The sequence below is a fragment of the Zingiber officinale genome, chromosome 7A, assembly GCF_018446385.1.
Source record: "Zingiber officinale cultivar Zhangliang chromosome 7A, Zo_v1.1, whole genome shotgun sequence".
NCBI classification, from domain to species: domain Eukaryota; kingdom Viridiplantae; phylum Streptophyta; class Magnoliopsida; order Zingiberales; family Zingiberaceae; genus Zingiber; species Zingiber officinale.
Window position 1 is genome coordinate 9276249 of NC_055998.1, and position 72089 is coordinate 9348337.

Sequence of the window (72089 nt, forward strand, 5' to 3'; positions counted from 1 at the left end):
TCGAATATTATACCTCCGGCCGAATGGCTCGGGGCCTTCGGCATCGAGCGCTTGGCTCGGATATTATACCTCTGGCCGAATGGCTCGGGGCCTTCATCGTCGAGCGCTTGGCTCGGATAACATACCGCCGGCCGAACGGCTCGGGGTCTTCGTCCGTCGAGCGCTTGACCCGGATATTATACCTCCGGCCGAACGGCTCGGGGCCTTCATTGTCGAGCCTTTGGCTCAGATACTATACCTCCGGCCGAATGACTCGGGGCCTTCGTTCGTCGAGCGCTTGGCTCGGATATTTATACCTCCGGCCGAATGGCTCGGGGCCTTCATCCTTGAGCGCTTGGCTCAGATCTTATACGCCCGGTCGAACGGCACGGGCCTTCTTTCGGAAAATTACGATGAATTCTATGCCCGAAAGAAACTATATCTGAAAAACTAACCTGCCGATCAGCATAAGATCTAACACAATTTCTCAACTCCCGAATACCCGTAGAGTGAGGTGGATATAATGTACTCGTCGAAATTTATCAAGGCCAGGAGGATGGCGAAACTTCCTGGTCGGTCCTCCATGGCCGCTCGGCCCACCAGAGGTGGAGGCGGCCTGCTGCTTTATCCTTTTACTTGAGCCTTCTGCTCCCGTTGTTCCACGAGCCTTCGTCATCGAGCGCTTGGCTCGGATACTATACCTCCAGCCGAACGGCTCGAGGCCTTCGGCCTCGAGCGCTTGGCTCGGATTTTATACACCATGAAGATAGGCCGCTTGGCCGATAATGCCAATTGCGCACATTATAATATTTTGCCTTCTGCATTTCAAATATACAACCAAACGGAAAATATACAGCACATATTCTATTGGTGCACCTTTCACCCTGCCCCGAACAGGCTGGAGATAATTTGCGCTTCATGGTGGATCCAAGTGCCAATCCATCTTCATCCGCTCGGCGGCTCGTCCACCCATCTTCCTCGTATGTGGTCGATTCATCGCCTGACATCAAACTCCCGCCCTTGAGGTTCCAGGAGGGGCTTGCTATAAGTTGAATTCAGGAGATGAAGTATCTGCTTTTGAGGGAAATGGGATTGTGGCAGTCGGTGCTTCCGCTCGGGAGAAGCGTCCGCTCGGAGGGCCTTGCCTTTTCTGTTGTCCTGTATTGATATTTCATCTAAAGAAGATCCCCGATTGCGATTCACTGCTACAGCATCAGGAGGTGTCCGGAATAGGGCCCGACGGAATAGAACGACAGCCGGTGGTGTTTCCGCTCGACCACCAGACGCTAACGTTGCTTGCTTCTCCGGTCGCTCGGCTCTTACTTTCTGTTTTTGCTCCACAAGCTTGGCAGCCCTTATCTCGATCAGAGCGTCGAGTTCCTCCGTCGAAAGGGTCACCGTGTGTTGTCGTCCAGCCTCGTCCATTGTTTCCGTTCGGATGCAGGAGCGTTCCCACAGACGGCGCCAAATTGATCCTGTCCGAATCGCCGAACCAAAGGACGCTGGGCACGTGGCGCACTCCTAGTCGAGGGTGTAGGCCTCCGTCTGGTCGCACGAATCTCCGGCGAACCTGCACAGAAGTCGGGCCGGGAAGGGGTTCCCGGTGGCGACCCTCCGACGCTCAAGTCAGGTAAGCGAGTGGTGGAAAAAGTGGCTCCGAAGCTTGTAGAATGCGTACCTCCGGCGAAGTAAGAGGCTCTTTATATAGAGCGGTGAAAGAACTAATACACGTCCACCGAGGCGCATACGTGTCCGCATCCCATACCTCGGTATGTACCTGTCAGAGAGCTTACCTGACACCATACTGCTACAGTCCAATCACGTCTTCGAAGGGACAACAGAACACCTTGTTGTCAGACTTAGAATATGGCCTAGACATAGGACTTGACAGTTGTCAGAAGATGTTCCTATCCTTCACCCACCGCCTGGCCGGGACGTCCGGCCGGCCGACGCGAAGAGTGTCGTCCGTACGACCTTAATTCCCTGCGCCAGCCGGCCGGCACGCCCATTATGTCCTGCCTTCTCTTAGGCCTTCCGTTCGGTCATTATTTACTACTTCATTGAGCGTCGGAACCCCGATCCCTGTCAGGGCGTCCTTTCACTATCAGACGTTTACGGGCAGGCCGATCGGCCTGCCCTTTTTTCATGCGTCCGGTCGGCTCACCCTTCTTCGACGGACCACCTGGCCCTTTGACCTCCACGTGGCGTTGACCCCTTGTTAGGGGGTCCCGGGCTCTTACCACCGGATCAGTGAAGATGGACGATGCCGGAGAGTTCTGCCATTCTTATGACCCCGGTCAGTTTTCCCGTTATTTATTCTGTCAGTTATATGATTTGCATTAGTTCCTCGGGAGAAGACCCCCGAGCCGATCGGCCGGGGTGGATTATATCCGAGCTGCAAGCTCGATGACGAAGACCCCCGAGCCGATCGGCCGGGCGGATTATATACGAGCCACACGCTCGATGGCGAAGACCCCCGAGCCGATCGGCCGGGCGGATTATATACGAGCCACACGCTCGATGGCGAAGACCCCCGAGCCGATCGGCCGGGCGGATTATATCCGAGCTGCAGGCTCGATGACGAAGACCCCCGAGCCGATCGGCCGGGCGGATTATATACGAGCCACAGGCTCGATGACGAAGACCCCCGAGCCGATCGGCCGGGCGGATTATATACGAGCCACACGCTCGATGGCGAAGACCCCCGAGCCGATCGACCGGGCGGATTATATACTAGCCACACGCTCGATGGCGAAGACCCCCGAGCCGATCGGTCGGGCGGATTATATACGAGCCACAGGCTCGATGACGAAGACCCCCGAGCCGATTGGCCAAGCGGATTATATCTGAGCTGCAGGCTCGATGACGAAGACCCCCGAGACGATCGGCCGGGCGGATTATATACGAGCCCGTGGTTGCCACGGGCTCGATGACGAAGACCCCCGAGCCGATTGGCCGGGTGGATTATATACGAGCCCGTGGCTGCCACGGGCTCGATGGCGAAGACCCCCGAGCCTATCGGCCGGGTTTGAATTAGCCCTCAGGGCCGTCTAGCCCAGACGTTAAACCGTAGAGTCGAACCGGCGACTATAAAAATCCCGGCTTGAAGACCGTCTAGCCCAGACGTTAAACCGTAGAGTCGGACCGGCGACTATAAAAACCCCGGCTTGAAGACCGTCTAGCCTAGACGTTAAACCGTAGAATCGAACCGGCGACTATAAAAACCCCGGCTTGAAGACCGTCTATCCCAGACGTTAAACCGTAGAGTCGAACCGGCGACTATAAAAACCCCGGCTTGAAGACCGTCTTGCCCAGACGTTAAACCGTAGAGTCGAACCGGCGACTATAAAACCCCGGCTTGAAGACCGCTGCATGGACTAGTTATCAGATATTCTATCTCCCCCGTTCGAGGTCGAGCGATTAGCACTGGCCTCGAGCCAGCTTATCAACAGATCGTATTTCTTATCTCCCCCGTTCGGGGTCGAGCGCTTCTCACTGGTCACAGATCATATTATAAGAGCATCTTATCTCCCCCGATCGGGGTTGAGCTATCTCTGATGGTCGCGAACAAAGAGTATCTCTACTGGTTTCAAACCAGAATGCAGGTTATGCGCCCGTTCGGCTCGCGACTTTCGCCTCCACGAGCCTTCGATTCACGGGCTACACTTCCGATCGACTCACGAGTGATGCGGTCACTCGGCATCATTCCATTTAGTTCACTCGATTGCTGGGTGGCACCTTACGATCGCCCGTTGACTATTCTTGAGGCTGCGCAGTCAGCACTTTCATAGCCATCCGATCGGCATCATTTCGATCGCTCGCACAACAGCGTCCGTCTAGCATCTATCCATCCGACCGGCATCATTTCGAGCGCTCACACGACAACGTCCGTCTAGCATCTATCCATCCGATCGGCATCATTTCGATTGCTCGCACGACAGTGTCCGTCTAGCATCTATCCATCCGACCGGCATCATTTCGAGCGCTCACACGACAGCGTCCGTCTAGCATCTATCCATCCGATCGGCATCATTTCGATCACTCGCACGACAGCGTCCGTCTAGCATCTATCCATCCGATCGGCATCATTTCGATCGCTCGCACGACAGCGTCCGTCTAGCATCTATCCATCCGATCGGCATCATTTCGATCGCTCGCACGACAGCGTCCGTCTAGCATCTATCCATCCGATCGGCATCATTTCGATCGCTCGCACGACAACGGCTGCGCACTTCGATCGTCCGATCGGTATCTTCGCGGCTGCGCACTCGGCATTGGTCCGATTACAGACTTGGTCCGCTCAGTATCGTTACCATCTCCTACGATACCACTATTATAGCGACCGCTCGAGCGACATTATATTATTGGTTCAGTGATTTGGCTTTGACATCGAGAGCGGTTCAATTCTTTGCAATAGACTGTCCAGTCAATCGATCTCACGCCTCCTTCGACTAGACTTGAAGAGGAGGCTTGTGATCCGGATATGTGAGGGGGTCAAATGCAATTAAGAGAAAGAAGAAGGGCATTTTTGTAATTGGACATTGAGGGTTTTCTTTTGGTGATTAAGGCAGGCACGAAAAGGAGAGGGGGAGGGGGGGGCTTGCTCGCGTTTTTTGGGGTTCCGCCGCCGCACACAGGAAGAACCTCTCTTCCTCATCCTCTCTGGTGCTTCCCACCGTTGGACTGGCACTGCCACCGGCGACAGGCACTTACAGCTGCCTCCTTCTCTCCGCTGTCGTCGAGCTCGGGGGTTTCCTTCGTGCTTTTCTGCCGCCACCACCTGCAGTAGCAGGATGGCCTCTACTGCCATGGAAAGGAGCAGTCGGTTCTTCATCATCCATGGTCACCTCCTTCGAGGATGGCCGCCGACGAGCCACCTCTTCCTCCCTCCTCTCCATTCACCGACGCCAATGCCATGGAGGATCTGCCGTCTCTAGCGGGCGTACCCGCTGCCGCCTTCTCCCGCAATAGTTGCCGCCTCCAGCAGGCGCCAGCTGCTGGCATTGCCACCGGCGACCCTTGTCGTCGCCCCAGGCCACCTCCAGTGGCTGCGGATGTCACCACCGTTGCCACCGGCGATCATTGACACCTCTCCCCTACTGCCGGCAGTGAGTGCCTCCGCCGGCCGTGACTTCCAGCGGCCGTCAGCGCCTCCCACCGGCCATGTGCCTCCTTCAGAGGCTGCCGCTACCGGCATCTCTTGCTGTAGCCACTGCCGCAGCCGTCTTTGGCGGCCAGCACCTCCGGCGTCCCGAGTCGTCATCTCTGGTATCCATTGCCGCAGCCGCCGACAACTCTGGGCAGCATCATCACCCTCCGAGCAGTCGCCTGCCGAGGGCTCAGGTATCGTACTTTGTCTATATGCCGGCCTGCGAGCCGAGAGTGTATTCGGCCTTCGTGCCACTATTGTATGCTGGCTTGCGAGCCGAGGTTATAGTCGTACCGCGTGTCGCCTTGCGGACCCATATCGCGCCCGGCTTCAAGTCATCATGGCCAGCTATTCGCCTGGTGGACATTTATCTATTATTTGGGGTCACGACGACGCAGTCAGCTCATCCATCCTTCCGAGGGCGCCCCCCTAGTTCAGGGTAAGTTCTCGTACTCGGTATCTGTTCATTTTATTACTATACTATTATGCGGTTACTTATATATCTGTGGGATTCGCCTCGAGCACCGAGGTACCAGAGACCGGGGGAACCCGGTCGCTGGATACAGGTACAGTTGACCGGAGGAGGACTTCTGACGATCTGGTCAACGTAAAGGACAGCTCACCACCGGGTCAAGAGGATGCGGTCAACCCTCCAGACACGTCATACCGGCAGGTTCGTCTTCTCAGCTTCCAGACAGGAACAATTTATCATTTAAATAACTACATTTTTTTATATTTTATATTTTATACATTTTTTATTTTTTGTGAAATATATGTAAATAATAACCAGGTAACCACGGAAGTGTCGCCAAGGTAAATCGAAAAACGCTTATGGTGAGCGGCCCAGAAGACCAACATCCCATGATTGCACATCTCATTTGGAAAAAAATTTCCTATAAATGACTATAAATATTTGAGTGACAACTTAATACCCCTTCCGCTACATCCCGGACATTAAATAAGATATAAAGATGATGATCATGTTCTAAAGTGGTGAAGGTGGCTGGCTGAGAATGTGGCTCCAGCGTTGACTGGATGAAGACTTCAAGCTATCCTGTAACACAGGGAGCATTAGTGGCGGGCCAAAAAAATGATCCTTGGGGTTGACCCTCTGATTCTTAAGTCAGTGGTCAATTTGGAAAAAAAAATAGTAGAAGCAAACTGTAGCAAAAAATGTGTATAAATATGAAGCATCACATACCTCCATCCATATGTAGATAGAGACCATTTTTATAATGTTATTGTTGCGTTATGCACGTATTTCAAAGCATTAGCACATTTTTCAAAACTTCCATAAGAAATGATAGGCCCTAAAGTATTTTTGACATCTTTCTTTAAATGAGCATGTAAATCTTAATTTGTGATTTATCTACGAGATATTCTCTGTCCTTTCTAACATAAACTTTCAAAAAAGTACGACACGATAGGTATATGGGTCCTACTGTAGGTTGACCAGCCGCCACTTGACCGAAAGATCGCTAGCTCAACTTTACAGAATGCAATCAGCAACTCATTTTTCACTCAACCCTTCATTTTGCCAAGGAGATGCAATATGTCCAATCAATCCTTAAGTCCGATCGGATAAGATGGTGAACCGGATAAATTAATATTAAACTTTAAACCTCATCTATAAATTCTGAATGATGATCATTTGGATGGTCCGATCGGTACTTCATGTTCGACCAATGATGTGAGGCCCGCTCGGTCAAACTAGCGTGATCAACAGTTTAGCAAGTTCTTTTACTTTAATCCCTGGTTTTTAGCGATCTATTTATCACCGTATCAGATAAAAAGATGAGCAGTAATCCAACGCCGACAGAGAGATACATATCAAAATTCAATTTAGTTTTAGTTTTTGTTTTCGTTTTGATGTAGTGCGTTAGAAAAACACTATAAATGTTAGAAAAACGGTTGAAATGTTAGAAAAAAAAAAAAAAAACACAGCGCGTTCCTCCTATAAATTGTTCGATGGAATGCTCGACCCACGTTTGACCCTAGAATTGCCCCGTGGGCGGCACAGGCGACGATGGCGACGGCGAAGGCGACGGCCACGAAGAAGGGCCCGTGGACGGAGGAGGAGGACGCGCGACTGGTGTGGTTCGTGCGCTTGTTCGGCGAACGCCGATGGGATTACTTAGCGCAGGTATCAGGTTTGAGCGGTGGTGGGGGATCCATGGAGGCGACCGACCATTAATTAGGGTTTTAGGAAGCGATCCATGATCGACGTAATGTTTTTGTTTTGAGTTAATTTGCATGGTTGCGCGGATGTATGTGTGTTGTTGTAGGGCTCAACAGGCCGGGGAAGAGCTGCAGGCTGCGCTGGATCAATTACCTTCATCCCGGACTCAAGCATGGCCGATTCTCCCCTGAGGAAGAGAAGCTCGTGATCCAACTCCACGCCGAATGGGGCAACAGGTTTGAGTCTTTACATGAGTAGTCTAAAGGATGTTCTTTTCCCTTCCTTGTGATCTTCTGCTGAGCTAATTTTGTGCTTGAATTTAAGAATCCTGGATTTTAGAGGAAAACAAAGTCTTTGAAATTCTTATCTTGTATGAGACGTGCAAAGATTTGATCTTTCCATTCCTTGGTTAAACATACCCTGTATAAAAAAGTTTGCAGTTTGTTTGGGAGAGTAGTTTTAGGTGATTGAAATTGACATCCCACTGTTTAATCCATAGTTTAGTTATTATTCTCTGTGTTTGGAATACTAGAAACTTTTTAAATTTTATGGGCGAAAAGTAGGATTTTTGTTTGATTGAAGCATTCATCCTTTTTCTTTTTCTTGAGCCACAAGAATCAAAGAAACAGGACAGTTCACTTTTTGTTTCATCCTATAGTATAGAAAATGCAAGTTTACTTACTGTGTTTTTTTTTTCCTTTTGTTCATATAATTACATATTAGAAATGGTTTGTATTTATATCCTTTCTCTTATGTTGATTCTAGTTTCTTAATTGAAATTTGGTGGATAAAGAGAAATTTAGGCTTGAAGCAACCTGAAAGTGATCTCTTATTGAAACCTGGAGATAGTTCAGCTGCACAATTAGTTCTCCACTTCACCAAGTGCATGCATAGTTTTGATCCATTTTATGCACAATTTCAGTGGTAAAAGAGACATAATTAATCTAACTATGTAGCGCAACCACAGCTTCCAGTCTTAGTTATTACTCATCATGCATGATGAAACTGCAGGTGGTCTCAGATTGCACGTTCCCTCCCTGGTCGTACCGATAACGAGATCAAGAACTACTGGAGGACTCACATGCGCAAGAAGGCACAAAAGCTGAATCTGTTGAGCTCACCGTCCTGCTCGTCATCTTCATCATCTTCCTCTGCTAATATATCAAAGCATGAGATAGAAAGCATGGTGGAAGAAGGTACTTCTGCAGCTGCAGCATTTGAAGTGCATGAGGGCGTGAAGGTCTACAACATGGATCAGATATGGGATGAGATTGCTGCTTCTGAATCATTTTGCGAGGTGGAAGATGATGAGCTTAAGATGAACACGAGTATGCATGATGATTTCTTGCACGAGTTTTAACTCTCAAGCCAAGCAAATAGCTCGTCTACTTATCGCTGATGGATTAACTAATTGGCTCTGTTCTTGCTTTGTCCATATCCAATTTGCTTTTGTAATATAATCTTGATTTAGGACTCAGAAATAGGATCCTTTTATGAACTTATAGCCTTGTTTGTTGATGACAAAGTGGACATGAAGACGATGTGTTTATGACATGAAGATTTGTTCTATGAAATCTTTTGTTTCACATACTGAACTCTGGTTGGTCAAAATATTTGTTCAGATTATTTATTTGTTATTATTTTTCTTGTGAAAGGATAATACCTGAATTATGATACAAAAAAATACAATAGAGAGAAGATAATGCACAGTGGTTGTGACAAGCCATAAGTGCACTACTCCAAAAGCTTGGTGGCCTTGTAATGTTAGTGGGGGCTTTGGCTGATCTGTGCATGAATTATCTTTAGACTAAACTTAGGGCGGCTAGTGCTTCAACACCAGACAAAAATGAGGTCAGACTTCCTTTCTATCAGAATATATAATTGAACACTGAAACCGTGTTATTGAAAATGTTAAAATGGAGGATATCTAAATGTAATCCACATTAGTATTTTTTTTTCAATAAACTTAATTTAAAATGTTGCTTTTTCAAAGGATAAAATAAAGTAATAGTTAGATAAAATTTAAAATAACTAACTATAAAACTTGCATCTTGGGTTTTATTTTTAGAATAACAATTACGTTGTGTTAGCCGTAAATTGAGATAAACATCTTATTTAATTTATTTTAAATAGAGGATGGTTATCTGGTTGGGCTAATTAAGATTAGAACTTATCTAGCTTACGTTGCTCGTAAACAGATAACGTAAGATAATGTTATGACCTACACTTTAAGGGGCGCATAAATCCAAAAGAATCGCAGCCACGTCAAACCGCCCATGATTTAGTAGTGTTTTTAAAGTTCTATGATAAAATTGTAACTTAGATCAACATCCCTCATCAATGGGGTTAAATAATGATTCATCAACAAATGATATATATATATATATGAAGTGTACTATATTGAATCTTGAGTGTTTGGAAAATCTAAAGCATTTCTACTGAATCAATATTTATCTTTCACACAAGTTTTCCAAATTGATCTCAAAATTATTCTCGTTTTTGTAGCTGTGTAACATAATTAATAGTAAGTTTCAAATCAGGGTGTTCTTCAAATAGGTCATTTAGTGTTTTTTTTTGTTGTAAAAGATTAATGTCCAAGCAAGAGATCCATGATAGTTGTATTGATTCAACAACACAGAAGGTTGAATTGAAACAAGCCATTCAGTCCCTAGGGCACGGTGCAATAGTAAAAGATTAGACAAACTCTCATGTAATGAGAACTTGATTCTCTAACAAGGCATATCATATATTTCAACCACTTGTAATGCCCGACCATCTGCCATGACCCATCTATACTTTCAAATTTACTCTAGTGGCAGATAAAAATTTTCATAAAATCGAACCAGTCACCCTTAAGATTAATCAGTTTAAAAAACTAAATACCTGAATAAAAAAATAATAAAAAAAGAAGGAAAAAAAACAGGCCATTCATCATAAGACCCATAAGACCTTGTATGGGCCTAACATTCTGAAATTTCCAAAATGGGTCCCATCACTTTATTTGTCGCAACAGGATATCAGAACTACAAACGAAATAAATTCTAGAAACTAAATACAATATACAAGCCAAGCTACCGATTTGGCGCGAATCAACCAACTGGGTCGAATACATCAGCAAGATCATAAACGCCCAAGATTCAAGTAAACCTGGCAGTATTGATCAGTAATTTGGAAAAGACAGATGAATGATGAAATAGCACAAACCCCAATGGAATTTTGTACTGGCTGGGAGACAGCAGGTAATCTTTCTTTCTGTTCAGGGAGGATCCACCAGTCTTCAAGCGGCAAAATAGATGAAGACTCTCCAAAAGGCAATCACAACAAGAATCCCCGATATCTAATTAGAATCAGAGTCTATTGGCATGTACAACAATCGAGCCCTAGCAGACCGGGGCTGCTTTGGATGTGAGAAAGGATTGCAAAATCTTTCTAAATTTGATTTGCTGGCTCCATTTCCACTACTCATGCCCAACAATAAAGCTGCTGCACCGTAAGTTGAAACAAGATGACAACGACAGGTAAAACACTGATAATTCAAATAAAAGTAAATTGGGTAACAAGTTGTAGATGGAAACAATAACAAGTGCAGAAATAAAAGCAAAACCATAAACATATTGAAGCTAAGAGCAAGGTGAAGTAGAGGGCAGCAAAATAAAAGAATCAGCAGGACAAAGCCAGAATGAGAATGCTTATAAAATAATCGTATATATGCACCTTAAAAATTTATGTACAGCTGTGTTATATAAAAATAGAAGAATCAGGTCTCTCAGCCATGTTAAGTCGCCTATGGTGAGTGTCAAGCACGGATATGGTTCTAGGTAATCTCGCACTGTGAGTACTGGGATACAGGAAGAGCCCAAGAAGCATAACATTTCACTGTATAGAAAACACATAAAACAGGGCCCTACTTGTATGAGTAGCATAGCTTTATGGGGGGTATAAACAAAATAAGTGCCCAAAACAATATAGCTTCAAATTTAATTAAACATCTGAGATCTGACATTTACCGGAATAGAAGAACAGTCCAACTATCATAGCATTTATGCCCCAAGAACACATAAAATATGCACCTAGTTTTGTAACAACAGCATATACAACAGTGTGCCTGATCAAGTGAGGTAATAATTCAAATTTACTGAAAAGCAGAGACATTTCTTGTTACTATAAATGCTTACATATGACCTAGGTTATGTACTTCCTGTATCACAAAGGCAATGCAAAGCATGAATTAAGAAGTTGAACCTTCGACAACCAGAAGTCTACAACATATAGAAAAGATAGATTTGATGTTAAAACTTGTTTTGATTAGATCGTGTTCTAGAAAGATTGAAGCACACAATATAGAAGCAGTGCAACCATTTTTTGGGTAGGTACAAACCTGTTTCTTCTAATGGTTCAATTCTTTTATCCCTTGATGAAGACTGCTGCTTTGGCCTTGACCTATTAACAGAAGCAGATTCATTTCTACCTCCAGCGGCAAGTGTAAGTGATATCCAGTCATCAGAAGCTGCCCCATTTGGCACTTCTAGGTGCTCACTTGTGCTACACTGCAGAGGAGCTGAAGTTGGTTCGGTGGGTAGAAAAATTTGCAGAGAAGGGTCATTGCTGGGAAATGCCAGAGGATTATCGATCAAGTTTCCATGGACCTCAGAATGTGAATGACAAGCAGGATAGTCTATGGTTTCTGAAGCACCCCCCAAACTACCATTGGATGCTAAATTATACCCATGAACTGATGTACAGTCAAGGGTATTATGTGCACCGACTAAAGGATCTTGTACTTCACTGTTCATTTCAAATAGTTGGAAGCCAGAACTCGTCTGAGGGCATGTTTGCATTGACCAAATGGGTATGCCAAAATCATCAGAACTGTTTTCAAATAAACCAAGACCAGAACTCCCAATAGTGGTCAGGCCGGTGTCTTCAGTGTATCTTTCTGAAACACCAGTATTGACTGAAAAAGGAATTTCACTATCAACAGTAGGACGAGAATCATAAGCAGTTTTAGGGGAAATTAAATTAGGTCTGTCATCATAATCATCAGAGTCGCTAAGAATGATAATATCCGTGTTCTTTGATGATGCAGGAGCGCCTCCACTGTCAATATTGTATGTCGGATCAAAGTCAAGATTTGGATAATCAAGATCATGGCCATCATTCAAAGAAAACTCATAATTCTGAAGAGTATCTTGATTGTCACTTTGGCCTTCCACATCTACATAACTACCAGCTGGACTACTGCTCAAAGGGATTATTGAACTGTGATCTTCATGTTCAGTGAAAACATGACTAGGAGAGGACAGAGGCTTCTTACTGACCTCCCAAACTCCCTCTCGATTTCGCTTTAACCTCAAACTTGTATGCCCTTTTGGAGTATCTTCCTTAACAGGTTTCATATCCCCCAAATCAGCCGTAACCTCTGTGTATGTATCAACGGGTATGGAACTATCAGGCAGATGCCACTTGGAAAGATTGGTACATACGCCCTCATTCTTAACACGCCAGGAACCATCAGGTTTAACATCAATCTCAGTTACATCTTCACCACAATTTTGCAACTGTATCAAAAGGGAAAAATCAATAAAAATAGATCAAATAAACAAACTATAAGTTAATTGAAAAAAAAAACACCGACCAAGGATGTAATGCGATTGAAATAGGGATCAACAATGATACTCTCAAGGGAATAATTCTGGAGACATATTGGGCATTGCCACTGCATCAAAAAAATAATAAGAACTTGATATGAAGTTAGATGATTAACATGTAAAGACAAGCATGTACAACAAAAACCTTCCGAGAGCGTTGATTAAGTTCCACAAAAGCCTCTAAGTCAAAACATCCCATGTGCATACAAGGCTTAAACCTGCCTGCTGTCCTTATCCGAGATCCACTCATCTGTCGAAAAAGGTAATTAACAATTAAAGGAAGTCCTTCCGCAAATTGATGGTTTCAAAAATATGCCTGCATAGTGGGTGTGATACAACCAGGATTCCCTTGGTCAGGAATGGACCAGATAGTAAAAAATGAGCATAGCTATGAGTGGTTACAATTGAAATGGCTAGGCATAGAACCCTTTATAGAAATTTTGGTTGATGTTTGTCACAGTATACAATGAAAATTCAGTACACCATTTTCACCTACAAATTCAACCAATATATTTAAGTTTTTGGAAGTTGAACAATTTCATTTTCATCTTAACCATGATAATGGTAGAATTTAAAAACAAAGTAACCATATCATAGTTGATCATAATGCACAAGATTAAGCCAGCTAATGACATCATATGAGTGATAAACTGGCGTGAAATTAAAATCCCTGAAATCATGCATACAGAGAGTCAAAAATAATGCTCAATCATCTTCAAAAAATGACTAAAAAAGATCAACGATCATCTAAAGTTACAATAGTTTGTTCCGAAAGAGGACAGTTATAATTATGTAACATCCAAGAGATGTAATGAAGACATCCTTAGTCAAATAAATTAGATAGACAGGCGTCCTTAGCGGTGTCAATGGGCTGGCACAACTTAGGCATCCGTAACATATTAGTATCGTTATTAATATTAGTTATTTACATGAATAATTATATGTTAATCTATCACTGTTCTCATACAGTCCTTGTCACCATGATCTCTACCTAATATTCAAAATACACCAGCTTAGGAAACTCTGGTAGCCCAAAGAATTGAATATACTGTTGCTCCTCCCTCTGACATGATCTCCACATATCAACTGAGATTATACCCATCTCCACATTTGGTCATGTGTCCGCACAAGATGATTTGTTGTTGACCTGGGTTTATCTTCTCTTTAGGATTCAACTTCTTCTCCTTCCACATTTCCTTTCCCAACCTGGACTAAGACTCTACCCCATTGAAGAGTTGTTTAGAATCATCCAATCAAGTGAGGTTTTGTATATATTGGTCAATTGTTTAGAAAACAATCATTAATTCTTCCAAATCATGCTTGATTTAGTCCATTTTGATTGATGTGGTGAGCTTTTAGCCGTTTGCTTTATTGATCTAGTAGAACAGAAGGGATTCTGGAGTGCCTAATTTCTCATCATTTGTCGATTTTGATCCATCTTGTTGATTTGTATCCGAATTGACCATGATTGCTAAGCATGCCTCATATGTACATTGAACAGGCAGTCCTATGCTGAAGCAATCTCCCAGATCATGGTAAACTAAATTTAGTACTGCTGTTTTCAGTTTGGTATATCAAAAGGGTAGCAAAGCATTATGTCGCAAATCACATCTGGATTTGGGCAAGGGATTTAGATAGATAATATTATAATTACATGTGATGACATTAGAAGAAAATGTGTGGGATATGTGCATTGAGGAATTCTAATTTCTATGGGCATTAAAGCAGTTCAATCAGGTATCTATATTTTTTAGAAAAAGCATTGCTTGATATGCTTGAAAAGGATGTTATGATAAGTCCCAAACATGTCAACACTTTTATGGATTCAAAAGTTGAGTTAATATAAAGATAGGGATCATTATCTTACTCAAATTTATCAAAACGTAGGTAGTAAATAGAATTAACTTGGGATACTAGAAATCTACCATGTTATTGTGCTCTAGGATGAAATCCAATATCATGAAAAAGTATAAAAGCATAATAAAATATCAAAAATACATGATATAGTAGCCCTCACTACATTTAATTGTATTTGGCTAAACCAAATAGAAGTCAAGCAATAATCTTACTAAACCAATGAAGCTATATGATGGTAATAAAGTTATGCATGTGGTCTCTAAACCAATGTTTCAAGAGAGGAAAAAACACGCCAATAGATTGGCATTCAATTAAAAAGCAATCTAAGGTGATGATTAACTCATTTGATAATTCCAATAAAAACTTGGAATATTTATTAACTCTTTGAGAGGTCCTAGAAGAATTGAATATATATGCAATAGGTGGAGATTCAAAAAGCTTGACGAATAGTGTTGAAAACCTACTTGTAAACTGTAATTATATTTATATACAAGTAGAGGGGCGTATGAGGGTTTTGATTTTGATTCTTGGCCATTGGCTGATTCCAAAAATTAAATTATTGCCCAAGGAAACCACCAAACAAGATAGTAGCTCAATTGGTGTTATTTAAATAATATTGCATAATATGAACATTTATAGTCTAAGATAGATCTTCAACATACAGGACAACGGAGATTGACTGTAACACAATCATCAACCACTTCTATATCACTATCATCAGCATCATCGGTAGCAGCTCCACCACTAATGCAACGACAGACACGGGCAAGTGCAGTTTCAAAGCTTTCACCATCTTCCTCCTTGGGAACCAAACTAAGAACCTGAAACAAGTTTGAGAAACCTTATAAAAGGAAACAGCAGGTTCCAAATAGCAAACAAGCTAACAAGAAAGAAGACTACAAGACATGAAAAAATAAGAGATAATGGTAACATTGTGAAAATTCAGAAAAGGTGGGGAAATGGAAATAAAAACTAAAGATGGGGGCCTGTTTATACCATAAATTTCTCTATACTTCCTGTTCAACTGGAAAGAATTGGTGAGAAGTTGTTCAATTGAAATTTAAACAGGCCCTTCCAGTTTCCATCTTAGAAATGCCAATAATAATTCTCTGTTGAGTATTCAATTTTGGTGAGATGTTGAAAAGGTCGTGTTAATCTCATTAGGTTATTATCCCAATCATGCAATATCCTTTTAAGGGTGTGTCCATTTGGTTCAAAGCAAATTAAACCAACACAAAAGGATCCAACATGTCGTAGTAAATGTTTTACAAATTGAACACAACCAAATTACCATAAAAATGAACTGAACAAAATGTCCCTAAGGATGCGTTATCCTACAAGGGAAGAAAGTCTAGAAGGAAATAAGGTGACAGAAACATTCTCCACTTACACTGTTCCTCTCTTTCCATTACATTACCTCCATCCAATTTAATCAGGAATCCCCCTCTCGCATGGAATGGAGTTCAAATATGAGCTTAAAATGATTTTAAAAATCATTTAAAATCTACTTCTAGTTTATGTTTTTCCTTTTTTAATCTTTAATGAAAGAATTTTAAAATTTTTCCATCCCTCTTTCTTTCCGTCAAAGGAAAAAATTGAATGGAAAATATTTTACAATCCTTTTTGTGTTTTTTTTTCTCTACCGTTTTCTTCCCCTAGCCGTTTCCTTTCTTGGTAGGAAATTAGAGGGTTTAGTTTGGATCAGCTAAATGTGCATTGAGTATATATAGTTCTTATTTAAAATAGTTAGCTACTTCTCGAATAGTTAGACTCTTCAATTGGTACAATTTGAAATTAAGAAAACTGAAAAAAAAAAAATGACAGCCCGATGCAGGAAGCTCCCGCCATATGGGATCCCGGGGAAGGATTCATTGTACGCAGCCTTACCCTGCTTTTTTGCAAGAGACTGTTTCCAAGATTCGAACCCGCGACCTTTAGGTCACAAAGCAACAACTTCACCGTTGCGCCAAAGCTCCCCTTCAAAATTAAGAAAACTGAACATAAACATAAATTTGAATGAATGTTTGGCTACATTCGGTTCCAATTTCTTGGTTTATACCAAATAAGATTTACCCAACTAAAACAAATCAAGCTAAAATACCAACCAAACCAAATTGAACCAAATTTAAACTTTTTTTTAGGTGTTGGACCAAAACCGAATCTTTGACTTCAGTTAAGAACATATATTGTAATACTTACTTTAACTATTAGTAATTTCAGAATAAAAAGCTAATTAGAAATTCACAAGTAATTAATATTTCCTTTAGCTACTGTATGACAATTTGGAGAAGGAGAGCCTTGGCGCAACGGTAAAGTTGTTGTCATGTGACCAAAAGGTCACGGGTTCGAATCCTGGAAACAGCCTCTTGCAAAAAGCAAGGTAAGGCTGCGTACAATGGATCCTTCCTCGAGACCCCGCATGGCGGGAGCTTCGTGCACCGGGCTGCCTTTTTTTTTTTTTTTTACTGTATGACAATTTGGTATGGTTGAAATTAAACAAAAACAGAACCAAACAAAAAATGTATATAAAATTTAAATGCATCAATATGCTTCTTTTTCTTATCCTGATCAAGTTTTCTTGCAAATAAGAAAAATTTCTTTCTCAATTTCATTGCAAAAAGATACACATTTCTGGAGAACTTAACAGATCCTCAGTTTCCTCAAGACAGGTTATTTTCTAAGCTTAACTACGTGATAATGTGTCCCTAATAATATGATAACAGATGGGTGCCTGACATAACTATTTAACGAAGAATATGTTAATCCTTGCATATTAATAAGATAAGTGTGTATGATACAATAATTAATTTTTTAAATACCCAAAGGGTTAGACCAGTAACAAATTAATGCAACACCATCAGAGCCATTTATAAGATGTAAGACAAACTTGAGCAAATACCTGATGCACTGACCTCCTCCTTACAAGTCTGATTCCAAAGCAGAATACTCGAGTATCACGCCATGATAAATTAATTTTGTTGATTCCTTCCTTGCATAATGTATTGATCTGAAAAGACCAAATAAACCAACTGAAGGAATAATTATACAGGAAACCAAAAATGCTTAAGATAAGCAATTCAAAGAATTAGCTCACATATTACAACATTAAGCTATGAGATGTATGCAGAAAGAAGTTTACCAGTCATAAGATGCCTAGTCTAGGTATATCTCTTACTTCTGATGTGATTTTCATGCACGTGCTTGCGGATATAGGGGTATCAATTATGAGAAAGCCTGGCATGTGTTCATCACACTTATACAGTTCCAAAGAACAATATTAAGTGCAAACAAAGAGTAAATTGCTATAACAAGTGGTTTAACTTTGATAAGTATACTTTCTTCAATGCCTATGCACACTTCTACAAGCAAATGGCACATAAAAGAAATTCACATGGGTTTAGCTCATTCTTAAAATTAGTGAAACTTGAATTAATAATCAAACTAGTGTGATGGCTAGGTCTTCAACGACCTATGTAAAACAAGAGTATAATGCAACTGCACTTTCCGATTAAATCTCATTTATACCACTACAAGTGATAGTTCCAACTTCCAAGAGCAAAAAGCTGGTTCAAAAGATGCATTTATAACATAGCACAGGCAGCAAATAATTGATTTACAAGGCATAAATTCAGACCATCCACGGGATGAATGATCAAAGTTTGCTACTGTTGTAATACACTTCAAATGGTAATAATGTGCATCAAGGAATGAAAGGACTGACCAGTGGACCATCATCCCGACCGTTGATACCCAACAACTGAGACCCTGGTCTGGTTACCACCCGGACTGCAACCCCTGTGGAAAATGGAAGCATCAGCATACATATAGCCAAAATAGTCATGCATGTCAAATTTGCTCTTGGTATAATGCCAACATATCATCACAAAAATAATTTATTCAATCTGCAGCGAGCAGAGCACTAGATATTAGCCACTGGTTATCCCTAATTCAGTATCCATCAATGCAAATCTTAAACACATGAAAAAATGGGAGAAGTTTAGATTATGAATACAAAGCAAAACACAATAAACAAACTCAACAAATTGACATTAATGCTAGACAAGAAATGCTAAACATTATCAAAAGATCAGCAAAAGATCAGAATGTATGTACCATTGACTTGCAATTCTGCATGCTGTGGCCAGTGCATTCTGAATGGAACCTTGTCATTGAGTAGTAGACACCAAACCTGCACAATATACACAAACAAACTGATCCATTGTGATCCTCTTTTTTCTTAATATCATACGCCAGCAGCAATAGAAGTGTTGATGATGAGTCAATAGTGGAGGCAGATAAATGTTAGTAATAGAAATATTGGCAGAGCAGTGATAGGTAAAAGTGGAAGAAACAATATGGTACTAAGTGTAAAGTAGCAATCTGTGCTGAGTTTCAATCTTTGTTTGGAATGATAATATTTAGGTTCCATGCCATAGACACATGGCATGCTTAAAAGCATTTCAATATCAACTCAAATGAGTTTTAATCTTATTATATTCTTCCACTTACCTTAGTTTCATACAAATATAAACCTATAGCAATTATAAAGTCAATTGAATTAAAATTTTAGAGTAGAAGTTCCAAAAATATTACATACCTCCCGACTAATAATTATACCATGCTAATACCGATATGAGTGTTGCATGGGATGAAACCATTGGTTGTTATAGCATCTAAGTAATCTCTTAATTTTTCAAAATCTATGATAGATAATGCTCCCAGACATCTAATACTACTGTTTTCTCCAAATCTATAAACATATCTTAGTTAACCACTAAGTTAGACATGACCGGCCATCACATGGTATAGGATACATTTCAATATCAACCAGTTTTGTGTGGGCACATATCTGCACATGATGAATTCCATGGCCAGCCCCAAGCCCGGATAAAGAAGGAGAGTTGCGTTAGGTTGCGAGCCAACGTTAAACTAAAGCAAATATTCAGTGAGTGGATCCATTAAACAAATCCCAGTACCCTTGAGACAATGTTGTATCCCATTCAATAGTGTTTGGTTGGGTCAGCAAGCTTTAATTATGAAGATAAAAAATGATGAATGCCAATTGGTGTGGTTGGTAAAGTTACAAATATTACAAAATTAATGAATACAAAATAAAGTCATAAGTTCATGTTGAAGAGAATGGTGAAAATGCCAGCCAGAAATGAATTGATTAGGATTAAAATGGAGGTTAATACATGATACAACTAGAGAAACTAAAATAGAAATCTTGTGCCAGTAGGCCCAAGTATAAGGTGGTTGTCACAATGGGCGTCTTAGTTATATCATCATATGAAAGAAGTTACACATATCTCGTACACCACTACCAGAAAATTTGAGTAAAGATCAAGCATTTTCAAATGATCACTGTATTACTGATATGGTCTACCCTACTAATTAAAATATAGACTAACCTCACAGCCATATGCAGTAAAATAAAATGTTCTTGTATTCTTATGTCTGACCTTATTTGGACCACCTTGTCACACTAATTGAAAATCCCATAACAAAAAAGAAAGTCCAGAAGCCAACCTGGAGATCATCACATTCATTCCTCTGTGTCATTTCTCTATTTATTCTTGAAAATTGAAAAGTTCTTTCAATGCTCTGTAATGTGACTGTGCTGAAAATTTAGAAGAAACACAAAAAAAAGAGAAGGGTGGGTATGATATAAACAAGCATAAATGTTAACAAGCATAAACAAGACAACCGTACCACCAAGTATGTAGAACTTCATAGGGATAATAATTAAAATTTAGGTCTCCTCTGCTCTAATAAATAAGTATAAAATCACTTGTAATTGTTTATTGTTCCCTTGGTCTTTGGCTTCATTTGGTATAATTGTATAAAGATCCGAGGAACGTTTGCAAGGAAAACTACGGCTGAGATTATTATTCCAGGTAACTAAGAAAAACATATTTGAATGATTAAGTTTAAACACTATTTCAAATTCTCAACAATATTTATTCATATGTAATTATCATGAGGAGGTGCTAATTCATATTTAGTGTCTGGATGGTTAAGCAGGCATTTAAATTTGTTGGGATTTGACCATGTGAGTTCGAACCCTGCTATTGATGCCAGATGGATTAATTTTAGAGCTCAAAGACGATGACACCAACCACAACTTAATGTCAATATTAATCAGACAAACAAAAATGTAAAAAAAACATGAAACTATGGTTATAATTTGTATTACATGCCAGACTCTCTTGCATTACATGCCATAGCGCCATATTATGGATTCAAGCCCAAAACCTTGGACAGATGATTAGATACTTTAATCACCTGTGGTAGCAAGTAAAAGAACCAGCCCCTTTTTTTGTTTGCACATATTTGTAGAGTTTTTGCATCTGATTACTAGAAAGAGTAAATCACCCAAGTTGGTACCAATAATGGAAACACATTATCAGATACAAGGAGAATGAACATTGCTCACTTATTACTAAATGTAATTGACAAAAAGGTACAACTATGATGTTAATAACTTAATTGAAGAATTTACATAGGATCGTTTGGTTTGTGGATTTAAATTCCCATGACTTGGGAATCGATGGGATCTTGAGAAACCCATGTTTGGTACTCTATGGTTTTCAATTCTCAAGAAATATCCAATTCCCATGCCAAGACTATGAGTTTCTGAAGAATCCTATAGAATGAGATTTTATCATTGTTGTCTTCTTTATGTGAGGTTTGATAATGTTCACAATAAATAACTATATTTTCCCCTTAGTGATCTCTCATTTTAATACCGCATGCTTACCTCTGACCATTGCAAGCAGATTGTTTCTCTATCTTATTCAACAAACAAGAATAATTTTGCAAAACCAGAATAATTTCAGTATCTTTAGGTAAATTAGAGTACAATTTGTGAAATTTGCATGGGTTTTCTCAAAGAAAAGGAAGGAACATTTAGGCTTTCCCATTAAATAAGTCATTAACTGATAAGTTTTGGCATTTTTCATTGGCTTCCAATGCTTTATTTACTTCTCATAATTTAAATAAGATCTTTGTGACCATCTCATTTTAATTTACAAAGACCTCAACACATAGGAACTAGACTTTGAAGTAACCAGGTCATTGAGGCAAGTCAACTAGATATATGTGGCATAAACAAATTTATAAAGATGTATATCAGTGGTATTTGACTTTCCATCCCTCAACTTCAGAATCCAGAGAATAGAACATCTTGGCACAAAAAAACAGGAGACCAGTACCACAAAAAATTAAATCATCTTATTACTTAAGAAATGATTTTGTCAAGTGATCGTACACTGCTACTTTGATATTGAACTCGAAGGACAAGCATTCATGATCTATCAGCAAGCCAACTGTTATATACATGTAACAACATTGGCTTACAAGGGAACTCACCCTTCAGTAGTGACGACGGAAGAAATCAACTTCGTGAGAAGTAGTGGCTGCCCTAATCTTACCCAGAATCTGTATTAGGCAATGCAAAGGGTATCAACATTCTGTAACTTGATCGTATGAAACAACAGGGAATAAGTAAAGCCCCTAGAGAAACAAGATTCATGTAGCCTTCTTGTTGTTTAAACATGTCTGACAATAATAAGGTGAGGCTTATAAAAGCGATGTTAAAAATCATAGTAAATGTAATGTGGGAGAGACATAAATGACATACGGATCAGCCCTATTCATTCTGCATAATTCACAATAAAAACAGGATGGAAGCTCAGGCAGAGCACTCTCCATAGATTTTTCAGGTATAATTACACAGCCTATGTGCTGCCACACTTGACATCGAGGATCCATACACTGCAATGAGAAAAATTAATTGTTAATAGCAACATTTTGCTTTGGTAAGTATCAATATCTATGCTAAACATTTTACCCAACAACGTCACATTATCCTTGCTAGGACATATACAGACATACATGTGCATAAATTAAAAAGACATAATTCACATGTGCAATATGTGCTGCCACAACACATTCGGACCAAATATGCAGCCTCATTAGAGATTTTGTGAGCAATGTAGTGCATGTGGGTCAAATGTTGCTATAATCATTCGTTCATTAACCCAAATCAAGTAAATACAGTTCAAGCTACTATTATGTGTAGGAATGGACTATATTTGATGGAATAGACAAAGTTAAGAGGACAAATCTTCTAGTTTCTGTAACATATAATGCAAATATAAAGAATGCAAAAAATGGAGGGAAAGGTCCATAAAGGCTCTCACTAGAAAATACAAGAATTATAAAGCTAACCTTAGAGGTTTAGAAAAAGAAGAGTTGTTAGATCTAATTATAAAGCTACCGTGTGATCTTGTGGTCATGAGTTCAAGTCGCAGAAATAATCTCTTGCAATGCAAGATAAAAATGCATACAATATACCCAATGTGGTCCAACCTTTCCCCAAAACTCCGCATTAGCGGGAGCTTCATGCCCCTAGCTGCCCCCTTTTTCATTTTTTCCTTTCTTTATTTCTCCCCTTGCTACTGTGTGACCTGTCCACGTGCTACACTTGTTCCCTTTTTCACATGATATGTCCACTTAGTTATGCTAGAATTTTCTTAGAAAAAAGGTTGTTTTCGTGAAGTTCTTAGCAAGGAGTTCTTGTCAATTTACAACTTAGGTAAGTTTCCCTCAAGTTTTAAACAATGTCTGCTAATTTCTGGTAAGGAGTCCATAAATTGCTAGAATCATGAATCCACATGCTTGCTGCTTTCTAGTGAGTCGTTTAGGGTGTGATTATACAAATATTAATGCAACATATCCCATCAGGATTGCAAAGTTAAAGCATATTTAGGCGAGAGCAATACTAGGATAGAGTGTGATCATACGAGTACTAATGCAGCATATCATCATGGACTTTATGGTCCATGGTTGGACTAATGAGATCCCGAAAGGGACATGATGCAATTTCGGTAGTGGTAAACCATTAACTAAATTCACACACTTCTTATCCATTTGTGGACCCAACACTTTGGATCGCTTAGCTAAGCTTTATTACTTCTTACCCATTTGTCGACCCAACATCTTGGATTGTTTAGCTAAGCTTTATTAGGAGGTTATAAGATTGCACAAAAAGCCATTGAGCATCATATTTAATCACAATCCACATTTTACATTGAAATCTTGACAATTTACAAAAGCCCTTGGGTATTGAGGTGTATTTCAACTTTGCCTTCCACCCTCAAACAAATAGTTGACTAAAGCATATTACTATATCCTAAAGGATCTTTTGCAAGCTTGTGTTCGGAGTGGATTATGGGTCATTTACCATTTATATGGTGGATTGCTAGATGTTCACTTGTTATATAAGATGCATCCTTTATTAGGTAGATTGTGGGTCGTATGCCCTTTATATAATATCTATTAATTTACAAATAAAATAAGATTTTAAAATGTAAGAATATAAAAGAGAAAATATAAGAAATGAAGACAACACCAAAGAGAAATCATGAGAATTATTTGGTGATTATTTTATGCTAAGAGGATATGAAATTACATCGACAAGTTGTATATTTATTGTTTTCCTTTATAAGATTTTATATTATGCACATCCCCTCTTATACTACTTTACCCTTATGTGCTCACACCTTATTTTCCTTTGACCTCGGGGCAAAGTTAAGGCAATGTTTCAAGGTTGGATTTTTAGTTCAGATTAGATTATGCTCAGAGATCTTTGCAACTATGGTGAAAGGTTTCAATCTCATCTTATTTTCTTGCTTCACATAGTGTTTTATGCATTTTAGGGGCTGGTTGTTTAGAGGGTTTGATAAATGGGGAATGGGAAAGGAATGAAATATAGGTGCTTGGTTTGAGGGTTTCATATTTTCACAGGGGTTTCATTCCTTATTTGTTAGCAATCATCCATTCCCCACTAAAACTAGTGGGGTTTGAAACTCATTCCTTAAAAAAGCCCCCCATTACTAATGATACTCATTTCCCATACTAAACCAAACAGCCCCCATTAAATTAATGATACTCTTTATCATTCCCCACTAATATCATTCTCATTCCTATTCCCATTCCCCTTACTAAACCAAGCAGCCCCTTAGTTTCAGTGCATTTATTTGTCAGTATGATCCCAACATTGTATCAAAATAGTTTCTGTAAATTTGATTGGTGATCATTCTATGATTATGATACAACCGTGATATTACGAATAGGAGTCTATCCCTTTGTTATTCGAGATAAAAAGAATACATACACTTTATTGAATAGTGAGACATATAAATATACAGACTACGGATATATTTTAGGAAACCACAATTAGGATAATTATTAATTAGCCTAATTGACAGATATATATTAACTAATATATACTGATATTATGGTAATTAATATATACCGATATATTATCTAATATATATAGATAATACCCTTATAAAAGGATGGAGCCTTTGAGTCTTGATAGAACTCTCTTGGATCACTTATTTGCACATCAATGTCTCAAGCCTTGGATCAGACCAAATGCAAACAACTTTAATCCAATGCCATGGTGATACCGACACATAAATACAATTTGGTAATATTTAAGACTTACCATAAATCAATAGGGCATTGCATGGTAACAGTAAGTCAAGGTACAGCTGGGGTGAAGCTTTGCAAGAGGAAATATGATAATAAGAGAAAGGTAATGAGAGAAAGAGAAAAGACATTGGTGATGTGAAAGATCAGCAGGAAGTGAAAAGAAGAGAAGATGGTGGTGATTTGAATGAGAAGAGGAATAGAATGGAAACATAGCAGCATGAGACTATTCATTATTCTTCAAATTAAAGAATGGCCTTACGAACAAAAACTATCAAAAGTGATTATTACTGCTGAATAGAGTCCTAAAGAAGACTGTGATAGAGATGTAATATAGATGATAAAACCATAACTCATAAGAAAAGCTTTCCTAACAGATCACAGATGATAGAACTTGTTTACAAAATCAATATTTGTTAAACACTGCAGGCTTGATTAGAAATGAAGTTTTAGGAGCCCAATATTTTTATTCCTCAAGAAACCAAAGGATTCTATTTTTCATAATTTGTGTTTACTGTTAAAGTAACGTTTGATATACAATATTACAATGCATTTGGTAAAGTTGGTCATGTAAGGTTCTTTGGGATAGAATTGCTAAGCAGTTATACTATAAATAGTATGTCATGTTAGAAAAGAAACAATGTTGCCTAACAACTTTATCTAAAAGGAATAGAAGACTGGTTTTCCTAAAATTTTTTTTATCATGAAAAGAGGAATTGATCTACTTATTCATCTTAACACTGACTATTATCTTTTAAGATAATCACTATAACGTGCAATTAAACGACATTTTTAATTTTAAAAAAATGAGAAAGATAAAAGAATTTGATTTAAACTGCAATAATTTAATTTTCTAGGTTTGATTAGTAACAAGGTTACTACAGAAAATAGCAAAAAACAGAATTCATACATAAAAAATTCTTCATTATGATGTCTTTGGAATCCCATGTTTATGTAAAAGTACATTCTTTTAGATAATTCAAAACTTGAGTTTGAATAAGTCTATTTGACTCCAATGCAAGCAATAACATTCCTGAGAGAATTATTTAATTCTAATCATGTGTTAAAGAACTGCCTGCTAAAAAATTTATGAACTAAAGAACAAGATGCAGCAAAAGATTATTGAACACAAAACATGAAGTTTGGTTACCTGAATTGTCGATTCATTATCCATTGAGTTCCTACAGGGACATTGAACTGAACGATAATCCTCTAGTTCCTCTTTTGGCTTAATCTGATTTAATCCTGTGACATTATTCTTAGATGCTAGGTCTGTTGCACCTGACACTTGCATTTTTCTGCCAGATACACAGAAATGTGAAGTTTTACACTTTTAATGAAAGAGATTTATTTTTCTTCACAATTATTCCATTAGCAAGTTGATAATGCCATGTTGCATCCCATTCTATAATATATCGAACCAAAAATATGAAAGGCAGCATAAATAAGGCCTAGGTTGTTTTCACCTGTAGGTATCATCAATTATTTTAGCCACTTCCTCATTGCCCAAAGAAATTCTCCTTCCCCAGATCTGTGGCTTGGGAACTAGAAAATGGTAGCATTTGGGGGAAAAGAACTAGTGTAAGTGAAAGAAGGCATCACAAGAGGAACAGGAAAGGATCATAAAAATACAAAAGAAACATAAAAGGCATTGTTTTCAAATCATTTTGTACATTATATAGGTTTGTAATACATCTTGGAAACAGTTTCCAAAAATGTGAAAATGTTTTTATGCAAGTATCTGGAAGTTCATATATTGTAATTCCTATTTCAAGGACCAATAGTGATAAAGACTCAATTTTCCAACAATTAGCAGAAGAGAATGAGAAACAAGCTTATTACATAGCAACTATAAGCACAGAAATATTCATGAAAATGCCAGTAATAAACCACAACATTGTGGTAAATACATAAAATGCATCACATTTGCCAATAGGATACATGAACATTAGCTATAGCTATATCAAATATAATTTTATAAGAAAATATAATGTGTTCATATTATTTAAATTAACAAAGAGTTATATATAACTGTTGCAATATATTACAAATGAAAATAAAATTTGAGTAATTGGTAAAAAAATTTATTCCAATAAATGAAAATTTTATCCATTCAAAAAATGATAGATAAAAAAAATAACAAATAAAAAAAACCACAACAATATTAATCTATTGCTTAAAGTGTATTAATCACATTAATTAAAGATACATAATGACAATCATTAATTACACAAGGATAAATCTTTAACTAAATTAACAAAGCATAGACTGAATAGTGAATCCATTTGCTTATAATAACATAATCAAAGTAGTAAATAGAAAATTAGCTAATTCAATTATGAAAAATGATTCAATATTCTTCTAGATTAGTTATAACTGCAATTAATTTCAAGGGTGGAGCCCGTCAATTGAAAGCGGTGTTAATTGATCCCACAATTTCTCAACCCCAATAGTATCATGAGCCTCATGTAGAAAATAAAACATTGAAACAGATATGTATACTTGGCATCACTACAAAGTTAGAATATGTAACCCAACACCATTTAAATTTGAGCAAAAATCAAAATGGTGCCCCTTTTTATTGGAATCGTCGAAGGGGTACCCCTTTTTGATTACCATGCCAATACATGTTTTGTTTTCGAAATTAATTTTTGGCGTTGTTATAGCAGCTACGGGTTTGTAGCTGCTACAACATACACTTTAACTTCAACTATGATCAACACTAATAAATTGTGTTGTAGCAAGTACAACTCATAGTTGCTACAATATGAGCACTTCATCTCTTGTCAACATTGTTCAACATTATGTTATAACAAAATCCACACTAATAATATTGTGTTGTAGCAACTACAATTCATAATTTTTGTAATCTGAACGTTTTATCTCTGGTCAATATTGGTCAACCCAGATTAACATCATCTTATAAAAACTATGAATCATAGCTACTAAACATAGATAATTTATTTCGGGTCAATACTAGTATGCATTATGTTGTAGTAGTTAGAGGATCATATCTATTACAACTGTAGCAAATCATAGTTGCTATAATTGTGAAGTAGCAAAAAAGAAGAGTAGTTTCAGAAAGTAAAATGTGCAGTAGCGATATGGCATGCCCTTTTGATAATAAATGAAAAAGGGGCATCCTTTTCACGATTCCAATACAAAGAGACATCCTTTTTGTTGGGGTTGCAAGGTTGCAAACATAGTCCCAGATTGAAGACACATGGGAAAGATCATGAGTTTATAAGAAATAATATCTCCATTGGCATTAAGCTTTTTGGGTAGAGCCCAAGAGCAAAACCATGAGGGCTTAGGCCCAAAATGGACAATATCATATCATTGTAGAAATATCTAAATTCTTTTCGATCCTACACTTTTGATTTTTGCTCTTTGAATTTTGATCCGCCCGTTACATAATCAATTATTTTTGTGATAAAAATGTTGGTAAAGGAGCATATAAGGTTACCTAGAGATTTATTGTATTAGTAATTTAGTATTTATAAGCTTATAATCTTTTTATAGAATTATATGATTTTCTTACACTTTGATTAGTCATGATATTGCAATACTACTACCTTAATGAATTGATTTAGTAATTTTAATGTATAAATAAATTGTAATTGGTTGGTTTTCATTGAGTATAATTTGTATCTAACCAAAGCAAATCTGGCATATATATTTTCTTGTTTTTCATTAATATTTATAATTGAATTTAAGACTTGAGCTGATTGCCTTGGAGAAGAAAGATATGCCATGAACAAGAATTGCAATGGCAAATTACTCTGTCGTGGATATAAGACCAAACTCGTCCAATCCAAATTTTGTAGTATGGAGAAAAGAGAGAAATCAATACTTGCTATTAATACTGAGGAAATATGAGCCCCTGGTTGAAATCAGGAGCATGATGTGATTAAGGTTTGAAGTTTTGGAGGTAGAGGATAGGAGAAACAGTCACACCAGTGTTCAAAATTTCGTTCCGTGCCGGGCGGAACTGGCGAAATTTACCGTTCCGCCCGCGCACCGAAACCGGCACCAACCTAGGGAAGATTTTGTCGGCGTCGTGCGTCGCTCGTCGTCGCGTGGCAGCATGGACAGCGTCGCCAGAATCTTCCCGTGCCTCCGGAAGCATTGCGGGGCGCCAAAAAGGTCGGGGGCTACGGAGGCGTCGAGACGCGGCGTTTTTGGCGGCGCCGAAAGTGTCACGGGACGCTTCCGGCGCCGCCGAAAGCATCGCCGGACGCCTCCGGTGACGCCGGAGGTGTCGCCGGACGCCTCCGGCACCGTCGGAGGCGTCCACGGAGCGTCAGATGGGTCGCGGCGTCGCGGTTGAGTCGCGGCGTCGTGGGTGAGTCGTGGCTTCGGCGAAGCCACGGTTACGGTACAAAATTTAATTTTATAACTTAAATAAATAAAACAATTCTCATTCCCACTTAATTGTGATATGTTAAAGAGGCTTTCACACACCCTAATTAAATTATTCTAATAAAATATAAAAAAATATATTTAAATTTTTTTTTAAAATAATAAATTTCATTAAATAATATTCTAAAATTATTTTTACTATTTTAAAAATTCTAAAAAAATCTTAAAAATTCTAAAATAAATTTTAAAAATTTTATAAAAATTCTAATAAATCAAATTTTTATTCTTATATATTTTTTAATTATTTTATATTTTTTACTGTTTTGATATTTAATTGATATTCTAATTTTTTTACTATTTTAAATATATATTATTTAAACTATTAATTAATTAAATAAACAAATAATTAATTTATATGATTATTATATATAAAATATAATTTTATATTAATTTATATAATTATGATTATTTAATCCGGATATTGGAGAACTATAAAGATTATCTAAGTAAAATATTACAAGAATCATTGCTTCCATTTAACATATTATATTATGATCTATCAATTTTAATTAGAGTTATTTATACATCAATTGTTTTTTTTTAAAAACTATATTTAATTATTTTTATAACAATATTAAGTTGTTTAATAATGAAGAACTTATATAAAATCAATATATAACTTATTTTTAAATTATACACAATAAATATATTTATCTAATAATTACTATATATATATAAATAAAAAAATACCGAAATTGTATCGGCACGGCACGATACGATACCGTATCGTTCCGGTCTGGGACCGAAACCTCGGCACGGGTCGAAATTTTAAACCTTGAGTCACACATATGAATTTCGTCTCTGCTGTTTGAGGGAGACGAAAGAGTGTGGACGTCACAGAGTACCCCATCAAAATTAGTTGTATTTGTTCACCACAGAAGTTTGTTGTACTTGATTAGTTGATTCAGAAATTTATTATCAAAAAACAAACTAAGAAGAGAAGAAAGTTCATCAGCGCTAATTTATTCTTTTGATTGTTCTTTATTATTATAAATAATTTTAAAAAGAAATTAAATGTGGATCATTTAGTAATGCATATTGAGTAAATCAAACCATGCATGAGTTATCACATGATTGAAACTGTATATATATATATATAGTTTTATTTTTTAAAATACATATAACATTATAGTTTTAAAGTCATAGAATTGTGTCTCAAAAATTAGTTATACAATAAAATGACAAAGGGTGAAAAAAAAATTAGCTGAAAAGAAAAGATATAACATCACTATAGGGTGGCAAAAGTTGACATGACCCAACCCATGATTTTTGCAAGTTTGGGCTTGAGCCAAACGCACTGATCATAAACAGGTTGACCTATTTATGGCCCCAAATAAATAGGTTGAATGGTATATAAGCCACCCTTTTATAAATATATAGATTTCTTAATAGTAATCTATATAAGTTATAAATAAGATATGAATATAATAATACAATTGCATATAAATTATATTTTAAGAATTTGTATATTAAAAATGATTAGTATGTTGATTGTATTTAAAGTTTTCTTAGTTTGTTAAGCTGGTCATATCATTCAACCCGTTTACCAAAAATATAAAATCGCCATATTACTTGAGCTAACAGGAAGTCTAACAAAAATAACCCTGCAAAGGTTCAACTGGCTCATGGGCAGACGAACCAATGCAGAGATTAAAAAGAAAAAAGAAAAACTTCTGCACAACAAAATAGAGGTTGAGTCGTTGAGATATATGACAATTAGAGTGTGTTAGAGTTGTCTAATCTATCAGATAAAGGACAGAAATAAGTACCTTGTTCATCAGAAAGCAATAGTAAAATCCTGTCCACAAGATCCTGAATAGCAACAATAGCCAACCAGATTAGAAATGAAACAAAAAAATAATACATAAAAAAAAGAACAAAAGAAAGACTCGATCTAAGAGTTGAGAGGGATACATGATCAAAGAAAACAATTGCAATATATTAGTATGTTGAAAGCGGAGGAAGAAGCATTACATTAAGTTTGGTGATTTAGAGCGACGAAGCAATGAAAGAGATGGCGAGTTCGCTATGCCTTCCCTATTGTCTCATTATAGGGAGAGAGGGGCAACATTCAGATTGCCAATGGACAATTGTTTCCATAGGAAGGAGGTACGTGTAGGTAGAGAGAGAACACATAGATTGGAATGCACTTGTGAGAGTTTAGGGGAAAAAAACTTAACTGCAATGTGCAGAAAAGAGATGAGGATGGGAGGACACATCATATCAAATTCAGGATCACCTTTGAAGATTGAAAAAACCCTTAACATTTAGGTGGCGTTTGGTTTAGAGGTTTGGGAATGAGGGATGGATTCATTTCCAAACCTTGTGTTTGGTTGATGGGAATAGAATCAAGATTTTGAAATGAAACCCAAAAATTTGGGTATGGATGAAACTCACCCCCTCCCTTGGGTTTTGATGAAATGGGAAAAAAATTAAATTTTGGACGAAAATACCCTTAGTATATTTGTTCAATTTTTTTTTCCATTTCACTCTCTCTCCTAATTCTCTCTCATCATACTTTCTCTCTCCTCATTCTATCATCACATTTTCTCTCTCTCTCCTTATTCTCTCTCATCACATATTCTCTACCACTTTCTCTCTGTATTCTCTCTCATCACACACACACTCTCATATTTTCTCTCTCTTCATTCTCTCCTCATTTTTTCATCATACTTTCTCTCTCATCATTCTTTCTCTCTCTTCAATTTCTCTTACCATACTCTCTCTTCATATTTTATCTCATCACACTCTCTCTCTTCATTCTCTTCCATTACACTCTCTCTCCTCATTCTCTCTCATCACACATTTTCTACCATTTTCTCTTTCTTTCTCTCTCTTCAATCTCTCTTACCATACTCTCTCTTCATATTTTATCTCATCACACTCTCTCTCTTCATTCTCTTCCATTACACTCTCTCTCCTCATTCTCTCTCATCACACATTTTATACCATTTTCTCTCTGTATTCTCTCTCATCACACACACTCTCTCATTATTTTCACTCTCTTCATTCTCTCATTTTTTCATCATACTTTCTCTCTCCTCAATTTCTCTTACCATACTCTCTCTCTCTATATCTTCCCTCATCACACTTTCTCTCTCTTCATTCTCTTCCATCACTCTCTCTTCTCATTTTTTCTCATCACACTTTCCCTCTCTTCATTTTTTCCCATCACACTTTCTCTCTCATCACATTTTCTCATCATACTTTCTCTTCTCAATCTCTCATTTTCTCTCATCACACTTTCTCTCTCTTCATTTTTTCCCATCGCTCTTAATCTCTCAAGACACTCTCTCTCATCATACTTTTTCTCTTCTCAATCTCTCCTATCACGCTCTCTCTCCTCATTTTCTCTCATCACACTTTCCCTCTCTTCATTTTTTCCCATCACACTTTCTCTCTCATCACACTTTCTCTCTCATCATATGTTTCTCTCACATTCAACTTTATCTTCTACCTAATTTTTTCTCTTATTTTCCTCTAAGGGTAAAAAAGAAAATTTAAGTTCATTCCGATTCAAAATATTCAAGTAACCAAACATTATTTTTAGGAATAATACCCAAGCTCATACTCATTCCCATTCCGCAATACTATGATACCCATTCTCATTATGATTCCTAGGAGAGAACCAAACGCCACCTTAGTGAAGGGATTGAAGATAAAAAAAAATAACCTTAAAATTTGCCATGATCTTGTACCAAACAAGAGAGATAAATTTGTAGCGTGTTGATAAAAGAGAACAACGACATGATAAAAAGGAATCTGATATACTGTCCAATTACTGACATAGGAAAAAACATATTAATAGCTAAATATCAATATTACCTCTAGCACTAAAGACACAAGGCGTATGACATAAAGGAACCAACGGAATGGAACACATTGATAATCCTTCTTTCAAAGATTACTAAATAATTAATATCATCTAGAAAGCTAATAGACAAATCTTTCAAAACAGTTATTTGCTTCTATGTGCAGAAAAAATTAATGCTAATAGAATTTTTTTAAAGATAACCAATTTCAGATTGGTTGCCATGACCAGGTCAATGCTAGTACATATATTAAATGTACAGAATAAGAACTTCTGACCTGCTTTTTTCCTTGCTTTGCAAGACCTAGTTGTGTAAGGACATCCTTAAGCTCCTTTATTCTAAAATTTGCCAGCTTATCCTGACACAAGAGAAGAGAAGAGATAAATTAGCATGTGGAAGACAAGTACCAAGACTCATGAACCCTCCAACACACACTTACCATAAAATGAACTAACAATGACTAATCAAAAAAAAAAGATCAGTACATGCATGGATGCAAAAGAAAACTAAAACATAATGAAAAAAACATTGTAAACAAAAACAACAAAGGCATCAATGTAGGGTTTGATAAGTAGGCAACAAGAAAGAATTAAACTCTTTCAGCAAAGATATAGATTTCATAAAAATTGTAAAAATGCCTACCCCAATGCAAGAATGATTAATTAAAATCTGAGACAAACATATACATATTATGAAACAAATTATGCTGAGAAATGAAATAGAAAAGGCAAAGTGTCTTGACTTAGTAAATGTTAACAAAATGTTAATTGATGGAGGTTCTGGTTTTCATGAAAGAGGTACCCATAAAGCATACACTACAATTTATTTAAAAAATTGGATGTTGCATCAGTCTATGGCCATAATGCATTAATATTTGCATGTAACATCATTTGGTCATAAATCATTTATATTTGCATGATTATGCATTTACATTTCATCAACTCCAATCTTTTGTTTACTGAATTTCTGTTTCTATTATCCACCCAACAAAAGTTTGAACAACCAGTAGTGAATACATGGAAACCTCAAAAACTGAATAACTGATGAGCAAGACAACTTCTGCTCCTGCTAGCATCAGCATCCTATCGGCCATATAAATTCAAGAATGTTCATAAAATGAAGCAACTTGCAACTTTACATGTTCAATCACTTTAACATACAGTGTCAAATCAAAAACAAGCGGGGCATAGAGATGATGCCTTTGAACCTTGTGCGATGTTAAGTGCATCAAATAATAGCTGAATCATATAGAAATGTTATCAAACACGATCTCTAATAACCTGTATACATATATCCAAATCCTTTCGAATCTGACAAACATAACCCAACAAGGAAATAACTAATGTATGCCCAAACCAATTCTTTGAACAAACAATTAAATGATTATACTTACTAATCAAGCTAGTTTCCAAATTAGAGGACATAACTTATCTACACAATACAAAACAAGTTCAAATAACACAAAGTAGTCAAAAGGCCATTCTGCCTAAAACCTTGCTCCATATTTTTCAACCACCATAAGATAAAAAATAACACATCTCGACACAATGCTGCAATGAATCGGAAAACAGAAATTCCAACCATAATATAAACACGCATGAATCATCACCAAGCGACGTCAAATACCCTGCAGCTGGCGAGCAAATCCATGGCTATGAGATTCGCCAACGGCGAGAAGCCCTCCGGTGTTAGTAGGAAAGAAAAAAACAGAATTCTCCAAATCGAGGATCAAGGGTTCGGACCACCTCGATCGCACTCGGGACCTGGTCTCAGTCCGGAATATCGATGGCCGTAACTAGAGGTCGGACGGGGAATTCAGCGGGAGGAGAGAGAGGGGCGATCGGTCGGAACCCTAGGCAAGGAAGAGCCCGGGAAGGTCCCCGTGTCCGTCGGCTCGCTCCCAATTCAACTGATCCAGACCCACGACACAAAAACGCACACGCAAACGCAAATCAACGATGCAAGGGATTACGTCAGGAAGCACAGGGTCGACATAACGCTGTTGCGGACCCAACTCTCGGATTTCAATTGGATTTGTTTTCCGCGATCAGATCCGCGTCGATTTTGCTTTGCCTCGAGATTGTGGTGGTAAGCGACGGACGAGATCAAAAATTAATATAATATATTTATATCATCAAAAAATTAATATAATTTATTAATATTTTACTAGAATTATGAATTATAGATTCCTCTTTGGTTGACGTACTTAGTAGGAACATACAAATATATTTATAAACAATAATGTTATTCATTTTCTTTGTAAATTTATTTCATGATAAATTACTATAATACCTTAATGATCAAGGTTTTCTTACCGTTTATCCCCCAAAAAGGGTCGTTTATGACTGTATAGGCGTCACCTAAGCGCTGTGGGTGTCTGATCGCCTATCGCTTAACATTTTTTAGAACGCTACTTATAAGTAGTATTCTAAAAAGCGCCGCATAAAATCGTCCTAGATTATCTATGCACTAGGCGGCAGGTGTCCGTCCATCTACTATATAGTGCTTTTTAAAATACTGTTATCAGGGAGATACATTGAATGTAATGTGTTATCTGAATCATAGATACATTACTTAGTATGGTTTAATAGAGCCTTATCTAAGAATTTAATTATGCACAATAGTTTTTCTTTTCCATTGCTGTTTTTTTTTCTTTCTGGTTATATTAACCATTCATCGTTTCCTATGTTAGACTTTTAATTTGATAATTATTCAATCCAGAGAATGAAGGCAACATTGTTGGTATTTAAGGAGCATTTGATTCCTTTTTTAGGAATAGGAATCGGAATGAGAATCATAGTATTATGGAATGTGAATGGATATGAGCATGAATATCACTCTTAAAAGTAATGTTTGGTTAGTTGAATATTTTCTATCGAACTAAATCAAAATTTTCTTTTTTACTCTTAAAGAAAAATAAGAGAAAAAATTAAATATGAGAGAAAAATATGATGAGAGAGAATAATGAGAGAGAAAGTGTGATAGAAAAGAATGAAAAGAGGGAAAGTGTGACGAGAGAAAATGAGGAAAGAAAGTGTAATGGGAGAGAGCATGATAAAAAAAGATGAGAGAGAATGTATGGTAGGAGAGGATGAGGAGAGAGAAAGTGAAATGAGAAAAATGAATAGAGGGAGTGTGATAGGAATGATTGAGGAGAGAGAAAATATTATGAGAGAGAAAGTGTGATGAAAAAAAAACGGAGCGAGTGTGATGGGAGAGATTGATGAGAGAGAAAGTATGATGAGAGAGAAAGTATATTAAGAAAAAAAAAGAGTGTGATAGGACAGATTGAGAAGAGAGAAAATATGATGAGAGAGAAAGTGTGTTAAGAAAAAAAGAGAGTATTGTGCAAGAAATTGAGGAGAGAGAAAGTGTGATGAGAAAGAAAGTGTGATGAGGAAAAAAAAGAAAAGAGAGTGTGATGGGAGAAATTGAGGGGAGAGAAAATATGATAAGAGAAAAGTGTGATGAGAAAAAAAAAAGGAAATAGAGTGTGATGGAAAAGATTGAGGAGAGAGAATGTGTGTGATAAAATAAGGAGAGAGAACATATGATGAGAGAGAACAAGGAGTGAGAAAGTGATATAAAAGAAAAATTAAATAAATATATTTTGATATTTGATATTAAGGGAGAAAATTTTAGTTTTGGGTCAAGGTATTTTTGAAATAAAGGAATATTTGGATTATTGAAAATAGAGTAATGGCTCATTAAAGGGAGGACATGGGAATAAGTCATCACCCAATTATAAAGATTCATTCCCTTATTTGTATTTATATTTCATGTAATCCAAATATTAACAATGACAATCAATGATTGTTATTCTTATTCCCCACTCTTATTCCCCTAAATTAAAATGACCCTTAATATTCAATACACAATTGAAGGTAGGAGAGAGATTTTTTTTTTTACCCCAAGGGTGCGTTTGGTTCAAGTTATCATGTATAACATTAGTTATGTAATTACCAGGTAATCACATAACCAAGGTTATGGGGAATAAAACATAACCAAATATTATTTTGTTCAATTTAGGTAATGCAACAAAAATATGTTTGTTTGAAGGTTTTAATGAATAACCTAGTTTAGTATTTTACTAGATTACCCTTAGTTATAAAACCAACTATACATAATAATAATAATAATAATAATAATAATAATATTATTATTATTATTATTATTATTATTATTATTTAATCTCTATTCTATTTTACTACATTTTCACGTTTTTTTAATTTTTATATATATTTGTATTTTTTTTATTTTGTTTTTTTTATGTTTTTTAATTTTTAATTTTTTTAAAATCTAAGTTTATTTTTTATTTTTTTATTTTTTAGGGTTTTTTCTATTTCTAAATTTTTTTTAATGTTTTTTAACATTTTTTATTATATTTTACTTTTTACATTTTTTCTATTTTTTATTTTTTATGTTTTTTTTTGTATTTTTTCCAATTTTTATAATTTTTTTTTGTATTTTTTTAATTTTTTTTGTATTTTTTTTTAAATTTTTAATGTTTTTTTTCTATTTTTACCATTTTTTATTTATTTTTACATTTTTTTATTTTTTATTTTATTTTTTTTTATTTTTCATTTTTTTCTTTATATTTTACTTTTTTTCACATTTTTCTTTTATCCGAGGGTATTTTGGGTAAACAAAATTCGATAACCTCAGAATCAAGAAAAATCTCAGTTTTCCGGGGTTTTCCGATTCCTGGTTGCATGCCCCTTTTGCTGACATGCTAGGCATGGAACATTACTCGGGAATCATCGATTATCTAAACCAAATAGGATTTTTTTTTATAACCTTGGATGAATAATTAAGATCATCAAGGATAATTCTCAACTAAACGCACTCCAAGTGTTATTATGTTCTCCTTCTAGAATATATATATATATATATATATATATAAACAAATTCTATTCAAATTAGGATTTTGAGCGATAAAATATTTGAAAATCTTTTGACTAAAGATTTGGCTCCACTAGTCCTGATATCCTCGAGACTTGCATGTTCCAAATACAAGAAACCAAATCTCCTTTTGATTTAAGATTTATTTTCCTTCCAAATAATATTAATTGTCGAATATTTGATTTTCAAAACATCATGATTAAATTATCAAAACATATTCAAATCAATTTTAAATCAAGAGATCAAATCTCATTATAATTTGACTATCACAAGAATTATATAACCAAATGTAATTCAAATTTAAAAATTACTAAACTTTCAAATAATTATCAAATATGTAATATTTGATTTCAAAAATATCGTAATATTTTTTTAAATTTTTTTTATTTCTTCTCCCTTTTATATTTTATTTGTATCAAATTACAGATAGATATTCTCTCTAGATTAAATAATAAACAAATTTATTATTTAATAAATTTTGTGAGAAATTAATTATTTAAGAGTATCTAGGTGATTACACGAAGATGGTCTGAGACATGGACCCATAATTTCAAACTTCAATAAATTTAGATAAAATTAATTAAAGTTTTTTAATTAATTATCTAATTTATTAACTCTAAGATTATTTCACTAAAACTCAAAATTACAATTTTAAGAATTATGGAACGTGTTTACTTAAAAGATTGAATAATCCATTAATATAATCATTACATGTCAATTAACCATGCATTATGGTTCACAAATAGAGTTGAATTCGTCCCCTCGGGGCGGTGCGATGGTTAAGATATGGGGTATTGCCACATGAGGTATTGGGGTCGAAACTCGGTGTGACCGAATATAACCTCCGCCATGTCTTGGCCATTTGCACTAATGGCTAGTAGTCACCCGTGATTTACCTCCTCCGTGTTGGCCTAGGGACGGGTTGGCGGGGGCGCTGAGGGCGAGAGAATCGCCTTTTGCCACAAATAGAGTTGAATTCATTACATGTCAATTAACCCTCCAAGATTTTTTATTTTTTTTTACAAATAGAGTTGAATTCAATGAATCACCTTTTTTTTGCCACACAAATAGAGTTGGATGAAACTACCATTTTACCTCTCTGTTTATATCTAAAAACTTAAATACTATTGATTCACCAGTGAACAGTTAATTCATAATCTAATTATGAATAAGAGTGTTCAAATTGTTCAGTGATAAAATCAACACTCAAGAGAATCATTTTAGCATCCTTTCGTAAGTTATGGATTCCATATCTATAAATCATATTCCTAGCTAAATATATAACCGAGTATCCAAAATATAAGCGTTATGCCTATTATTAAAATAGATTTTAATAAACAAATCAAGAGACTCGTTAATACAAACAAGGAGTCTATGACTACTCAGGATTGAAATTGTTCTACATATGATCATCTTAGCAATATTAATTCAAGTCTTTGTAACAACACTTTGAACAAAGACTCTAAAATCACATCTGGTCTTTGTCATATATAATCATATTATATAAAATGCTTCTACTTAGTGTTACTATATTATCCGGATGAGATTGTTATATTCATAATGTCCATAAACTACATTAATGATTACCAATTAAACATTCATATATACTTTAATCAATTGTGTATATTTTAAATATATTATCTATGATTTTAATTCTCTTGTATATAACAATCTCATATACTAAAATCACAGTTACACCAATATATTATGGATTTTATATAAATATTCATTTTTATACAAATGAGCATAAAGCAATTAAACAATAAAATAAATACTTTTTTTATTTAAATCAGTAATTAATAATAAATATTTATTTTATGGGTATATTTCTAACAAACTCTTATTTGTCCTAAAGCAGATGAGACATATCTCTAAGACTCATTCCCTCTATGTGACCTATGAACATTTTTTTAATGTAACATCTTGGTGAACGAATTTGCAAGCTTCTCCTTCGACGCTATCTTCATAAAGTTGACATCTCCTCAACATACAATCTCCCTAAGGAGATGGTACTTTCTTTCTAAGTGCTTGCCTCTTTTATGACTCCATGGTTCTTTCGAATTTGCCATAATCCCACTATTGTCACAATATAGGTTAATGGTCATCCTTAGGATCTGGAACTATTTCCATATCAGAGTAGAACTTTTTAAGCTAAACTAATTCCTTAGCAGCTTCACAAGATGTTATATATTTAGCCTCTATGGTAGAGCCTACTATGTTGGATTATTTAATATTTCCCCAAACAACTGCTCCTCCACCAAAGGTGAATATTGATCCAGACGTCGACTTTCGAGAGTCCTTATCTAACTAGAAGTCAGAATCAATATATCCCAAGGGGTTCAGGACTCCTCCTGAATAGACGAGCATATAATTTCTTGTTCTTCGAAGGCACTTAAGAATATGTTTTACTGCAACACAATGATCAAATCTTGGATTTGACTGGTATCAACTAACAATTCCCACTTCATAGTAAATATCAAGCCTAATGCACAACATAGCATACATAAGGTTCTCCACTGCTGATACATATGGAATACGTCTCATATATTCTTTCTCTTGCAATGTTTTAGGACATTGTCCCTTAGAAAGAGTAATTCCACATTGGGTTGGCAAGTGACTCTTTTTGGATTTTTTCATCGAAAAATGTGTAGGCACCTTAAGATATATTACGATTTTATTCTTTCTATCTCGAATAATCTGGATCCCAAGAACATAACTCGCTTCTCCCAAATCTTTCATTTGGAATTACTCAGTCAACCATTTCTTTACATCAGATAACACTTTTATATTATTCATAATGAGTAAAATGTTATCTACGTAAATGACCAAGGAAACCACACTATTAGCAATGATAAGTTTGTAAATACAAGATTCATCAATATTTTGTTGGAAGCCATAGGTCTTAATAATCTCATCAAACCTAAGGTTCCATGATCTAAATGCTTGCTTAAGTCGGTAGATAGACCTTTAAAGCTTATAGACTTATTGCTCCTAGTCTTTAACCACAAACCCTTTTAGTTGCACCATATGGATGCTTTCTTCAAGTTAACCATTCAAAAAGGTTATCTTAACATCAATTTGCTAAATCTCATAGTCGAGACATATGACAATGGATAAGAGAATGTAGATAGATTTTATCATGACAACCAAAGAGAGTTTATTCATAATCAACTCCTTTTGGGTATAACCTTATGCCACTAGTTCAGCCTTGAAAGTCTCTACTTTTCCATCTACACCTCGCTTTTCCTTGAAGATCCATTTACATCCTATAGATCAGACATCTTCAAGTGGATTTAAAAGTTTTCAGACCGAATTAGAGTACATTAACTCTATTTCTTGGTTCATGGCTACTTGTCATTTATCCTTATCAGGATTGATCCTGCCTGTGAGCATTGACGGATGAATCACTGGTGAATTTGCTTAGTTACTAATTTAATTATCAATCTTTGGATGACAATGAGGATGATGGCGTGGTTGGGTGCATGGGAGAAGAGAAACAATAAGAAAAGGGTTAGAATGATAACGAGGGGTAGGGATGGCAATTTTCCCCGTGGGTTTGGGGCCCCGCAGGGAAAATCCGAAATGGAGATGGGGATCCTCGATTTTTCGGAGATGGGGTGGGTTCGGGGCGGGTATGGGAATACTATCCCCATCCTCGAACCCGCCCCGAATATTATTATTATTATTATTATTAATAAATAATAATATGATTTTTTAAAAAGTATTAATAATAGTTTTTATATTAATATTAAAATTTTTAAAAATATTATTAATAATAATATTATTAATATTGATATTAATATTAATATTATCATTAATAATAGATATTAAATAATAATAATAATAATAATAATAATAATATAAATTAAATTTGGGAATGAGACGGGGATGGGGATTTGATCCCCGTGGGTTTGGGTTAGGGGAATCCCCAAACCCGAAAAAATGAGAACGGGACGGGGATGTGAATGACAAACCCGCCCCCGCCCCGCCCCATTGCCATCCCTAACGAGGGGTTCTCCGACATAGCCATTTCGATGCTCAAGTTAGAGGATAGAGAAAATGAATATTAGAGTTTTAATATACATAGTGATGTGTATATGTATGTGTACCTTAGAAATTGAAAATAACTATCTTTTATAGAGGGAAAGCAAACCATTTCAATTTGTTATGATCTTCATGCGGTTATTATTTAATTCTTTAAATAATATGAGATTTATTAGTGCTGCTACCTTTTCCTAAAATAACCGAGATTGACCAACTTTTTCCTTCTATTTCGATTCTCATGCTATTATTATTTAATTTCTTAAATAATATAAATTTATTCATGACACTATCTCCTAAAATAACTAAGATTTATGCGATGATTATTCTTTTCCTGAAATAACCCCTTATCTTGCATGACTGAGGGGCTGAGAGGCTTGAATAGTTATAAAGTTGGGGGCCCAGAGTAACTATAGAGTCAGAAGACCCGAGTCGTTGTGGAGTCGAGAGGCCCAAGTAGTTATAAAGTCGAGAGGTCTAAGTAGTTATAAAGTTGGGAGGTCTGAGAGGATATAAAGTCGGGAGGCCTGAGAGGCTATGAAGGCAGGAGGCTCGAGTACCCAGGCATCATCTAACCTTGGAACCATCTCAGCAGATTCACAAGCCTCCTATCCACGTAGTGTCCTACTTGTTGGTGCAATCGACCTCTAGGCTTTTGATATTTATTTGACAATATATTTAATGGAACTCAGTCAAGGTTGATATAGTCGGGTGATTAGTCTACTGAATAACTGTAAGAATAATGAGAAGCCTTGGAGGAGTGAACTCTGAACAAAGTGAAATTTCTAATAAGTGAAGCTAGACCTTAGTGAGTGAAACTAGGTGATGAAAGTCTTGGTAAATGAAAACAGACGATGAAAGTCCTAATGAGCGAAACTAGGCGCTAGTGAGTTAAGCTAAGTGATGAAAGTCCTAGTGAGTAAAACTAGGCAGTGGAAAATCCTAGGGGAAGGCAATCCTAGGTAATGAGAAGTCTTGAAGGAGTGAACTCCAAACAAGTTTGGCCGAAAGATTTTCGGTTGACCAGACTAGCAAATTTTGGTAAATCTAAGTATAGTTTTGCCAATACTATCTTGCATTACTATTACTATTGTTATGCTAATTTAGTACTACAAAAAAAGTCTTAGCAGATCAAGAGATCAGACATTGAGCAGAAAAAGTCCAAATGAGTCTAGAGGACTAAATGTTTGGCAGGGTGAGTTGAGCTAAGCTCTTAGCGTGAGTGCAGTGAGGTCATGTCCCGATAGGGACACACCTTAGGCACTGATCCAACCGAAGAAATCAAGAGATTTCTAAGTTGAGATTAAGACAAACCTTACTGTTATACTCATGCATCATTACTATATATTGTGCTAACTCTATTTTGCAGAACTATTATATTATCTGTGTTAATTTTGTTTTGCAGAAAAGAGAAGTTGACATTGACTAGGGGTTTTAGTTGGCGGAATAGGAAGGTCCAGTCAACTAATCCAAGAGTGTTCCATCGACAGAACAAATGGATTAGTCGACGAATAAAGATGCGATCAGAGCAAACATAGAAAGTGACATTCAATCGACGGATATCTTTGATCCATCGATGGAATGACATGATTTCTAGGATTGGATAGATCAGATCAAATAAGAAAAGAAGATTGTTCAGTCGATGGAACACAATGATCAATCAACGAAACTGTAGGTCCCTTTTTGGTACAACCGACAAGAGGGGTGAATTGCCTTGAAAATATAACTAGACCTTTCTAACAATAATTATACTCGCAAAATAATTTATTTATGCTAAAATGTTTTAAAAATAAATTTGTAATTTTTTTTGAATGTTCATATACTATTGTTAAACCTTCAGAAAAATTTAAAAAAATTCTCAAAATGTTAAACCGATTTTTAAATTAATTTTTCAAGTATAATTATTGGAAATTCATATTTTTAGAAAAATATTTTGTAATTTTTTTTAAAAAAAATTGTTTCTTTAACCCATAGAAAAAAAATTAAATTTTTATCTAACTTTATTTTTCCCACGACTTTATTTTTTGATGTGATCAAAGGAGAAGAATGAAAGATGAGAGTTTAATTCTAGGGGAGGTTATATTTGTAATTTTGTAGTTTACAAAATTACAATTTTAATTGTCATTTTATTAATTCTATATTTTTACCCTAACTCTGACTCAGGTTGATGCACATCAAAAAAAGAAAGATTGTAGGTACCTCGAGGTAGTTTTGATGTGGTCAACCGATTTAAGTTAGGTCTTGTGTATTTGATATCTTGTGTCTAAGTGTGCAAGAACTTAGTAGCACAAGAAGTTTAAATTTGGTTCAATTTGGTTTGGTTGGTATTTTAGCTTGATTTGTTTTAGTTGGGTAAATCTTATTTGGTATAAACCAAGAAATTGGAACCGAATGTAGCCAAACATTCATTCAAATTTATGTTTATGTTCAGTTTTCTTAATTTTGAAGGGGAGCTTTGGCGCAATGGTGAAGTTGTTGCTTTGTGACCTAAAGGTCGCGGGTTCGAATCTTGGAAACAGTCTCTTGCAAAAAAGCAAGGTAAGGCTGCGTACAATGAATCCTTCCCCGGGATCCCATATGGCGGGAGCTTCCTGCATCGGGCTGCCATTTTTTTTTTCAATTTTCTTAATTTCAAATTGTACCAATTGAAGAGTCTAACTATTCGAGAAGTAGCTAACTATTTTAAATAAGAACTATATATACTCAATGCACATTTAGCTGATCCAAACTAAACCCTCTAATTTCCTACCAAGAAAGGAAACGGCTAGGGGAAGAAAACGGTAGAGAAAAAAAAAACACAGGAAAAGGATTGTGAAATATTTTCCATTCAATTTTTTCCTTTGACGGAAAGAAAGAGGGATGGAAATTTTTTAAAATTCTTTCATTAAAGATTAAAAAAGGAAAAACATAAACTAGAAGTAGATTTTAAATGATTTTTAAAATCATTTTAAGCTCATATTTGAACTCCATTCCATGCGAGAGGGGGATTCCTGATTAAATTGGATGGAGGTAATGTAATGGAAAGAGAGGAACAGTGTAAGTGGAAAATGTTTCTGTCACCTTATTTCCTTCTAGACTTTCTTCCCTTGTAGGATAACGCATCCTTAGGGACATTTTGTTCAGTTCATTTTTATGGTAATTTGGTTGTGTTCAATTTGTAAAACATTTACTACTACATGTTGGATCCTTTTGTGTTGGTTTAATTTGCTTTGAACCAAATGGACACACCCTTAAAAGGATATTGCATGATTGGGATAATAACCTAATGAGATTAACACGACCTTTTCAACATCTCGCCAAAATTGAATACTCAACAGAGAATTATTATTGGCATTTCTAAGATGGAAACTGGAAGGGCCTGTTTAAATTTCAATTGAACAACTTCTCACCAATTCTTTCCAGTTGAACAGGAAGTAGAGAAATTTATGGTATAAACAGGCCCCCATCTTTAGTTTTTATTTCCATTTCCCCACCTTTTCTGAATTTTCACAATGTTACCATTATCTCTTATTTTTTCATGTCTTGTAGTCTTCTTTCTTGTTAGCTTGTTTGCTATTTGGAACCTGCTGTTTCCTTTTATAAGGTTTCTCATACTTGTTTCAGGTTCTTAGTTTGGTTCCCAAGGAGGAAGATGGTGAAAGCTTTGAAACTGCACTTGCCCGTGTCTGTCGTTGCATTAGTGGTGGAGCTGCTACCGATGATGCTGATGATAGTGATATAGAAGTGGTTGATGATTGTGTTACGGTCAATCTCCGTTGTCCTGTATGTTGAAGATCTATCTTAGACTATAAATGTTCATATTATGCAATATTATTTAAATAACACCAATTGAGCTACTATCTTGTTTGGTGGTTTCCTTGGGCAATAATTTAATTTTTGGAATCAGCCAATGGCCAAGAATCAAAATCAAAACCCTCATACGCCCCTCTACTTGTATATAAATATAATTACAGTTTACAAGTAGGTTTTCAACACTATTCGTCAAGCTTTTTGAATCTCCACCTATTGCATATATATTCAATTCTTCTAGGACCTCAAAGAGTTAATAAATATTCCAAGTTTTTATTGGAATTATCAAATGAGTTAATCATCACCTTAGATTGCTTTTTAATTGAATGCCAATCTATTGGCGTGTTTTTTCCTCTCTTGAAACATTGGTTTAGAGACCACATGCATAACTTTATTACCATGATATAGCTTCATTGGTTTAGTAAGATTATTGCTTGACTTCTATTTGGTTTAGCCAAATACAATTAAATGTAGTGAGGGCTACTATATCATGTATTTTTGATATTTTATTATGCTTTTATACTTTTTCATGATATTGGATTTCATCCTAGAGCACAATAACATGGTAGATTTCTAGTATCCCAAGTTAATTCTATTTACTACCTACGTTTTGATAAATTTGAGTAAGATAATGATCCCTATCTTTATATTAACTCAACTTTTGAATCCATAAAAGTGTTGACATGTTTGGGACTTATCATAACATCCTTTTCAAGCATATCAAGCAATGCTTTTTCTAAAAAATATAGATATATCCTGATTGAACTGCTTTAATGCCCATAGAATTCCTCAATGCACATATCTCACACATTTTCTTCTAATGTCATCACTGTAGGACCGTTGGACCGGCTAGAAGGGGGGTTGAATAGCCCTGAATAAAACACAACCCTTTCTCGAACAATTAAGCTAACACTTGAAAAATAGATTAAACAGAAAATAAAGCATAAAAACGAGGCACCGGATTTGACTTGGTTACAACCGGGGAGGTTGTTAATCCAAGGAAGATGATTGCACTAAGAACTCCTTCAGGCGGAGAAGTCTCGTTTACAGCAGTGTAGGCACAAAAAGAAAGAAACTAATCTAAGCAGTGGAAGCACACAAGTGTTGTTACAATTTCTGAACTGATGATTAGCTTCTAGACCAAGGCTATATTTATAGCCTTGGTCGGGGCGCCTGGAAGGATTCCGGGCGCCCTAGGGGGATAAAACTTTATCCCCCAATGTTCAGATCGCGTAAATCGCGATCTTGGTCAAAATCAGGGTCCGAGTGCCCGGAAGGGTTCCGGGCGCCCCGGAGCCCAAAGTCAACAGCCGTTGACTTTTTCGTCCGGGACCTCTTCTCTGGTTCAGTCCCGCCTCGGTCCGGTTCTTCTCCTCCGGATCCGCTCACTTGGGTGATCTCTGCCATCCGGAAAAGGGCTCACCCGAACCCAACTTCCGGTCTTCTCGAGCGGGCTTCCCTCCGGCTTCTCGTCCCTCGGAATTGCCGCGTGTTTCCTTCTCGTCCGCCAGCGTACTCATCCGCAGTCTTCGTCCCTCGGTCGTCGACCTTCTCGCTAGCTGCGTCTCTTGCTCCCCGAGCAATCTTCCGCTCCGGCTTTCGTCCCTCGGAACCACCGCGCGCTTCCTTCTCGTCCGCCGGTGTACTCTTCCGCAGCACCTCGTCCCTCGGACTGCCGTCCTTCTCGCTAGCTGCGTCTTCCGCTCGACTACCTGTGTTCCTAAGCTCCTGCACGCTTAGACACAAGGTTAGAAACAAACAGGACCTAACTTAAATTGTTGATCACACCAAAACAACCTTGGAGTTCCAACAATCTCCCCCTTTTTGGTGTGATCAACCCAAGTTAAGCTAGGGTTAAAATAGACATTAAATAAGATTAAGTAAATTAACTTAATTTTCAATTTTAAGTGCAAAAAGATAGAAAAGATAAAATCAAATTAAATCTATCTACCTCCCCCTAGACTTATACTTTCCCTTCTCCCCCTTTGATCACAAAAAAATGGGGTTCCAAGAAAAACAATCTAAGGGTTAAAGACTTAGAAAAAGTATTTCTAAAAATAATTCCTAAGTTTTTAAGAGATTTAGAAAATTTCTAGTTTCAAGAAAAAGTTCTTAACTTGGAAAAAATAATTTTTGAGAATATTTCTAAGTATATAAAAAAAATCAAAAAAAATTGAATTTTTAAAAAAATTTTAACTTACATTTTTTTAATATATATATTTTTAAATTGACTGAGGCAAAAAAAATTTCTAAGCAAGTAAATTTCTAATTTGAAATAAAATGTTTTGAATAACCTTTTTCAAGCACTAATAAATTCTTGTATTAATGCTTCATTAGTAAGTTAATTAAACATTTATTTCAATATTTTGGCTTCCAGGTAGTGGCGAGGCACTAGACCTTCTTGGTTATTGGAACAACAACCACTTCCTTAGACAAAGCCTCATAAAGAAATTCTTTGTTTAATTTTCTCACTTAAAGCGCTAATTTTAATTTTAAAATTAATTTAAACATGATTTAGGAACCCAATATAGGTTCCAACCTATTGGATTAACTAAAAAGTTTTTAGGAACATATTTTCTTGAAATGTTCCTAATTTGTCCAGGGTGATATTTAAAGTACCAATTTAAACTATTAAATATTTTAACATTGGTTTTAGGTGAACATGCATGGTTTTCAAGTTATCTACTTGAATTTTCAAATCATCATTTTCAAGTTTCAATTTTTCATATGCTAGTTTTAATTTATCTAATTCTTCTAAGGGACAAGACTTAGCTAGAATTACTTTTAAATTTTTATTTTCACTTTCTAATTTGCAGCAATCTTTTGTTAAAAGTTTAACGAACTTAAACATTTTATCGGGAGGAAGAGATCGTACCTGACTTACCTTGTCGATCTCGTTGTCTGTTTCTCCCCCTGAGCTGCTGCTTTCTTCCGACGTGTCTCCCCCTTCATCGATGCTCTCGATGCTCATTTCGGAAGAGCTTGAATCGCAGTCGTCGTCTTGATGACTCGCCATCAGTGCGAGTCCGGAGAATGCTTCGACTTCCGATTCGGACGAGGTATCGTCCCACGTCGCCTTCAGGGCCTTTCGTTTTTGGATAGGCTTCTTACCCTTTTCCTTGTCTTTGTTCTTCAGCTTGGGGCAGTTGTCCTTGACATGCCCTTCTTCGTCGCAATGGTAGCAGCGGATCGTTCTTTTCTTTCTACCCTGTGGATGGTTAGTTTTTCTAGAATTGTATAACTTCTTAAATCGTCTTACCATCATTACCATTTCTTCGTCGTCGAGAGAAGATTCCGATTCAGGTTCGTCTCTCGAAGCTTTGAGGGCGACGTTGTTCTTTGGCTCCCTCATTCCTGCACATCTTGACTCATGCACTTCAAATGTTGAAAAAAATTCTTCTAATGAAATTTTTTCTAAGTCCTTCGAAATGTAAAAAGCATCTACTAGTGATGCCCATTTTGAATTTCTAGGGAAGGAATTTAAAGCGTACCTGAGCGAATCTCGGTTACTTACCTCTTCTCCGAGATTCGAAAGTCCGATGATGAGCTCCTGTATCCTTGAGTGTAGATGTGCAATTGTTTCACCTTCTTCAAGACGGAGGTTGGTGAGCTGGTTGCAGTAAGTCCCGTCTCGCAGCTTCTGATGTTCCTTCGTGTAATTCAAGGAACTTCTCCCAAAGCTCCTTTGCCGAGTTGTAGGTGCCGACACGGTTGACTTCTTGTGGCGGAAGTACGGTTAGCAAATGGAATTCTGCTTTCTTGTTTGCCACGTACTCGGCCTGCTCTTTCTTTGTCCATTGATTTTTCGCTTTGCCCTCGGGAGCTTCAAAACCGAGTTCCATTATTAGTAATAAATCAAAATCGGTGCCGAAAAATACCTCCATGTGCTTCTTCCAGCTTGCAAAGTCCCCCTCGAATTTTGGTGGGTGGATGTTAGATCCGGCCATCTCGTTGCTTCGTTCGGCGGTTAGTCCTCCTGAAGCGTCTCGGCTCTGATACCACTTGTAGGACCGTTGGGCCGGCTAGAAGGGGGGTTGAATAGCCCTGAATAAAACACAACCCTTTCTCGAACAATTAAGCTAACACTTGAAAAATAGATTAAACAGAAAATAAAGCATAAAAACGAGGCACCGGATTTGACTTGGTTACAACCGGGGAGGTTGTTAATCCAAGGAAGATGATTGCACTAAGAACTCCTTCAGGCGGAGAAGCCTCGTTTACAGCAGTGTAGGCACAAAAAGAAAGAAACTAATCTAAGCAGTGGAAGCACACAAGTGTTGTTACAATTTCTGAACTGATGATTAGCTTCTGGACCAAGGCTATATTTATAGCCTTGGTCGGGGCGCCTGGAAGGGTTCCGGGCGCCCTGGGGGGATAAAACTTTATCCCCCAACGTTCAGATCGCGTAAATCGCGATCTTGGTCAAAATCAGGGTCCGGGCGCCCGGAAGGGTTCCGGGCGCCCCGGACTGTTCCGGGCGCCCCGGAGGGCTCCAGGCGCTCCGGAGCCCAAAGTCAACAGCCGTTCACTTTTTCATCCGGGACCTCTTCTCTGGTTCAGTCCCGCCTCGGTCCGGTTCTTCTCCTCCGGATCCGCTCACTTGGGTGATCTCTGCCATCCGGAAAAGGGCTCACCCGAACCCAACTTCCGGTCTTCTCGAGCGGGCTTCCCACCGGCTTCTCGTCCCTCGGAATTACCGCGTGTTTCCTTCTCGTCCGCTAGCGTACTCATTCGCAGTCTTCGTCCCTCGGTCGTCGACCTTCTCGCTAGCTGCGTCTCTTGCTCCCCAAGCAATCTTCCGCTCCGACTTTCGTCCCTCGGAACCACCGCGCGCTTCCTTCTCGTCCGCCGGTGTACTCTTCCGCAGCACCTCGTCCCTCGGACTGCCGTCCTTCTCGCTAGCTGCGTCTTCCGCTCGACTACCTGTGTTCCTAAACTCCTGCACGCTTAGACACAAGGTTAGAAACAAACAGGACCTAACTTAACTTGTTGATCACACCAAAACAACCTTGGGTTTCCAACAAACGGGACCTACAGAAATAATTTTATTTTCAGGATCAGACAGATTGGATCATAGCAAACAAGGAAATATTAGGGATTAGTCGACCAATAGAATTATCAATCGATGAAATGGTTTATCCGTCAACTAAACGAGACCTATAAAATAAGGCATTGGGATCTTAGCTCAGTACAACTCCTCTACTCAAAATAACTTTACTTGTGCTTCATTCTGTTGTTACTGCTACTACGTGTGCAAGTTCTGCTACTATGACACCGGAAAACTCACCAACAACCAATGTTTCATCTTATTTATTTATTATCGGTATATTGCACTTGTACTTCATTATATTATTACTTGTACTGCTCATTCATTTAGTGAATTGTCCAACAAAAATGATCAAGGATCACGGGCCTTGGAGTTGGAGTCGGCTGGGCTTCGAATCAAGTAAAAACTCAAAGTGTGTTTTCTATTTCTATTTCCCTTTCCCCCTATTTCTATTCCACTACGTACTCAAGTCTTCTAAAAGAATTTTGAAAAGAAAAGAAAAGCTTTTATGCGATGAGATTCATTCCCCCCTCTCTCTCTCGTCCTCAACAGTCCTACACTATTGATCATTCCTCGGATCAAGAATCATTCATCCCTTGTTGATACGACGATGGATCATCATCGTTGGTATTGGTTACAACAACATTTGTTTCACCATCCTATCTGTAGCGGGCAAAAGTTCTCACAACCCTCCCACTAATTAGTCTAGGTACCAAACTTACATGATTAGGAATAGTAGTTTCTTCTTCTTCCCTATTGACTTTACAAACATTGGTTGTGGAATTATCTAATCATTTAGCAATTCCTCGAGTACAACTTTACTTTGAGGTTTGAGTTAGTCATATAGTCGTTCTCAAGGAAAGTAACATGTGTCGACACAAATACTTTCTTTTCTTGTGGGCCATAAAATAAACCTCTTCTCGTGCCTTTTGGGTAGCCAACAAATAGATACACTTTTGTTTGTGATTCTAATTATCCAAATTTCCCTTTCAGTATATGAGCTGGATATTCCTAAATTCAAAAAAGACACAAACTAAGTTTATGGTTATTCCATATTTCTATTGGGGTCTTAGGGATTGATTTTGACGGTATGACATTCAAAATGTAGACCATTGTTTGTAAAGTATATCCCCAAAAGGATGTAGGTAGTGAGGCGTAGCTCATTATGGATCTGACCATATCCAACAAAGTCTGATTCCTTCTTTCGACAACATCATTTTGTTGTGGAGTTCTATGAGCTGAATGATGAGATATGATATTTTTCTCAATTAGGTGATTCTTTTAACTCGATATCAAGATATTCACCTCTTCGATCTTATCAAAATATTTTTAGTGGTTTATCTAGTTGCTTTTCAGCTTCAACTAAAAACTCCTTAAACTTTTCAAAAGTTTCTAATTTCCTTTGCATTAGGCAAACATATCCATATCTTGAATAATCATCGATGAATGTGACGAAATATTCATAAACTCCTCATACTTATACATTCAATGATCCACACACATCAGTATGCACTAACTCAAGAAGTTCTTTGGTCCTTTCTCTCTTTGACAAAAAAGGTCTCTTAGCCATTTTCTTTTCTAGATAAGATTCAAAAACGGGTAGTGTTAATAGTTAATTCTCTCAAATGACCATCCTTTGTTAGTTTATTTATCTTATCCAGATTGATATGACCTAACCTAAGGTGCTATAGATATATTTCATCAGTATTTACAAGTTTTTGCTTGTTGTTATAAAAGTTACTTTGAACAAATTAGTATTTAATGATAGACATTTTCAAGGCTTAAGGACATATAATCCATTTTCCATACATGCATGACAAATTTCAAGACCATTTCTTGAAATGGAAATTCTATTATTATAAAGGAAATACCAAATAATTGTTCATTTAATTTTGAAATATAAAATAAATTTCTACAAAATCCAGGAATTAAATAAATATTGTTCAAAACTAAATATTTATTTTCAAAATTTATATAGGTGACTCTCACTGCCTTGACTAAAACTAATGCCCTATTGCTATACTAGTAGAATTTTGGATTTTTATTTTGTCACTAGTTACTTCAATAATTATTAATTATGAAGTAGTACATAATAATCAACTTTGGTAATAACATTGGCGAAGTAAAAAAAAACATGTTTTACTTTATGTTTTAAAAAACTCAGGCTTCACTCATTTTTATTGATAACATTTTTCTTTGGCATAGTGTTAAAAAGGTAAAAAAAACATTATAATTCATAGATTCTGAATTAAAAAGATGAACCAATACTTATTTCCATTTCACTTTAGCGACTATCAATAAAATACTTAGAGAAGGAGCTCCCACTGGTGACGTGACAGTGGCGGATTTAGTACAGGACTAGGGCCCCCCCCCCAGGTGGTGGAAAGTTTGGGCTATCTCCCGCCCAACCAGGCTGATCACGATATAATTCGTCAGAACGGATGCGGAACGCTTGGAATGGCTTGAGCCGTGTCAAATTTCTGGTATATAATTCTAGACCTCACGACAACATCTTGTCCGACGGCATATCACGGCGACGGCAGCAACTTTTCCAGCGATATATCATGGCAGCAAGGCAATGTGGGAGAGGTGAAAAGCTGCGAAGGAACTGAGGAAGGAAGTGGTTTGGACTTTGGTGGCAACGACCAAGACGTGCGAAAAGGGAAGTCAGAAAAAAGCGTAGGTAATTAATTGGGAGTTCATTAGTTGTTATATTTTGATTAATTCTCAATTTAAATAATTTAATTAAATTTTAACATAATTATCTTCTAAAATATTATTAAAATATATTTTAAATTCTAAAAATTCCTAAATAAATTTTATATATTTAAATTTATTTATTGTACAAGTCATTAACTAATTATTATTATTATTATTATTATTATTATTAAATTATTAAATTCATTCAAATAAAAAATTTAAATAATAAATTTTATTTATTTATTTTATAAATATGTGTCGATCGTTCCGAGAAATAATATTGAAATTAGAACGGTAGAGTTTGAGATGACACCAAGATTATTCTTGCAAACCATGGATCACGCCCTGCGATGGCACCTTCATGGATCAAATCATCGTACAGTCGGGAGATGTATGAACCCAGCCCCCAACCCTAAAACCCCTAAGGCAGAAAAAGAGTTTAGGCTCCCGGTTGCTGACCATCCAATCACGCTGCCTTGTGACGGTGCCTTCGAGCAAGTCATCACATAGCCAGAAGATGTATCAACGGCCCCCTCAAATCTAAAATCCTAGATCCGTCCCTGTGACATGAACACACACACAAAACACATTGAACAATAAAGGTCAATGTTCAATTGTTTTTTTTAAAAAGTTTTTCTTAAAAATATTAAAATATTAAAAAAAGCAAAGGAACGTTGTACAACAAAGGGTTACTGAATGTTGAAATTAAACCATCGAACAACGGCTATTAATCGGTTAATTTTTTTTTATTTTAAAAAAATTCTATAAATATACTCTCAATATTTCATTCTTCTTATCATTTTCTCAACTCTCTATTTCTTTCAACCACTAAAATATCTAAGAAGACTGGATGGCTAAAAATCCAGATCGATCTTTGCTCCGTGAATTCTGGATAAATGAATTGAAGAAAGATGCGAAGGATATAGATGAACAAAAATGCTCCGACTATATGATTAACGACAAATGATACGTCAAAGAGCTCAAAGTTCTTTCGACAGAACACAGAGGAGAAGGTATTTAAACATGATTGTGAAGTCGAACATGCTCGTCTTTTTAACGATTATTTATCTGATGAACCAATATATCTTGATGATATATTTCGACGTTGATTCCGAATGCAAAGATGGTTGTTAATTCGTATAGTCAATGCATTGAAAAATCATTCAGAATATTTTCAATGGAAGGTCAATGCGTCGGGAAAAAAAAGGTTTATCGCCACTTCATAAATATACGACGGGTATCTGTTAATTGACATATAGAGTCCCTGCTGATCATTATGATGAGTACCTATGGATTGTTGAAACAACTACCATCCAATACTTATTCAACTTTTGTCAATGTGTAATTGAAGTATTCGAGACTCAATATTTGAGAAGACCTAATGCTGCTGATATCCAACACTTGCTTGAAATTCATGAGTAGAGATACAACTTCCCTAACATGTTGAGTAGCCTTGATTGCATGCATTATCAATAAAAAAATTGTCCCGTCACTTGGAAATGCCAGTTTACTTAGGGAGATCATGACGTTCCAACAATTGTGCTTAAAATAATCGTATCTACAGACTTGTGGATATGACATGTCTTTTTTGGGATTCTAGAGTCGTGTAATGATATCAACGTACTTAACGAATCGCCTTTATTCAACAACTTCTTGCAAAGAAATGCACCTGAGGTTAATTTTACGGCTAACAATGCGCAATATACAAAAGGATATTATATGACCGATGTGATCTATCCGGAATGGGCTACTTTCGTCAAGAGTTTTCCATGCCCCGAGGATCCCAAGAGAAAAATATTTAAGGAACGACAGGAGACCATGAGAAAGGATGTCTAGAGGGCATTTGGAGTGCTCCAATTTCAATGGGCAGTGATAAGAGGTCTAATACGATTTTAGTATAAGGATAATTTGAAAGATATCATATATACATGCATTATTTTACACAATATAATTATTGAGAATGAGGGAGTTGCAGTAGTCAATTGGTCAGATGATGAAGGAGATTCTCCGTTATAAATATTTCAAGACTCCATCCAAGAATACCTTGGAGAAATTACGAGCTACGTGATAATCAACTGCTCATCAATTTTGAGTCGACTTAGTTGAACATATTTGAACACGCTACAATTGTAATCAGTAAAAAAATAATTTATTAATTATGATAATATTATATTTTTATTTGATATATGGTAATATTTATATATTTTTAATTATTAATGTTATTTCGAGTGTTAGCAATTTATGGATTTAAATTTTATAAAAATTTAATTATATATAAGGTAAAATATCAAGGAGAGATACGAAATATATCTAATGAAAACATATCCACAAAGAAATTATTGAAGGATTTTTTTAATAGTGGAGAAATATATAGAAACTTTTATTTTGAAGGAACTCCTTGAGATGTCCAGGTCAAGACTATGGATGCTCTTAGGACATCTCCGATACAAGGTTTATAAGAGATTTTTAAAATAAAAAAGTCGAATAAAAAGTCTTGAACCATAATAGATGTAAGGTTTGAGGTTTTATTATATAATAGTAGTAGTGAAAATTCAAACTCACTCTTTTATCTCGAAAATGATATAATATACATAAAAACATCAACTCATGCTATAAATTAGATCATAAAATTTTTTATTTAAATATTTAGTTATTAAAAATATTTCAATAAATTTTTATATTATTAATATAATTTATTATCATCATAAAAAAAATCATTTAGAACTCTAACATCCTTAGCACCTAGTTAGGAGTTCAAATCTTCTGTCCCCAAATCTCTCTGCCCCGTATCCCACAGTCGCCCAGCCCACCCCCGGCGGCCTTCGACCGCTGCCTCGATCAACACTATAACCCTTGAGAAAGGTGAACCCAAGGGGGGCGCCATCGGCATGATCGGCGCCGGAATCCGGTCGGATCTAAGCAAGAGCTCAGATCGATGGCAGAGAAAGGTCTGCTTAGATCCGGCCGGATTCCGACGCTGATCGTGCCGATGGCGACTCCCTTGGGTTCATCTTCCCTAAGGGTTATAGTGTTGATTGGGGTGGCGGCCGGAGGCCGCCGGTGGTGGGCTGGGACAATGAGTGGGACACGGGGGCAGGTGATATTGGGGATAATTGATTTGAACTAACTAGGAGTTCATATCTTTTGTCCCCAAATCTCTCTGTCCCCGTGTCCCACACGTCGCCCAGCCCACGGCCGCTGCCCTGATCAACACTATAACCCTTGGGGAAGGTGAACCCAAGGGGGTCGCCATTGGCACAATCGGCGCCGGAATCCGGCCAGATCTGAGCAAGGGCTTAGATCGATGCAGAGGAAAGTCTGCTTAGATACGGCCGGATTCTGACGCCGATCGTGCCGATGGAGACTCCCTTGGGTTCACCTTCCCTAAGGGTTATAATGTTGATTGGGGTGGCGGCCGGAGGCTGCCGGTGGTGGGCTGGGACGATAAGTGGGACAGGAGATTTGAGCTAGCTAGGAGTTCAAATCTTCTGTCCCCAAATCTCTCTGTCCCCGTGTCCCACACGTCACCCAGCCCACGACCGACGACCTTCAGCTGCTGCCCTGATCAACACTATAACCCTTGGGGAAGGTGAACCCAAGGGGGTCGCCATTGGCACGATCGGCGCTGGAATCCGGCCGGATCTGAGCAAGGGCTCAAATCGATGGCAGAGGAAAGTCTGCTTAGATCCGGCCGGATTCCGACGCCGATCGTGCCGATGGCGACTCCCTTGTGTTCACCTTCCCTAAGGACTATAGTGTTGATTGGGGTGGGGGGCGGAGGCCGCTAGTGGTAGGCTGAGACGATGAGTGAGACACAGGGACAGGTGATATTGGGGACAGGAGATTTGAACTAACTAGGAGTTCAAATCTTCTGTCCCCAAATCTTTCAGGTGAACCCAAGGGGGTCGCCATCGGCACAATCGGCGCTGGAATCCAGCTGAATCTGAGCAGGGGCTCAGATCGATGGCAGAGGAAAGTCTGCTTAGATCCGACCGAATTCCGACGTAGATTGTGTCGATGGCGATTCCCTTGGGTTCACCTTCCCTAAGGGTTATAGTGTTGATTGGGGTGGCGGTCGGAGGCCGCTGATGGTGGGCTGGGACGATGAGTGGGACACAGGGACAGGTGATATTGGGGACATGTGATATTGCTGTTCAAATCTCCTGTCCCCAATATGAGTTCAAATCTTCTGTCCCTAAATCTCTCTGTCCCCGTGTCCCACACGTCGCCCAGCCGCGTGACATCCCATTTTGCCACAGCCCTAGCACCCGTCGATGTTTCCCCGACGCACTTCACCGCCTCTTTTTCCCCGATCAACAGCACTGTCGAGGAATCTGTCGCATTGCCTCCTTCATTCTTCTCTCGCGATCTAGGGCAAGGGCGATCCAGTTACTGGTAGCTCCCTTCCGCTCCTAACCAACCACAAGTTTTGTAGCGGAAGCATCAAGATGGCCATTAAAGCCAAGCAGCCCGCAAGTCCATGTGGCGCCGTAGAACACCGGATTCGCCAATGGTTCTTCTGTTCCGCGAGACCTATACTCTTTTAAGGGTAAACAATTGTTTCTTCTTTTCCTTCCATCGTTGCCGTGGATATTTGTTGGAACCTCTATGGTGGATCGGGATGGTCACTAGTAATCCCCCCTTTCCTTCAAATGCTCTCCTCTTTCTTTTTCTTTGTTATCTATGGAAAAATTGTTCTTTTTTCAAATTTTATTGCATACATCTTTGCTCTAGCTGTTTTTGTTACACCACTGGGTGCCTTGAGCATTATTGTCAGGTAAGAGATGTCGAATCTCGAAGTTCTAGGGACCAGGGATATAACTTTTAATTAACATTAGAAAATAGCTTTTTGTTGAGAAATAATGATGGATACAATGCTGTCTTGGCCCATTTCATTCTGAATGAGAGGTTGCAGAGGATGGGAGTCTTAGGTTGCATGCTTTGCATTGTCTGTTTGACAGTCATCGTGCTCCATTTCCCACAGGAGAAGACGCCGAACTCTGTTGAGCAAATTTGGGATTTGGCAGCCCAATCGGGTATGCTATAGTGATAATTCTGTGCTTGGTATACTGTAAATATAATTTAGATGGTTTTGCAATCCAATCTTAATATGATGTTTCTTTGTGAATATTTTTTAATTTTTTGGATGAATGATTTTATGAATCTAATGAATTTTGTATTTTTTACAGTTCAGTTTATAGAAACAATTAAGAACTAATATTAGAATCAATCTTAATATGATGAAGCTAGAAATAAGCAGAGCAAATTCTTCTACTCCTATACAAGTGCTTGAATAGGTTGTGTAAGTTGGGATAAATATTTGATTTTTTATTATGGACTTTTGGATATACTTGTGGATATAATTTTGGTTTTATAGATATATATTTTAGTTATACTTATGGATTTGTGGATATGTTCTTGTAAATTGGTAGATAAAGTTATGGATTCCTTGATATTTGCCATTTTTAATGGATAATTTATTAATCTAATTAATGCATTTTAAATTTTATAATATATATATATATTATTAAATTTTGATGAAGTGAAAAATATGTTTTTACTTCACTCCTTTATTAAATTAGTGCGGTGGTAATCAATAATTACTTCATTATATTTAAATTGTGTTGCAATAAAATATGGTTATTTATTTCAATACTAAGGTTAATTTTGGTGAGGGATAATCAACCTTGTAATATAATCAAGTTGATTATTTTGTTTGATATACTTTTAAACCTGTAATGTAATGTAATTTGGATTACAAAAGATTATAAACTTTTATAATCTTGATTATAAGGCTAATAGTAAATAATCTAGAATATATTTCAATCCTAAGATTCAATATGTCAAATATACTCCTAGTCCATTTCCTACACCAACTAGTCGTTGGTCGCTTGCTACAGTCGTCGCCCATTGTCACCGTCGGTTGTGGTCGTCTATGGTCGCTAGTTGCTGCCGCCACCAATTGTCGTCGCTATCGCTCGTCGTTGGCACTACTATCGATAGTCACCAGTAGAAATTATAGGATATTTTTATCATTTTATAATAATATGAATTACTTTTCTTATAAAAAATAATTAGATATCAAATAAAGATACATAGTATACATCTCTCACCAAGCGTAGTAATATAATACTAATTATATTACATTACAAATTTTATTATATTACAAGCTTGATTGCATTACCTCTAACTAATGCAGCTTAAAACTTGATAATGAAGCAATAAAAAATAAAATACTTCGTCACATTAAAATTGTGTCGAAGTTAAATGAAGCATTTACTTCACCTCAGTTTAATAATTGTGAAGTTGTTTATTATTAATTACTTTAGTATAATATAAAACAATGAAAATCTTAATATAATATCAAATATTTTGACAAATAAAAATTATGACGAAGTTATAAAATATATTTACTTTAGTGATCAATATAAACTATAAAGTTATATATCCTGTATTACTTCAACACGATACAAAACCAATAAAGTAAAAGATGATTTTTACTTCAAAAATCGATGTAATTTGCAAAGTTACATATCATCGATTACTTCGACACTTTATAAAACTAACAACATAAAAGATTTTTTTTTTTTACTTCAGCATCGGTCCAACTTTGAATCAATATTGACTCTTTGAACCAGTCAAAGATTTCGCTTTTTTCCTGGATACAATTTCGGTGAGAAGACGAAGTAAAATAATATCCTTTTACTTCATGTGTGTCTACTTTAGTAATTATCTATCTATGATTTCGATGAATATATGAAGTAAATCAAAAAAATTCTACTAGTATTAACTCTAAATGGAAACTCTCCATCAGCAAGCTCCCTCAAAGAATTAAGTAGTTGTATAAAAGAACAAACATGATTATATTAGTGGCTCCTAAATCAACTATCCAGAAGGAAGAATTATTCTGTACTAAACAAGTTTCTAAGACAAGTAAATCAAATTTAACTTTCTTTTCGTTTAGCTTTGTGAGGTATTTTGGATAGTTCCTTTTCCATTGTCTATCTACATCGCAGTAGAAACATTTTCCTTTAGGCTTCTTCTCCACCTTATTGTAATTGGGTTTGTTGGTCTTCGACTCATCCTTTGGCTTTTGTATTTACTACTAGATTTCCCACTCTTAGTCCTTTTTTTTCAAGACTCTTGAAGAATTGGGCTTATCGGCAATTAAGTAGCTGCATGGAAGAACAAACATGATTTATCGCTCCTAAATCACCTATGCAAAAGGAGGAATCATCCTCTACTAAACACACAAAAAAATAACAATAATTCCAATTATCCTCTACTAAATAAACTTCTAAGACAAGTAAATTAAATTTACTTTTCTTCTTCTCCTTCAGTTCTATGAGGTATTTTTAATTGTTCCTTTTCTAGTGTCCATCTAAACCATAGTGGAAACATTTTCTTTTAGGCTTCTTCTCGGCCTTCTTGTAATTGGGTTTGTTGGCCTTAGACCCATCCTTTGACTTCTTAGATTTACCATAAGATTTTCCACCCTTAGCCCTTTTTTTCTTCAGGCCTTTTGAAGAATTGGGCTTATCGGCAACATTTACTTCAACCTTGTTCTTCACTAGTCTTGAAATAGCTTCAAAGGTTTGTAGTTCATTCAATTGCTAAGTCATCCCATAATTTAGCTTATTCATGATATAGTTGTTGGTGTATGAGATAAAGTCACTAGGGAGTGAATTCAAAATTATGCTCATTTGTGTGCCCTCATAAATTACAATCCCACCGGCATTGATGAATGGTACCGATGGTTATTCCTTTATAAGAACAAATTTGTTGTTCTCATTAATCAGGGTCAACACGGAGGAAGTAAATCATGGACAAGGATCCTCTGGTCTAGAATCCCTGGATCAATGCTAGACCCTTGCATGTTCATTGGATAGGTGGACTGTACCCCACTTGTTAAATAGGTGGGGTCCAGTTCATCCCACCAATGAACATGCAGGGTCTACTGTGGTCCAAGAGATTCTGGACCAGAGGATCTGACCTCGTAAATCACGGGCGATTATTAGCATTTGGAATAGTGACTAATTTATAAGGGAGGCATTTATCTCGATTTTGCCGGGATTCGAATCCCAGACCTCATGATGACAACACTTCATGCGCTAGCCACTAGATCCATCCGAGGAGATTGTTATTCTCATTAACCAGTACAATATTAATGTTGCTCTTCCACTTAAGAATATTTTTCCCGATCAAAGTATTGCTGGTAAGTAAAGGTATAATTGAATTTTCTATTGAGATTATTGTTGAATTTAAATAAATAGCATAAAATTATTAAATAGTTTGAAAAGAATTTCCATATGTATATATGCAAGACTAGCAAACATGATGTAAGAATGCAGAGATAAAATACAAAATTCCTTATATTATTCATTCAATAATTCAAATATTCACAAACAATGATGTCGTCGTTGACATTGCCTGCTTAGTCAAACAAAGACTATTCTTCATTAACATATGTGTATCAAAGTAACACTTTTTCACATACACATATTAACTACCATAATTTCTTTTTTTTTTCAAAGGTATAATCAACAATTTTGATTTCATACCTTTATGAGCAAGATTTTTGTTTCAAATTTTAGACTTAACTCAAAAGTGTCACAGTAAAAATGGGTCAAACTTAAAATAAATAAAAAAAAATTTTATCATTAGAGATCTAACTTTGAAATTGAATCAAAACAGACATCACCTGTATGGTAATGAAATCAAGACATTAAAAGGTGTAATTCTAACTCACAGTGCTAGATCAACAAATGAGACCAATAAATATTTTCTCATTGTTTAATTTCTTAGATAACTAATTATCCACTTATCCTAGGTTTTAATAATCATATTATTAATTAGACATCTCATGTCCTAATTACCTAGGTCTATAAAATTCTAAATTCTTTTATAATTCTAAACAACTTAATTATATTAGCTCAGATAAAAAAAAGTTAATCTAATTAATCTTGGTCATGTATACAGAACTAATATAAACAATTTATAAATTATAATTATACAGGATGATAAAAAGTGAATATACGTATCTTCAGTGCCCATATCAATCTGTCTCAGGATCAATACAGAGAAGATAAATCACAGACAATTATTAATTTTTAAAATAATGACTAATATATAAAGAAAACATTTACCTAAATTATAATTATACATTATGCATGTAACATGTGACATGTTATATTGCATAAGAGAAACCCATCTAATTGTAAATGACATATTACTATTATGAACTTAAATTATGGAATTGACTTAAATATATATTCTTTAATTGTGTCTAATTAGTAGTTCGTGTGGTAAAACATGATTCGTTCACTTTTAGTATCTCTGTCAATTCATCCTTAGTAAATATAGAGAAAATAAATTATAGATAATTGTTAATCATTAATGTAGGTGGTCAAAATATTAGAGAAGATATGTTAGAAGACCCACTGTTATAGTAGATTTAGTAGATATGCTAGAGAACAAAACTACGGGTCTTTGACTAAACGGAGAGAGATTTTCTTTTTATCCGAAGTCTTGTCCTCTTCTCCGTTTAGTATATATATATATATATATATAAAATAAATCCTATTCAAATTAGGATTTCGAGCGACAAAATATTTGAAAATCTTTTGATTAAAGATTTGCCTCCACTAGTCTTGATATTCTAAAGACTTGCATGTTCCAAACACAAGAAACCAAATCTCCTTCTGATTTTAGATTTATTTTTCCTTCTAAAAAATATCAATTGCCAAATATCTGATTTCCAATAGTCCTATAATCAAATTATCAAAAATATTCAAATCAATTTTAAATCAAAGAGATCAAATCTCATTCTAATTTGACTATCACAAGAATTAGATAACCAAAGCTAATTCAAATTTGAAATTATTAAATTTTCAAATAATTATCAAATATCTAATATTTGATTTCAAAAATATCATAATCTTTTTTTTAAAAAAAAATCTCCTGTTGTAATCAAATTAAAAATAGAATATTCCCTTAGATTAAATAATAAATAATTTTATCATTTAATAAATTTTGTGAGAGTAAATAGTTAATTAAATAATTATTTAAAAGTATCCATCATGATTATAAGAAGATGGTTTAGGGACCATAGATCCATAGTTTCAAGCTCTAATTAATTTTGATAAAATTAATTAAAGCTTTTTAATTAATTATCTAATTTATTAACTCTAAGATTATTCTAGTAAAATCTAGAATTGTATTATTGAGAAGTATGGAATGTGTTTACTTAAAAGATTTGAACAGTCCATTGATATAATCATAGAGTATCCACTTGAGCTACCCTAAATAAAAATTTTACCTTAAATTTTATATTTTTTATTAAAAAAAACTTGCATCAGCTACCCTACCCATTTATTAAATTTAGATTTTATGAATAGTAGTTCGTTTAAATTTAGGGAATGAAATCCCATCCTTAAAATATTAAAATATTATTTCCACCTATGTCTACCATTTCATCTTCTCTGCTCAACATTATGCTATTTCTTCTTTTTTGGTCGACGCATGTTTCTTCTTCTCCGCTCAACCCTCATTTTATAAAACTTCTCACACTTTTTTTCTATGATTTTTATAGATCGATAGCCATATGTAGAAGAGCATTCTGAGTTTTTTATTTTCTCTCACTAGGATTTTTTTGGCATTTATCGATAAATTTCACATTCTGAGTATGTGATCGTTGGATCGTTGATTGGGAACTTGTAAGCTTTCTCCTTATCTTATTTTCTTTATTTTTTTTAAAAAAATTTATTTTTTGTTGATTCGTTGTTGTTTTTGTATCAATATGCAGGGTTTATGAAGGATTTTTTTCTTCGCTTTTTTGTATAGTTTGTCGATACATCTAGTTCTTTGTCATTTTTTATCATGCTTTATTTTCTTGGAGAAGAGCTGTGTGGATTCATGGGAAGAAGGTAGAGAATCATAATTACTAATGAAATGAGACATTACTAGAAATTTTTGGAAAAATTATATTCGTATGAGATTGATGATATGGATAGGTTAATGTGATTTTATACTTAAAATATATGATTGTTAGAGGAATATAGTTGTTGGAATAGTGTGCGCAAAACCATTCATATATAATAATAAAAAATTATAGAGGAGAAAAAAATAATAATAAATAAATAAATAAAGATATGATAAATTACAAAGAAACTGATATATTTTATCGTGAAAAGTGGATATCTATAATTTTTTATCTTAAATTTTACATTTTGGATAAAAAAAAAATCTGATGTTGATGCTTTTACATAGCGATTAACCCTTCGTTCATGGTCCACAAATAGAGTTAAATGGTCCTCTCGGGATGATCTAGTGGCTAGCGCATGAAGTGTTGTCATGATGAGATCTGGGTTCGAATCTCGGTAAAGCCGAGGTAAATACCTCCCTTATGTGTTAGTCACTATTCCAAAGGCTAATAGCCACCCGTGATTTACCTCCTTCGTGTTGGCCCTGGGACGAATTGACGGGGGCGCTGGGGGCGAGCGTATTCGCCTTTTGCCACCAAATAGAATTAGGTGAAATTACTATTTTATCTCTCTGTTTGTATATAAAATCTTAAATATCATTGATTCATTAGTGAATAGTTAATTCATAATCTGATTATGAATTAGAGCGCTTAAACTGTTTAATGCTAAAATCAACAGTTAAGAGAACTATTTTAACATCCTTTCAGAAGTTACAGATTCCATATCTATAAACCATATTCCTAGTTGAATGTATAACCAAGTCTCCAAAATGTAAGTGTTACGCATATTATTAAAACAGATTTTAACAAACAAATCAAGAAACCCATTAATACTAATAAGGAGTCTATGATTATTCAGGATTGAGATTGATCTACATATGATCATCTTAGAGAAGTTGATTCAAGTCTTTATAACGGTACTTTAAACAAAGACTTTAAAATAACATTTGATCCTTGTCCTATATAATCATATTAAATAAAATGTTGTCGAAGGTCCACGGACGCGCACTGGATGAATAATCTGGGCCGGCTGTGTTAAATTCCGGAGATACCACGCTTTACCCGGGCCAGCATTCACCGCTGATTTACCTCCTCCTAGGATCCCTGTGGGGCCAGGCCTAGGGGGCCGCTGGGCGGCGGGACCCGCCTTTTTGCACAATATTAAATAAAATGTTGTTCCCTCGGATGAGTCTAGTAACTAGCATATGAGGAGTTACCATCATGAGGTCTGGAGTTTGAATCTTAACAAATCCAAGATAAATGTCTCCCTTATGTGCTAGTCATTATTCCAAAGGCTAGTAGCCGCCTGTGATTTACCTCCTCCGTGTTGGCCCTGGGATGAGTTGGCGGGGGCGCTAGGGTGAGCGTGTTTGCCTTTTTTTTTGCCATCATATTATATAAAATGTTGTCCTCTTGGGGCAGTATGGTGGTTAAGACATGGGGTGTTGCCACATGAGGTCTTAGGGTCTAAACTCGGCGCGTTCGAGCATGACCTCTCCCATGCCTTGACTACTTGTACTAATAGCTAGTAGCCACCCCTAATTTACCTCCTCCATGTTGGCCTAGGGACAATTTGGCAAGAACGCTAGGAGCGAGTGAATCGTCTTTTGCCACATATTATATAAAATATCTCTATTTAGTGTTACTAGGTCAGGATAAGACTATTATATTTATAATAACAACAAATTGTATTAATAATCATCAATTAAATATGCATAATAATTTAATCAATCATGAATATTTTAAATATATTATCTATGATTTTAATTATCATAACAATTTTATATGTTAAAATCATAATTACATCCCTATATTATGAATTTTATATAGATATTTATTGTATAGAAGTAAACATAAAAACCATTAAATAATAAAATAAATATTTTTTTATTTAAATTAATAATTAATAATAAATATCTATTTTATGGACATATTCCTACCCAACATAACCCCACTAGCGAACCCACCAGAGCTTCTTCATGATCCGTTTGCAAGCTCGACCTGTTAAGCCAGTCAGCTTCTACAGTTATCCCCAATAGTCTTGTTTGCGAGCCTCATTCAGTACGCACCTCTCTACCTTTAATCCAGACTTCGATTTCTTACTCAGATTCGAACTCCACATATTTTGGTAATAATAAAATTTAAGGGTCATAGTTTTTAATTTTTATTATGTAAAATTTGCCTTATTTTTTTTCACTCCTTATGCCTTTATTTTTATTGCTTCAGCTTATCTAATTCTTAAATGTTCGTCCAGCACCTTCAACTTTACTGTAATCATTTTATCAAATTATTAAACATTCGTCGAACTTCAAACATATTTTTTTTTATCTTAACTTACTTTCTCTTATTTTTACACTTCACTAATGTTAAATACTAGTTATTTCCATTTATTTCTCTGATAACTCCAGACGTATATGTATTGCCTATCCTAGTCCTATATCCTTTATTAAGGATTAACACTCTAATCCATGTTTTTTATAACTAATTGCATCACGACATTACCTTTTTTTTTTTTATCAGCCTTTACATTTAGTTGGGGATTATAATTGATAATCTGAGTAGGTTATTAACAAAATTTTATTTGATTTAGGTAATAAGTAATTCTCAGTAATAAGCAATATCCCACCACGTCAGTAAAGTCAGCATGCAATCCGAAATTACATTACATCCGAAATCTAAGGTTTTGGACGATTCTAGGGTTATCAATTTTTTGTTTCAAAATTACCCTCCACAATCCTCTCCCCTCTTTGTCTGAAGTCGCCGAAAGAGAACACAATTAATTATGTTTTCCTTCGTCTTCGACACTGCTGCCAGAACCACTTCGTCGTTGGCCAACATCGCCCGCCGATAGTCTAGCCCAGCACCGAACAGAGCAACGAAGATAGCTGCCTTGGTCGGAATAGTAACCTTTGTTGTTCCGTTGGCGCAAGGGAGAAGCAGGTCGACTGGAGCAACTCTTCGACCGGAGGGAACATGGAACAACGACAATGTTGCTGCCTCCTATGGTTGGAATAGTCCTTGACGGGAACAACAGGCTTGGACACCAAGCAAGGCTGACCGACAACCTTCTTTGGCCGGAGCAACAAACTCTGCTACACAATGGAGCAGTAGCCCTCTTCGTTGCTCGGTGAGATCAGCAACTTGATAAGTTGGCCGATGGAGTCGAGGTGTAGCAGCAACTTCTTTAGAAAGCTCGAAACCGACAGCTAGAAGAGGACAACCCCTTCCTTTCCCTGGTGTTGGGTAGCGACGACAACCACGGCTGGTGTGACTGATCGACAACAAGAAGAAAAAAAAAGAAACCTACGACGACGGCGACAATGAAAAGGGGAAGAAGAGAAGTCACGACAGGGAGGGAAGAGTGGCAACGCAAAGGGGAAGAAGAGAAATCACAACAAAGAGAGAAGAGTGACAACGAAAAGGGGAAGAAGAGAAATCACAATAGAGAGAGACGTGAGAATATTTTTTTTATTTAATTAAATTAATTCAAAAGGTCAAATGATAAATTAGTAAATGTAAAATTAAGTGGTTGCATAACCTAAGTTAGAACTAAACACCTTATAAGTTATATTTTAGTTTCTATAATCTTGAACCAACCAGACCTAAGTTTATTCTATTCCAATTCTCATCAGTTGTCTTATTAAATATACTATTCATTTTTTTCTCCAAATGACTGATTGAGCATTAAGCATCATATAAACCGGAAATTATATCTGCCGTACAATCAAAAGTTTGAGACTAACACAGCATAAGAGTGGTAAAGCACTACCAGCATTGCTGTTGAGCTTATCTTCATCAAATGCCCGATTAACTGGAAGAGATCTGTCTGTCATTTCTAACACAGGCATCAAGCATGAACTATCCGAGGGCATCAAAATTCTGACAAGAAGGCTATAATAAAGTTGCTGCCTGGCAAATATAAGTAATGTCGATTTTTTTCCATCTCTTATTTTTCTGAAACAATACGAGCAGCATATTAGCCTAAGAAGGAAGAAGTGGGATGGTTCCTATGGGAAATCAATGGAAAATCCCTCTTAAGATAAAATCAAATTGAAGTAGCAGGTGCCAGCGACCAGCAACGATTGCTCGCGTATTTTATATTTTTATAGATTCCACCAAAACAGGTTGGTCACCCTTTTCTTTAGGCATAGGAACGTTAGCAGAGAGAAATGATACTGCAGTCTCAAAAGGTACGCTTAATCCGTAAGATGTGCAAGGCTAAAAGCAAAGCGTAATTGTTGTTCAATAATGAGGCAGATCTCTAGAGAGCACTCGGCATGAGCATTTCTGAAAGTACAATTTGTAGCTAGAAAATGTTACTGCACAGCAATCACAGTGGGAGACAACCACTGAGTCAATTGTCATTCTGTAATTATTGCTGGTATCTCTGGGTACGATCCATCTGGATGAACAGACAGAATAAGCCAAAAGACCATAGTTGGTTGCCTGTGAAGCATGCTAAGCAAACTGTACTAGCTCTTTCTCCTTTTCAACCTCGCATTACCGGAAGCACCATCATCACACCATCGCTGTTTGCGGTGGTATCTGTAATCTTCTTTCTCTTCCAACTTGTTCTTTAATCTGTTAGCTCCAGCAGGTCCGAGTCGATTCCTTACATGATCGCGGAAGTTTCGGGAGCTGCCCCCGACATGATTCATTTCACTGTCAGGGAAAAACTTTGTCGATCTAGGATATGCATCACCAAAAGGAGCAAGATTATCATCCTCAGTGCTAGGCATGTGACGCGGTCGTTCTTGTACGAATCCCTGCCTGTCATTATATTCTCTTGATCTCGGACAATGAACATCATCAGGAAAAACACGGCTGGGATCAACACCACTAGTAATATGACGTGTTTGTACAAGTCCATGCCTGTCATCATAGTCCCTGCTATCAACTAATTCGTCCACAGAGTATGAAGGTTCCAGATACTCTGTATCATACTCGGTATTTTCAGCTAGTCTCATCTCATATCTTCTATTCCTCAAAGCTCTACCAGCCCTAGCTAAATCAAGTTCTCTAGCCAAATGCATCTCTCTCATGTCAGGTTGAAACTGAGGGCGTCGAAGTAAAGCATGCCTACTCGTTATCTCATCTTCCAGATGATTCCTAACCATCTCAACTCTATCAAGTGAAGGTCCATCTGTTGTTAAATCTGCATCATCATCAATGTACATTCCAGGTACTCTCCCAGGTGACAACCATTGAATGGGTGAGCATGATCGATACAAACGCACTGGAGATCTGGTTGGAGAAACGCTACTGCCCCTCAACAGAAAGTCATTATCAGTTCGTTCATAATGCAAATTTGAGTGTGAATGTAGCAAATTATCTGCTATTTCACCAGGTAAACTTGTGATTTTATCCTCGCAAATCACATAATCAGGAATTTCTCTCCCAACAATCCTGTTGGTGTCAGTGTCTTTTATTTGGCGTCTACCACTCGGTTGCTCTCGAGGCCCTTGGGGTTGCCTCCAAGATGGAAAAAGACGATCCTGTGGATAGTCTGTCATCCTTCTCAATGATCTATGGGTGCTACCATTTGGATAGTCTGTCATCCTTCTCAATGATCTATGGGTGCTACCATTTGGAGGAGCAATAAATGGAACCGTCTCTTCATTATGCCTCATATATCGTGATTTTCTGGGATTACTATGTCCTGGTCCATGCTGGATGTCAGGATCCCGAGTAAAATGATGATTATAGTTCCTTCGATTGTTCATGTAATCAGATTCACGTTGGCCAATTGTCTGATCATGATTGTTAGTTTCGAATTTTGAATGCCTAAAATATATAAGAATAAAAACCATTAATGTCATAGAAACAACATTGGAAATTACAAAAGTGTAAGAGTACTATCACCTTCTCCCTTGAGAATATAAATTGACATGTTTCTCGTTATCATCAATCAACCTTTCTTTCTCCGTACCATCAGGAACTGACCTAGCAGAAGTAGCATTCCTGTAACCAAATGACTTAGTTGAAGGCGAAGTTACCTTGTTTCCCTCTCTATACTTGAACCTGCTGTCGTCATGCTTAATGTGACTATGTTTGAATGGGTTATAAACATGCTTAGTTGCTGGACTATTAACATTGGATTCCCCCTCTCGTAGTATTGGATGCTTCATTGCTACGCTAATAGCTTTTGTGCTCATCTGCCCTCCGCCTACATATTCAGTTTTGTTTTTTACATATTCATTCTTGTTTTTTGCAGTTGCAGGAGATGCCTCGATTGAGCTTGACCTCACTTGAGACACATTGTCCTTTCCAAGGTGTTTCTCTCTTGTTCCCTGACAAGTTTTAACAGGCTTGTTACTGGAAGCAGTCAACTCCATTATAACTGGCAATTTAGGCAAGTCTGTGTTTAAGCCACTGGCTGTCCCCCTTTTATCATGGCACATCACAGCACCATGAGCACTTACCCCTTCAGTTTGTATTTCCTTGCCTTTCGTATCCACATGCACATCTGTCATGAAAGGAAAACCTTCAGAACTGATGGAAACGGTAGCAACTCTAGCATCCAATTTATTTTTATACTGGCATTGGCTCTCGTTTGCACATTGTCGCTCACTATCTTCACAATCACCAACTCCATGGCTGGTAACCTTATTTCCTTTGCCCTTTGGACCTTCAGGAGCACCACGCTGTTCAGCATCAACAACACATTGATCTATCTGAATGTTAGCAGATAAGTCCATGCCTTCCTGATTCCCACCAGTGAATATAGGTTCTTTTCTAAGACCAGAATCAATTTTGCTATTGGCCAAGAATTTTGACACAGTGCATTCTTCGCCTGACAAGTTCATTTCAGCTCTTCTTTCAGATGATAATCCATCACAGGCACTGGGTTCTTTAGGATCAGATTCCACAAACTCATTACGCTGGGAAGAATCCTTGCCAACAGTTACACAAATTACTCTATCTTCTGCAGTACATCCTTTCACATAAGAAAGGATGGGCTCAACATTAGCCAATGGTTTGCTAGAACTTCCTTTTGCATCTTGGTTAATGCAGCTGTCAACTTTAGAAAATATCATAGAATCTGATATTGTAGAAGGATTTAAGTCTTGACAAGTTCTTTCA

At 36.7% G+C, this 72089-nt stretch overlaps 3 protein-coding genes across 12 annotated transcripts in view; 1 reads left to right on the forward strand and 2 right to left on the reverse strand.

Annotated features, from left to right (window-relative positions):
- Positions 1–7035: 7035 nt before the first annotated feature.
- Positions 7036–8881, forward strand: LOC122000950 (transcription factor MYB59-like). 2 transcript variants are annotated; one of them, XM_042555462.1, is made up of 3 exons: positions 7036–7278; positions 7414–7543; positions 8319–8881. In XM_042555462.1, exons 1-3 carry the CDS (start codon positions 7155–7157, stop codon positions 8665–8667), a joined length of 603 nt encoding a protein of 200 aa, XP_042411396.1. In that variant the 5' UTR covers positions 7036–7154; the 3' UTR covers positions 8668–8881. The 2 variants fall into 2 exon arrangements, with proteins under 2 accessions (XP_042411396.1, XP_042411397.1); XM_042555463.1 differs by having other exon boundaries at positions 7093–7271.
- Positions 8882–10281: 1400 nt separating this feature from the next.
- On the reverse strand, positions 10282–35505 carry LOC122000951 (E3 SUMO-protein ligase SIZ1-like). Of its 2 annotated transcripts, none has more exons than XM_042555465.1 (16): positions 35173–35505; positions 33824–33904; positions 31504–31546; positions 26779–26857; positions 26463–26610; positions 22455–22588; positions 22184–22252; positions 20342–20432; positions 18926–19001; positions 18534–18607; positions 17712–17819; positions 15475–15633; positions 13101–13205; positions 12943–13023; positions 11686–12865; positions 10282–10787 (listed from the first exon to the last, which is right to left on the reverse strand). In XM_042555465.1, the coding sequence occupies exons 1-16, from the start codon at positions 35194–35196 to the stop codon at positions 10645–10647; spliced, it is 2595 nt and encodes an 864-aa protein (XP_042411399.1). In that variant the 5' UTR covers positions 35197–35505; the 3' UTR covers positions 10282–10644. The 2 variants fall into 2 exon arrangements, with proteins under 2 accessions (XP_042411399.1, XP_042411398.1); XM_042555464.1 differs by having other exon boundaries at positions 10282–10790.
- A 33197-nt stretch (positions 35506–68702) lies between these two features.
- Positions 68703–72089, reverse strand: part of LOC122000953 — a 6052-nt gene continuing 2665 nt past the window's right edge. For all 8 annotated transcript variants that reach the window (XM_042555470.1, XM_042555467.1, XM_042555474.1 and 5 more), the window contains 2 exons: positions 70869–72089; positions 68703–70790 (listed from right to left, as the gene is read on the reverse strand). The exon at positions 70869–72089 is cut by the window's right edge. In XM_042555470.1, coding sequence (XP_042411404.1) covers positions 69479–70790; positions 70869–72089 — 2533 coding nt within the window. In that variant the 3' untranslated portion in view covers positions 68703–69478. The remainder of the gene's footprint in view (positions 70791–70868) is intronic.

Coding starts and splice junctions, on each gene's coding strand:
- LOC122000950 (XM_042555462.1), top strand. CDS start 7,155: ATGGCGACGGCGAAGGCGACGGCCACGAAGAAGGGCCCGTGGACGGAG. Junction 7,279..7,413: donor TTACTTAGCGCAGGTATCAG/GTTTGAGCGGTG, acceptor GTGTTGTTGTAG/GGCTCAACAGGCCGGGGAAG. Junction 7,544..8,318: donor CACGCCGAATGGGGCAACAG/GTTTGAGTCTTT, acceptor ATGAAACTGCAG/GTGGTCTCAGATTGCACGTT.
- LOC122000951 (XM_042555464.1), bottom strand. CDS start 35,196: ATGGATTTGCTCGCCAGCTGCAGG. Junction 26,611..26,778: donor ATAATTGATGATACCTACAG/GTGAAAACAACC, acceptor TGTATCTGGCAG/AAAAATGCAAGTGTCAGGTG. Junction 19,002..20,341: donor ATGAATGTGATGATCTCCAG/GTTGGCTTCTGG, acceptor TATATTGTGCAG/GTTTGGTGTCTACTACTCAA.